Here is a 69,725-nt window from a genome sequence, read left to right as displayed (position 1 = left end):
ATTCTCAGACAAATTACACCGAGAGAAAATGACTCAACGGCTTATAATGACTGTATTATCATTTCATATTGTACAGTGTTGTTTTAAGATAGACAGTGAAATAGAGAATTTGCATATTAAATAACTCTGTCAGCTGCCAGTCAAAACAAATTAGGCTCAAGCAATGAACATATGGGCTCCTAATAGGCCTACGTTTACTAAACCAAGCGAAGAGTCATTTATATAAAAGGAACACTTAAGTATAAGTGTTGGCAATAAAACTATGAATTTAGGATTATTACTGAATGTTTTATGAACATTCAGTTTACTCCAAGCCGAGCCAAAAAGTTGCAGTACTGTCCTCAAATACCTCTTTAATATTTAATCAATTGGTTTATTTATTTCATATTTGACTTAATAACCATATTTATTTAACTGGTTGCAGACGGGTGATTGGTAAGAACGGAGGGTTTTCTGTTGTTGGAACATCAAAACAAAGTGAAGCTAAGCCTACTGTAACATCTAAACAGATGCATGGTGCAGGCTTATTAAGTGGAGATGTTTTGGGAGTTTCATGTGCTTCTGGTCAAAGACCTGGGTTTGACATGGCTCCCTAGAAAAGTTAAGAGCAGATTTATTGGTATGAGAATCGAGGCAGGACTGAGTGATACTTGAATGACTGTGGGATTGATTTTGCAGAGTTGACTGACTGAAGGAAACTGTTTCATGTGCGAACCTCAAGATAGCAATGCACCAATTCAGCCATGGCAGAGGTCATGTTTACATCTTTACTTTCACATTGACTCAGGCTACACAGGAGCCTCGATAAGGTGCAAAGATCTGTTGGCTCAGGGTCAGATTTGCCACCATGGGTGCCTGTATTGGGCCTGACCCACTGTAAAGAGCGTCAGTGTATCTCCATGACACAGTAGATGGTGTTCAGGTGGTGGTGCCAGGAGTTTGAGCTGTTCCTCTCCAAAGATTCAGTATTTTGACCTTTCTGCAGGAACTGCTGGAAAAGGGTTGTTACTTTTCCATCATTAAAGTCTGTTGGTCAGTCAAGACAATTGGGAAGGGAAATCTCCCAGCTCTCATCATCTGGTCATATATGTGATCATAGGAGAACTCTGGAAACTCTGTGTAAAAACTGGTGGAATTTGGGATTGGTTTTTGGATGCTCTTTATGATCTGCCCTTTGAATCAGTAAACTTAACTGGTATCAGCCTACGCACAATACAGCTCTTCTACTACTCTACATTCAATCATTAGTCATGCATCCAGTTTGCATTGGATGACTCAAGGCTGACTCTACACCCTCCCGAAGGTGCCAGACTTGTTCTGTAAGCCTCTGCCTTTTGTTTTGACAGCGTTCTCACTGCCTGCATTTGGTCTGTGGTGCAAAGGCACATAAATTGTCTGATAATTGGATGACAATGCAACAAAACATCTTGTGCACTGGACTGTGGGGGGCTGTCTGTTCTGTGTTCAGGATCAAGGGCACAGACATGCCCACTGTGTACACTGCTAGAGGTATGGTCACTTCCTGGCTGCAGTTTGTTAGGTTTCTACACATACACTAAACCAGGGGTGTCAAACATGCTCCCCGCGGGCCAAAACCGGCTAAAATGAGTTTGACACTTCTGCACTATAGAAGTGAAAAAAAGTGAATGTTGAAACTCTCCTCCGAGACAAAAAATAGTGCAAAAATAGATTTATTTATATGACGTTTTGAGCGCACAGGCTCTTCCTCAGATGTTACACCTCTCTATGCACTATAGGTCATAATCGAGCAGTATTCCCATATTGATCTGTTGTGCGTAGGTACGCAAATGTTCACAGGGAGGGGAATGATGGACACCACAGGTTAGGACCTCTGTCCCTGCCTGAGATGAGGGTTTGATTTTATAGGGTAGATGAGGCTACATCAGAGGATACAATCCTTATACTGATGTGTTGTAGCTTGTTTCCCTCCCTCAGGGAACACAGATTATGTACATAACCTCCAGCTTTGTGGTGTTGCTACAGTACCTCGCTGTCCTCCCACACACATCACGTACAGTGCCGTTGCTGCTCTGAAAACTGAAAAGATTCCTCACAAGACCAACTACATTTACAACACAGTCAGACGTCACTGTCGACACCATGACTGTGACAAGCAAGGAGAAGCAGTTCCTCGACTTCCTTCTGGTTAGAACATAATTACTTTCTACTGTCTCCGTGTTTTGTTTTGTTTTTTTGGTAAAACTACACAATTACTGAGTTTAGATATCAGTCTTTTGATATGAGAATTGACCTTGAACAAGCATGTTCAGAATGAGAGGCATCGAGTCAGCACCATGTGAAGACATATAGAGCCAAACAAGTGTCTAATCGGGCCATGGCCTTGGCAATGTGGAATGTTCAGGCTCAAACTCCACCCAGACTTACTCACCAAACCCTCAGATACAATGAATTCAGGTGTTGGACATACGATTTCAGACAAGCTGCTACCCACCTGACATGTCAGCTTATCATTATAAATCTTTCTGCCCTTTTAAATGCATGACTCAATGTCTATTGGAAATCATGTGGATGCTTCAAGTCAGACATGAAGCGGTGTGATTGTCAGGCTAGTTAATTTAGCGTGACTGGAGTTTCTGTAGCCACTACACTGTTTGCTCTCCACGCTCTGATTCAAGACATGCAGTTTAGGGCTTTTATGGACTCTTTGGCTTGTTCCTGTAGGAAAATCCTCATCATCATTAAGAGGAAGATTAAAGCTGTTTGTCCAAACAAGCACGCACACTTTGACCAGTTGACATCAGCATGGTCACATCTGAACACATGCGGTAATATATGTAATATGTTGCAAGTGCGACAACAAGAACAGACAGAGTCACATCATTAACAGAACAAGACCTATGTGTATATGAGCAGTGTGAAGAAGAGCACTTCAACCGTGGCAGCTGAATACACTTGACTTTATAACTGTTATCTTTAGACAATAATGACATTTTTCATAAAAGCGAGTTAAATACCTGTTTGTGAGAGCGATGTTTTCCCATGTCAGGCTGATCATTATCTCTTCTGACTTCTGATCAGTTCCACTTGAGTCAGTTCAGCCTCCAGCTACATTTTTAGGCTTGTTAAACTTGCCTGTCAAGCAGATAACAATGATTGGATTAAATCTGTGGTCTAGTCAAATACATTACATTTTCATATATCAAGATAACAAGGTAATTAATTTGTGATTGTGAGATGACAGCAAAAAAAAAAGTAATGTAATGTAAGCAAGATTTGCCAGGTCAAGTTCGGACATGAAGAGCTTTGGTACTTTCTGTAGCTTTCTAGTCTGTACTTGACTCAAGTTTCAAGGCTCATTCTTTACTTAAAAAAAATTTCATGGTGTTACTGCTATTTTTAAGTCTGTCAAAGTAACAAAAAATAAATAGAGTTATGTGAGTACTTCTTCCATCACTGCTTGACAGAGGCGTAGAAGAGCTCCATTATCAGTTATCCCTAACACTGTTATCTCGAGATAACACAGCTTCGGTGGATAATTGTCCTGTTATTTTGAGAAAACAAAGCTGTCTTATCTTGAGATAACACCATTACACTTATTTTGCTATCTTGACATAATGGGATAATTATTGTGTGATCTCGACACAACAAAGCTCTGTTATCTTGAGATAATGAAATAATCATCCTGTTAATTCAAGAAAACAAACCTCCATTATCTGTTATTGAGACTACGGAGCTTTGTTATGATGAGATTACAGAATCATTTTGGGATAATCAATCAATGGCTTTACGGTACGTTTCTCAAAAATGATCAGTTAGAACATTTTGGATCATTATTCTCATTTTGAGGCCTACAGACTTGTGAGTGTAAAATATCCATCAGTGCACGTTCAAGTCTGCATCCTGACACTGACTCCTTTAATGTCAGCTCATGTTATGACACAGTGTAGATGTGGTTTGTGAGTTTACATCCACATCACAGGGGCCCTGTGCGGAGCCCTCATCCATCAGAGTGCAGTTGGCATGAGGACATTTGTTTTCACTTTTGAGGGCAAGTGGGGGAGAATTAATGGCTTCACAGTGATAAGTCATTCTTGTAAGTAAATGCTCAGTGTTTTACACACACTGAAACCATTTGAGACATAATGTTGTAAAACATGTCATAAATCTATATGCTATGGTGACTGCAAGCAGCAGTGTATTGATTCTGATCTAATATATGGCTAGATAACAGACATGGGTAACGATGTAATGAGTTACTGAGGAGATGTGTGTACTTAGTATTTATTTGCTATATAAGTATTGCCAAATTGGGCTTAAAATCACATCATCACCAGGTTAAACAACAATATACAGAAGCAATAGTTGAAAACTTCTTTGAAACAAACGTCCTTCATTTTATTGTTCAGTCTGGAGGAGATTACAGTTACATACAGGCCCAGCTACTGTACAACTTATTTATCTTTTTGTATTATCATTGATCAGCTAATCACTCCAATCAGTGGATTCATTATTAATTATTCATGTGGGAGCAGTGTAATGCAAAAAAATAAAACATAAAAACGAAGGAAAACATAATCTCAGTGACTGACTGTGTCTTGTGGTATTGGGGACCATTTCTGAAATGACTCCTCTTCTGTGATTTTCATACAGTACTAGCTTTAAAGGGACAGTATGTAGCTTATTTGGCTTTTTATTAGCAAAAATCAAATATTGCTTTCATAAATATGTATTTACCGAAGTCTAATCACAACCGCATACAAATGAAAGCTGTCTCGTAGCTCAGAATAGGTTACAAATACATAGATGGTGGTGCACCCACCGGAGGCTGTCATGTTGCATCACCATCTTTGTATATGGTACGTGAAAGCGGACGCACTATTGAGTGTCTGTGCTTGCGAGGATGATCGACATAGTTGTTTTTGGTTTTTTCTGCTGTTACACACTCACGGTGCTTGTTAGCATTAGCAGCTAGTGCCGTTATTAACAGGTGATCATACCGTATCTATGTCCGAGTATACGTTGTCCTCTGATCTTCTTTCATGGGACCGCACTGCGTAACTGGCACACCCTGTAAGTCCTCCTGTGTAACTTTTTGCTGTGAAATATGACTGAAGGCACGAGTGGATGTCTGCACCAGTGTTGCCAACTCCTCAGTAAGGAAAGTCGCTATTGGCTGTCGTAAAAGTTGCTAGAAGTCGCTAAATGACGTCATTACCTCAGCGGGGCTGGTGGGGGGTGGGGGGTGGCTGCAGCGGCGTGGAACGGTGCGGGTCTCTGAACGCAGCGGAGACAGCTCCGTGACACTACTGTGTGAGACCGCTGGTGAGTGCTTTGGCACCGCTGCTCATTGAAAACGGCAGTGATAACATGCTTTCAGGTCCGAGTCTCCAAACCAGAAATGTTTGCAGCAACACCGGAAAAAGACGCTAGATTTGTAGCTAGCCGCTTTTGACAAAAAAAAGTCTCCAAGAGGGTTTGGAAAGTCACCAGATTTACCGTGAAAGTCGCCAAATTGGCAACACTGGTCTACACGCGTGTGTTAAAAAAAAAAAGATTAAAAACCAAAAGTAATTGGTCAGAGATATTGTTATCAGTTAGCGGTTAGTTTGCGAACATGTTTGTGTGACGGGGTCAGTTTTTATTGCATGTTTTCGTTATTTTATTATAAGTTATGAAATACCGTTGCTTTTATTTTGCATGTTGTGTTATGTTTTTTATAGGTTTTGATTGTTGGACTGTTTCTTTTTTACGAACTGACCCTGAACGTTACAACCAACTGACTAATCAGTTCAACAAGCCACAGGTGTGACAGAACCAGGTATTTAGGCAGCAGCAGCAAGAGAGAGACACGGAGCGGAGACAGCGACACAGACGCAGAGGACTCGCTGGGTCGAACAACAGGCAGTCGACGTCCAGGTTGTAACAACGTCCAAGGCAACAAGATGTGTGGAGAAGGTACTACGAGGCCGCGGCGCAGGTCGGTGGGACGAAGTTGACCACTCAGAGCCGTCGCTTCTTCCGGGTCAACATGAGGGAGAGGCGAGCGGCGTGGGTCCGCAACCGGAACAGACGCCATGAGTAGAGGACCAGCCAGATGACCAGGGGACCACCAGCGGGAGAAGACACACCTATACCTTACCTGAAGTGCAGCGGCCTGTGTCTGTTTGGCGCAACGACTCCAGCCTGGGTGAATAACGGGACGTTTTCACCCAGGAAAAGCGTGAGTGTTGTTTTCTCCCATATTGGGCAGCAGACACAGAGGGGACCAGCTGCAGGGCCAGGCGGAAAGGAGTAGAAGTGTGTGTGTGCTGGTGTGTTCGGAGAACTGGTGGCTGTGTTTTCTGTATAACAGGCGGATCGAGTGCCGGACCCGAGGGGAAGAGTGTGGACCATGGACGAGGAAGGACGGTCGGAGTTGGGGATCCGACGCCTGGGCCTGAGAGGAGCCATCCAGGACTGTCCGAAACCCGGAAAAGAGAAACTTTGGACTGTTTTCTGTAATAAATCTTGGTGAACCCTCATTTTAACTGTGGTTTTTAACTCTGCTCAACCTGATTTTAAAAAGAACCTGTGTCTTTTAGTTATCGAGTCCTGGGCTCTTCAACCCAGGTGGCGTTGTCGGCAACACTTTTAAACTAAATTATTATTTTAGTTTATTTTTTAATTCAAGCAAACCTCGCCTCGTGACATTTGTCCTTGGCAGCCACCGTCACTTTGCAGACGGAAGGGGTGAGCGAGTGAGTGAGCACTGCGATCTAGAATCTGGACGCTGGATGTCACGGTTTAGCCCCAATAGCTACTGCATACTGAGGCGTTAAAGAGTTTTTGCTCAGGCTGGTGTGAAAACAGTAAACAAAAACAGTGTGGAAGCTACAGTACCACCTGTTGATTAAAGAAATTAGGGAGACCAGAATTGAGAGGGCAGTCATCTATGGAAACTCGGATAACCATTCCAGAGGCTGCAGTGAGAGACACAGGGTTAGTTTGACTCCATGGATTCAACCTGCCTCATGTCAACAGCTGAGGCTCCTGGTGGTGTAATGATGTGCTTAATGTTATCTTGGAACAATTTGAGTCCCATAATTCCAATCAGACATCCTTTGAATGTCATAGTCTGAGAATCGTTGCTGACCATGTTCATCTCTTCATGGCCACAGTTCACCTTCTTTAATGGTGACGTCCAACAGGATAATGCTCCATGTCAAACCTGTTTCCTCAGCATGACAGTGAGTTCAGTGAACTTCAGTGACCCCTTCTTACCTGATGCACCAGAGCGTTTGTTGCAGAACCATCTGGTAAGGCTTCACAGGAGGCTGTTTGGAAAAGGGTAGATGCTTTGATAAAATACTTGCCAGGGGATTGGATTAACCATCAATCTATCACAGGCTGAAGTCATCCAATTAGATTTTGAAACCACCCGATTTGTTAAATCAAGTGAAAATATCTTCAAAAGCTTTCAGTGCTGTTCTCTGTCTTTCGTTCAATGAAGAAACACCCTTCAGCTCTGATATAACCAACACTATAGCAACAGCTTTGCTAATCTCTTTAGCAGCCCCCAGTCTTGTTAACAAACAGTAGTTGGAGCCAGACAAGATGGATTAGCACTTGTGAGAAATCCAGCTGCCTTGTAAGGTTAGTCCTCGCAGCCTCCAGATCTGAGTCCAATAAAACACCTTTGGGATGCGGTAGAACAGGATATTTGAAGCATGAATGTTACAAATCTACAGAAATAATGTGATTAAATCATGTCAACATTGAGCAGTGTCTCGGAGGAAAGTTTCAACATCTTGTGGAAGCAAAACCACACAGAAACAGGGCTGCTCAAGAGCAAAGGGAGGAAATACCCAGTGTCAGTATGGTTCAGCCTCTTACTAATGTTAAGCCGTGTACATTTTCATATGATCTTTTATATCTTTCCTGCAGTGTATTTCTGGGGATATATTGTACTTTTTTCTCCACTAAATATATTTGAACACCATTGTTTGCTGTTGCATTTTAAATAAAGATTTTACATTTAATGTGTACAGTAATATGAATCAATAGAATAAATTCGGGGTGCAACAACCTCTTGATTTTTTAAACATATATTTATTCTTCAGAATCTCAAAAAATAAAGACTTCACAGTTTTCAATAATCCACGGTGATTACAATAATTTCAATCAAAATGCATCCTAAAGCTCCATTTAGGCATCAATAACACTGGTACCATTCTGCATTATTAGAGATTAAAAATTTATTTCAAATAATACATTTTTTCCTCTTCTTTTTTTCCACACTTAACGTGAAAATATTAATCACTTAATAGCCTATAGGAATGTTTTTTTAAAAAGATTTTCTGGAACCTCTTCTTTAACATTATTTATTTGAAACTACTCATATGCATAAAGGCCTGTCAATCAAAACTTCTTTATGTGGTTTAATTGCTGTTGAATTAATGAATAACTATTTTGAACCTGAATTTAGATTTTCAATTAGGTCCATGAGGGACAAGAGAAGTAAAGTATACAGCATGAAATAAATGTAAACATTTGCAAAGCAGGATGGTGAACACTGAAACATATAGCCTCCATATTATTAGCATGTTTAACTAGCCTATAACTGCAAAAGGTGATGTGTACAAAAGTATAAACAGATTATTTTCTTTTCATATACATAATTGAAAATTAAATAAATACATATAAAATTTCCTTTGTTTCCTGAGGTCAGGCAGGAAGTGTCTGAATATTCAGAGCACTGTGGCCTCAGTTTGCTGTTGTTTTTTGCGTTTCAGATGTGACTAGCTGAGGTAATGCCTGATGACCACGTGCCACAGTGACGGTGAGTACGATCCCATCTGGGTTTGGTAAGAGTCTCTGCACTTCCCCTGGAGACTTTCTGATCTTCCCTGATTACATGTGGCAGCCTCTGACCTGCACTGAGGACCCTCTCCTGACACGGGAGATTGACGATTATTGATGCAGAAACCTTTTTTTTTTTTTTTTTTGTAATTTGGCATACAAGATTGTGTGTGCATGCTCCCTGCAAAGGTCCGGCAGCTGGATAACTGTTTTAACCTCACCTGTGAGTTCAGGCTTATCAAATCAGATTTATTTTAGGGATAAAAGTCAATAAATTAAAAAATGATGATGCAGGAAGTATGTGGTATGATTTTCAAGCTCCAAAAAAAGTAGTGTGCTAGGCTCCTATCTTTCTGACGCTGCATGCAAGTCCAGATTTACTCAAGGTTCTGTGGAAACTGGAACTCCAGCTTTGATTGAGTGAATCACCTGCTGTGGAAATTATAAACACTGGGCAGGAATTTACATTAGGAACCCAGTGGAAAAGTGCACTGTGCTGATGGCTTTGTCTGAACGATGAAGTAATAAAATCTCTTTTGTATACAAGACATATTTCATCAAGGTATCTGCACTTCTTCACTCCGACTCTTTAAAAGCCATTTCATCCATCTTCAAATAGAACTGGAACAGCCAAGTGTGATGATTTCAAAACATTGCAACCGCAAGGACACCGTGCTTTTTATGTTTAGCTTCAAGTGAAAATGGTTGTAACAGTCTTCTTTCTGTCACGCTGTGCAAAAAAAATGAATGAAATGTATGTCAATAATTGTTGTCCAAATTTGACTTGAGACATCAAGGAGCATCAATGCCGTGGGGTTGGGGCTAACAAAAGCATGACAAATAACAAAAGTTAAACATTAGATGAACATTTAAAGGACACAAAAATGACTCAAAACTAAGGTAAACTACAGTAAGATTTTGTAGATTATTAATGTAACCACAGTCTTAAATCAATAAAGATGAAAGATGAGATTGGACTGAGTAACACTGACCACTGCATGTTTTTGCCTTGACCATGTGTACCAGCCAGAGGCCTCTGCCCTCCTACCTCAGTGTCTCAGCTCATAGAGACTCAGTTTACCACGGGGAATTCCTCCAAGTTTATTTTGCTGGGCGAGTTCGCCAAAAGCAACTGTGCTGCTAAAGAAACCCTGGGAGCACTTGGAGCATAAGTGTTGCAAGGTCCATGGTAATTTTTTTTTTTTTTATCAGGAGGTTTATATGCTGATGATGTGGGATGTCTGCAAAAACAAAAACAAGAACTGTTTGAGACAGTTTTTGTACAGCTCTGATTAATTACGTCCAGAGCGACCACTCATGCAGATCAGAGCTGTAGCCAGGAGAGGAGCCGCAAACCCCCCCCCCTGTTTTGCGCATGCGCTGAGCTGTAGGCTAAATGCTGATGCAAAAAAGCAAATCACTGTGTAGCACAATTAGATATGCTAGTAGTGCTAATATTTGTACTTTATTGCATTTTTCATAGGCTATTGCTGTGGTCTTGGTATCTGACAAGCTAAGAAGACAGAATAAAAGAGGTTACCCCTTTGCAGCAGCAATCTGACCGAAGCTAGCATTATTATTAGCAGACTACATACGTGTGCGCCTTTTTTTTTTTTCTTCTTTTTTTTTTTTTTTTACAATGGTATTCAATATCCTACACCACATTGATTGTGTTTTAATAATGCATTGCCATTTGGAAAGCTACAATGGAAAAGACATACAAATTTTAATTATTTTTCAGAGAACAGTTAAGTTATGTAATTCTTCGTTGTTTACATTCCTCTATGGGGCAAAGTGGACAAGTTAACAAGGCTACACAAAACTATTCTGTTTTGGTCAATCACGTCAAACTACAGTAGTAGTACACTTGCAGGACATAGCGGCCTGTAAAGAGACTCCTATGTAACTAACACCAGCCGTACTCTGCAGTAAAGCACATATTAAACACTATAGATAGACATGTTATTGTTTCCTCTTTTTCTGTAAAGTTGTGTTTAGCAACCTGGGATCCCACCACACTGCCGTCCGACCTATAGCCTATAGAAAACAATGGTAATTGCTAAAAACATGATACTGACCTATACTGCAATCTACGTTTACCCTTGATCACCATATCCAGCTTTACCTTAGCAACATATTTGCCATAGCAGGTCTGCTGCAAAGTTTGAATTTAAAAAAGCACTTGTTGACACTAGTCCACATCAAGGATTTAGCTCCACCATTAATGCTCAGTCTGAACTTAAGCTACAGGTGCTGGGCGTAGTTCCTCAGCAGCTACCCTGGCTCAAAGTAGCACAGACATTTAAATCCACTCTTGCTGTCACTTTAAGTGCACTTGAGGCCTCATTTATTGCTAAGCACTTGTAAACTTTCCCATTTCCAAAAGAAGAAGAAGAAGGAAGAAAAAAAAGGTGTGCGTCCATTGAGGATGTTAAGTGTAGTTTTTCATTTATCAATGGCTGGGGAACAGCCAGGCAGATGTGCGCACAAGGAGCTCTGCCAGACCGGTCTTTCTCTGAAGACATTAGAGTGCCACAGCAGGAGAGCACACTCATTCTTAAGAATTGCAGTGATGCGATTAATTGCTAATCTGCTCACTATTTTAAACAACTCTTTCTTTGGGATGACTGGTCTGAAGAATCTGGAGTTTGCGAGCATCTGGTGCAGACCACCAAAAGCAAGTGGACCGTGCAAGAACTAGTGACAATATAAATGAGCATATTAATGTTTCTAATTATTATATGGATACATCCTTCTAAATAACCTGTGAGGGGAAGTTTCCACTTTGGCCAATGCTGTACTATAGACACATGTCCACAGAATACTGCAGGTTTAGTTTAATCTAAATGCCTGTGGCTGACCTTAATGAATTGGCAACAGATAGCTGAGACGGACAGACAGACAAAAAAGGGGAGGGGGGAGGGGGTGTAGAGGTTGGGAGTATTTAGTACCTCCCTTAAGTGAGAGAACACATGGATTTGGGTCTGTTAAATGTCAACATGAGTAAGTCATGTATCACTTTATTTCCATGATTTCTGCACAATTAAATCATTAAGTGTCATTAAGGGACTTGTGTAATAGCCCCTCTGGTGCTGGTGGAGGACTGGAGGGGAATCCAGCTCAGTGTCTGCACCGTGCTGGAAATATCAAACTATGCCATACTTTACTTGTTAATCTGCAGGTTATTACAACATAATATCTCTCTATGAAGCTGCATTAAAGTCACACACTCACTTCCATTGTGGTCTTTGCCCAAAACTGAGTGAAAACCTGAACTCTTTACAATCACTGGGGAAGTATGAAGTTTTACTGTAAATGTTGTGACGGCGGAGGGGGGGAAAAAAAGGAGGAAGAAGGGGTTTAATGTTCTGCATCCACTTTGGCAAAAGACTTGAGTGCTGCTGAGCCAGGTCAACGTTCTGGAAAATGAAAGAGTCATTATGAGTGGAAACACTTGCATTATGATCATTACTTCACACAGTAATTATTACATACAGAGCGTAATGAGTCATTGCAAGAAGATTAGCTTGTTAATCTCCAGGAAACAAAAGGGCCTGGAGGACCCAGAGCGTGCAGAAAAACATCCAGAATTATCAAATAATGTTTCATGCTCGCTATTGTAAACACAGAGTAACTGATACCTGTTTTTTATAGAAAACAAAGCACTGACGAGGCGGAGGCCTCCCTCCGACCGCGGCCAAGGCTCTGGAGTACATTCACTTAAGAGCTATGTTCCGTCCTAGCTCATTTTGACATTAAAGACACTAACTGGAACCATTACAAGCTGAGCAACACACTGGAGTGTTATGCCTCATACCTCTCTAATGAATAGATGTGTAATAACTCCAACAGGCAGTTTTCAATTACACTCTATTGAAAACAAATGGCTTTTATTCCCGGGAATACCAACGCAGTACATGTCCATGCAAATACCTTGTGTACTCGCTGCTTGGGTAACAAATTGCCATATCATGTGTTACAATTACCTCCTCAGTTTGACCAGCCAATACGTCTTCCCAATGAAATGGGTTGAAAGCTATGAATTATGGCCATATTTCAGTCTAAAAGAAACAAACCACTAATTGCGACGTGGCCTCTCAGTAATTTCAACAGAGAGCCCAGAAAGGCACTCCAACATTGGGGAAATCATTTACTGCTGCTCCTGCTTTATTTTGGTTTCAAATAACAGACACTACTAATTTGGTGTGGGCCTGACCCCTGCCCCCACCATCCATTCACCCCACCACCACCCCCCTCATGCCCCATGGGGAAAACTCCAATCAGCCCACATCTCCACACACTTTTTTTTTTTGCTCGCCCCCCTCCTTCTTCTTTTTCAAGCCCCGTCCGCTACCAGCGAACTGGAGGCCGCCTTTCTGAAATGTTTCTGCTAATTCCCATTTCCTTTATAATCACAAGGTTTCAAGTGAGTGGCTGGCTGGGTCTGGCCAGGGAGGGGAGTGGTAATTACTCTGGGGTCCCAGGCATTAACCCGACCAGGTGTCACTGGATGGCCTGTTTACCTCAGTGATTAATGAATGGACTGCTAGTCTCTCACTACCCCCACCCACTGCTCTTTTATTTGGAGCGGAGCGTGCCACTGAATCAATTTGCTGAGCAGTGACAGGTCTGAGCCACATCAGGCCTCAGAGGCCGGCCAGTCCAAACGGGCCCTTCTTACTGGGACAACTCATCTGTTAGTGGTGTTAAGCTAATTAGGACAGAGTTTCATGAATGGCAAAGCAGGTAGCGTGTTCACTGAGATAACATTTGTGTTCAGCAGTTTGTTGTAAAAAATAACAATTTAACCTGTTGATTTGTTGATTCTGAACAGTTTTGTGTACATTTAGGATGTCTTGAGTCTGGTAGAAGACAAAGAAAAGAGAAACCTAAAGACAGGTGATGGAAAAACTAACATGGGGGTTGGGTCAGTACATGTTCCTCACTCTTTGGCATTGATTCTGCAAATCTCTTAACTCTGGCGGAGAGATGAGCACATTCTTGCTAAACATATGTCATGTTTTGGTGATAGTGGTGGAGAACATGGATGTCCAATAGGTGTTGAACTGGTTTTAGATCTTGTGAAGCATTTCCATACTCCTTAAAACCCTATGAATGAGACCATTGTCATCAGGTTTTTACTTTTATTTCTCACCCATATGTATGTTTAAGAAACTATGATTTTTTTGTTTTTGTTTTTACAATCCTGTCTTGTAATGGCAAAGTAAAAGCTTGTAATCTACCTCGAGCTCAGGACCCAAAGCTAAACCGGTAATAAGCCTCTACCTGACTGGCATTAAAAGATTAACTTTTCATCATTTCCTTTTCTTTCCCTGATCATACAATAGGCCGGGCCAGACCTCACCTGGTGACTCTGTTGAAACAGTAAATATATTTTACCATCTCACAGGTTGCAGCAGGGCTGTTATCCACACTGTGATGAAAAGGGGTGTGAAAGCAGAACCGTGTCGTCCCCTCATGTCTGTCAAAGAGGATGTGGAGGGAGAGGAGTGTGCAGGCTTTGTGTACACAGGTGATTACCTAATCAGCATGTCCTCTCAAAGAGGGGCCAGCGAAGGTTCAAGTCACTCAGCCGCCACAACGCACCTCCCAAAGCCAAATACAACCTCATTGCTATGATACTGACACAATAACACAGGAGAGGGAGGGGGGCAGACACAACGAGAGGTCTACCTCCAGTCAACGAGCATCTTTAGCTCTAAGTAGTGGAAATGAGTGGAAGGAGCAACTTCTGTGCAACACATCTATCTATCTATCTATCTATCTATCTATCTATCTATCTATCTATCTATCTATCTATCTATCTATCTATCTATCTATCTATCTATCTATCTATCTATCTATCTATCTATCTATCTACACACTATTAAGCATTAGTTAAGCATTAATAAATACTGAATTCTTCATTTATAACGCATGAATACTCACCAGAATGTAGTTTATAAATACAGTTAATGCTTATCAATGATGAGTAAAACATTTTTAACTGTGTTTATAAACTACATACTAATGAGTATTCATGTGTTACAAATGATGAATTCAGTATTTAACTAACGCTTAATAGTGTGTACTTATTATAAAGTGTTATCTTTTGGGACAATATTTTTGTGCAAACACACTTTTATCTCACTGCTTTTAGGTGTAACTGAAACTATGATTTAGTAAATGATGAAAAAATAGCTCAAATTATTGAAATAAAATATCAGGGGTTGCTGTAGCTTAGAGTTACCCTTGGCATAGCAGCCTGGATTGCAGCTACGCTTGTTAGCTGTTATTAGATAGCTACTGCCATGAGAAATGAAGCCATGCCAATATGGAAACTTTATTTGACACTTTTCAAAAAGAACAATAAAGGCACATCTCTCATATTCCACACAGCATTAATTAGAGGTTTAGATTCTTCTGTTATTTGTTAGTGGGCTTCCAATAAATTCCCTTAGAAGTGTCAAACTAATCACCCAAGCTGTCACATCTCACTGCAAACCTTATGAGGCACATTCAAGTAAGTCATTGAGACGTGATAATAAAATGATCCTGTTTGCTGTAATCGCTGCGTGTCGTGACAGAACACATTCCTGCTTATGTGTTCAGGCTCAACCGGCGTGCCATGACATCAGCTAACAGTGAACATTAAGACAGGCCATTAACAAAGCTGATGAGTTACAAACCGCTGCTGCTATCATCCCAGAGCTCTTAATGGATTATATTTTGATTGTGTCAGCCAACACTCCAACAACCTTTTACACGACGGTTTGAAGCTTTGCCGTAAACTTCCAGCAGCTGTTTTTTCCACAGTGTCTGTCAAAACAACAAGGCTGAGTCAGTTGGAGGTGAATGTTAGGATGGAGAAGTGGTGGTGGTGGTGAGAAGGAGAGGGGGTGAATTGTTGTGACTACCGCAGGTGGGGACCTGGAGAAGGAGGGAGGCGTGACAAGTTGAGCTGTCACTGAGGAATGCTGCAGCATAGAGGAACATATTGGTGTTCACAGTACAGGTGTATTGGACGCTTCAATGGATTAATACAGTGTTAATGAAACAAAAACATGTCAAAATTAACCCACGTTCAACGGAGTGTTTAAACACCTGCGGTTTTCTCTGCTCTTTGCGCTTGTGTGTCAGTTTATGCTGAATCTCACAGGCCGAGGGCAGACAGAGGAGTTAGGGCTATCACAACATCACAGTGAAATATTACATTTGGTTCCTGATGACTGCAAAGCACAGAATTACTGCTACAAAGGGATCACAGTGGTGATTAGTAGGGAAGACAAAACATATTGTTTCAGTCACTCTGTATGTATTGGATCTGTGTGTGGTCTCGTGTTGTGTTTTATAAACCACAGTCTGATATTTATGCCATAACTAAATAGTAATTAGCAAAGTGACATTCTGCAAAATCGCTGAAGCATGATTGGTGAAGTGATGAATTCATTTTAAAATGTTATTCTTTACTCAAATGGCAACATTTCACAATATTTAATCATTAAGTCAAAGCAAACTTCCAATGTTAAAATAGGTAATTAAAAGTACTAGTATTGGCAAAATGTAATGAAAAAAAAAAAAGGAAATCCCACGGATTTCCATTATTGTATTTATTGCATTGCTTTAATATTTTATAGAAAGCTGCATCACATTCAATAAATTGATTATACTGATTGTATCAAACTATATAATAACTATATATTTTGTGTATGAACTCCAAATCCAGTAGTAGGTCAAAATACAGATTTCATATAAATGTAGGGGATCATAATAATCTCTGCTGGATATAATAAAAAGCAACATAAAATGTTATGTTCAAAATCAAAGTCAAGGAAACCACTGTAATTAACGACATGTTCTTAAATACCGTGTTTTGTTTGAGTGCACTCACTATGGATGTTAATCACTGTAGCGTTTGAGCTGAAGACGTGGAAAATGTCTGAGCTTATGACTTTGACAGATGGTGACAAATGTCTTATTGAAAGGTATGAATTTCTGATGAATTACGCCACGGTCCATTCAGTGAAACTCGATGATGTGGAGCCAAACCTTACTGGATTCATTATGTGGAAATGCTGCTTCGGCATCTTGAATGAACATTAACAAATTTGTACAAGAAAGCCCCTCTCATCTCAGTGGTGGGAATCTTAGAGGCTTAATAAAAAGTCTTTAATGGGAAAACATGTATTTGCTCATTCAATTTTTTCAATCCAAAGGCTGTCAATGCTTTTCCACAGTAAGATGCACTTTGTCACACTTCCAGCAAAAAAGCATATGAACCTCAGCTGTGTCAACTTGTTGTCATGCGTGAAGGCAAACCTGAACGACTCTGTCTGCCGTGACTGAATCATCACTGTCACTGACTGTATCAGTAACTTTTAGCAGTGAAGCCTCTTACTGGAAGAATATGATGATGTAATGGTAAGTCTGTTGCAAATAGGTGACAGCCGAACAATTTACCTTGTTCATTATAGGGGCAGGTTTTTATCATGGCACTACAAAACTCTACTGAATGGGCCAGTGTAAATGGTTGATAGACTCTTACACCAAAAGCACCAACATTTGCTATTTCCATCTTTATTGCCATCCAAATAAATGAAGGTAAAGCCAACAGTGTAAAATGCTAAAACATTATCTTGTCCCAAAATTAACTCTACACACCATGCTTTTACCAGGAACATCTCTAAACCTGCGTATTCACGCAAATATCTGAGCAGCCAGTCATAAGTCAGCATAGTGCAGATGCAGGTCATGACCTTCAGTTGGCGTTCACATCAAACTTCAGAATAAGGAAAGAAAATGTGGGCGCACCTTGTTGATGAGAGAGATTCATTTGAACAAATGATGTGTTTGAATTTGATGCAACTCGTTTTTTTCTGACAGCCTAAAAACCCCTGAGAGGAAAGTCTCTGTATACTGAGAAGACAAGAAGTGCTGGGAAGTGACAATTCTTATATACAAACATGCAACAAGAGCAATCTTCGGCCGCCATCCATCAGGGGCTGCCTTTGTAGGTGCAGGTAGTTTGGCAGGTGGGTCATTGGTCAGCGTCTGGTTTACACCTCTCTCTCCCTGTTCCAGGCCAAAGTGGGCTGACTGGAGGAGGGAGGGCATGGTATCGATTGGGGGGCCTTGGATGGGAGCCCTTGACCTGTGTCTCCATTTAAAAGCTATAAAGGAAGCCCTGCTCCAATCTAATGTTTTCCACTGAGGTGCCAGAGGAGGTGGTGGACACCTGCACTATGTCAATCTGTTTAGATTGGGAGCCGGGGCTGATAGGGCCAGCTGGGCCTTTCTATCATTAGATCCAGCAACGCTTACAATAACAGAGAAGAAGGCAACACAGAAACACATTAGATTTCGCCTTATTTATGGCATTTGATGACAAGAGTACAGCTCGCAATCCAACTTGGACATTAGCTGGCTAAATTGATGCAAAGCACTTACGGAGCTCATCCACTGGTCTAGTGTCTAGTGCGATGATGCTTGTCTGCTGTAAATATTAGGTTTGAGGAATATTTCAGCTTGTCAAAACAAAGCCCCACAATTGCTTTTAACGTCCTTAATCTTTGGATGATTGTTAAAGACAGATTCTTGACTCACTCGTCTGACATCTGTTCAAACAGCTCCCTTCACAGTTTTCTAAAACCGAGCGGCTCTAGACAACAACATAAAGGACCTTCTGTTAAGCTTATGGAAATAACAAATATGTTCCACACTATGAAAATGATTGGATTACCCAAACACAAGCTGTGAATGAAAGTCTTATAAATTATCTTTTATTCTGTGCAGTTGTGAAAGTAAAAAAATATTGTTTACTAAAAGCTTCTGAACATAATTTCCTAAAACATTGTGAGTAATGTGTAATAAGCATAAGTCCAATATTTAATACAAATAACTGATCAGTTATGAAAATTGTGTGCTGCTGCACTGGGCTGTAGATCTTTTATAAAAGTTCACATAAGTATATTTTGCTATTTTCATTCATACAAAATATAATAACAATAGAAAACAAAAATGTCAGTAAATTCCCAAAATAGCTTGGCACTGTAATTTTTCATCAGCACCATTTGAACACGAGGACATTTTTCCAATTCCAATGTTTTTGTTGCAGGTCAGCATTAGTCTTTGTAAAAGCTACATCACACCAATAAATAAATAAATAACTTTTACAAAAAAAAAAAGAAAAAAAAATCTACTTTTAATGTGTCTGATTTTCAGTTGTATGGATAATAATGGAAGCAATGGCTCCCTATAATGGGCGGAAAATATAGTTCATGAATTTAAATAGGTATTTATACATAATGGTTTGCTAAATGATTGAGATGTGCACGTGATTTGTAGTAAATTTGTTAAGAAATTAAAATCAAAAGTAATTTAAGTTCTAGTTTGTCATTGCAAAAAAACACTTTCATTTCCAGTGAAACACATTTAGAAAAGTTCCTGCCCTTCCAGCGAGGTGAGGAGTGCACACAGGGACTAAACCTTTCTGTTTCACTCGTGTGTGTGTGTGTGTGTGTGTGTGTGTGTGTGTGTGTGTGTGTGTGTGTGTGTGTGTGTGTGTGTGTGTGTGTGTGTGTGTGTGTATGTGTGTGTGGTGGGTCCTATTGCTAAATCTAAATTGCAGCTAATTACTGGGTTGTTTTCTGTCAAAGCTTTCCCTCGTTGTTTCCATAAACATTAGCACCTACCTAACTAGGTTTATAATGGGATGTCTGTGCTTGACAATCCTGCTGCCCATAACCACAGAACTTTTTATGGTGTTATGTTGTCAGCTTGTCTGCAGTTATCATGAGTAACATGAACTTTTATTCACAGCCAGCATACGCTTTCATTTAAAAAGAAATTAGAGTCAGCGTAGTCAGATTTGTCAGAGCTTTCAGAGCATTGGGGACGCAGGAGAGAAACAGACAGAGAGGTAACAAGACAGGAGAAGAAAGGGGTAAAAAGACACGGGGGAGAGAAATGCTGCTGTGTGGCCCAGCAGCCTTGGGCAAGGTTAGCAGAAAAGGCACCCATCTGGCAGTGTGAATTCTGACTGGCACATAGTTAAACAGTGATGCAGTTTGACAAATTTCAAACAGAGCTTATGAAAAGATAACATAAACACAATAGTCACTCCAGGCTCAGCGTCCACCTGTGTGTGTCACCCTGGAGTGTGAGTTAAAGGCCACGGCTAATGAGCAGAGCCGCTCCACGCTCTTGGATTAAAGTTTTTGTAAAGTAAATCACTGTCAGATAAAGGCACAGTGTTTATAACGTACCATTAATATTTTGATCGGTATGTTTAAGAGAGCCAGCTCCTTAATGCACACTGTCCTGGGCTTTAATGGGATGCACTGGCATATCTTCCCCTGCCCCCCAGTGTGTTAACAGGTCATGAATCTTTTGCCAATTTAGGCACCACACTCTGAGACTGGATTTTTTTTTTTTTTCCTTCTTTGTAGGGATGTGTCCGTGTAAGGCTTGGTGAGATATTCTTGGCAGCTGCAGAGTCATTTGGTTAATATTGTGGGTGGAGGTGGGAGAGCAGTGTGTAGAAGGGGAGGGACCGGGGACATTATTGATTGGATACCGGTCTTTGTTTTGACTGAAACAAAGTAACACTACAAAGTGAAAATTTGTCATTTTGGGTGGCCTTGGAACAAAAATCTTTTTTTTTTCTTTTAATTTCACTGGAGGTGTCAGTTTTAAGATCCTGAAATGTGGCTTGGCTGAATACACTTAAACTTCATTTATTCATTCATCCATTTATTTCTGCTACAAAAACATTATTGCAGGAGTCACTCAAGAAGTAAATTCAAGAGCAGTACCTTTACGCTACACTTCTCCATTAAACCTTTTTCCAGATAGCCTACTAAATCATAATAAGGGCTTGCTCCTCCAACAGAGCCAGAAATGTTTAAGACAAATGTATTAAATGATAATTGCACTTTATTACAACTACTAGGATTATAAATCTGCAATGTTATCCATCATTTCTTATGATAACATTGTTCTCATCAAGCGTTAACCGCCCATTTCTACATTAAAGTCCAATGGGAAGAAGAGCACTCGCAGGCCAGTGCCAGGTCATCAGGTCCTAACTGTTTATCGAGATTAAACAAACCTCTTCATTTAGAGGGAAAACCAAATGTCAGAGGAACTGGAATGTGACTCATAATCCAGCATTGCACAGGAAAACGGTTTGAACATGTAGCCCTGTCATCTGTGACAATTTTAACAAAGACTAAAACAACAAACAGTGTTGTATGTTATAAAATAACTTTTTCGCACACCCTTTAAATTGCATTGGGCCTATCTGTAATTTGGGATTTCTTTTGTTTGTTTGTTTGTTGTTAAATTAAATGTGCAATGTAAGTACAAACAAACACATTCTTCTTTTCATGATTTACTCAAAAGAGAGTTTTTCCTTTAGCACAGTGATCGCCTCCAATAGCTTGCCATAAACTGAAAGCTGTGCTAACATTGTGAAAACGATCCTCTCTCTCCGTTTTGTGCTATAAACCAATTACAGTTTCTGCAGTAAAGTGAAAAGAGATCCCTGCACAGACAGAGGGCTTTGTCACTTGAACATAAACACATGTCGTTTTGGGTTATTTGCTGAAACAACTGATGCTGTTGTTTTTCTTGGGGAGGAGGATGGTTTCACTAAATTAGGTGCATGATGAATAGATCCTAAAAGCCTGAGCAGTTCCTGGACAGAAGGTCGGTTCCTCTAGTTTATGTCCAACATGTTTTCTGTGAACATCTTTTACATCCATGTTGAGGAATCTCTTCCACATATCTTGCCACTAGTCATGGCTATACAACGGTGATTATAACTGTCACCTCTTGTTACAGTCTCCAAGGCCATCATAGAATTACATACAGTTCCTGTGCCAGGCGTTTCTGATTGTTTTTACTGAAATCCACATAAGGCCTGCGAGGAAACTTCTCCACTGATTCCAGAGCCATGTGAGGCACATCTGGGAGATTACTACCGCTGTGCCTTCCCATCGACAAGCACCGAAGACCCTCTGCTATTTTAATCCACGCTGAATATTCCAGCAGCCTGCAATCAAACCAAATGAGAGAGGACTGGACATACAACAGAAGGTTGTAAGATTAAAAACATTTGCCGGAAATTGGAGAGTATGATTGTGTTGTGCATGTCTTGTTCAAATAAATATCCAGACGTGTATCCTGAAACTGCAGATACATTCTTGAAAGACTTGTAGGAGCTCATAATCCAGACATCTGACATATTCTAATACTACAGCTAAAAAGAAACCCTGAAAAACCTTTGTGGTTTTTCAAATAGCTCCACTAATTTTATGCTTTTGTCTTTATGCTATGTCTTTGATATTAGGCTAATCGATTTGGAATTACTCATAATTGCAATAATACGAAGCAGATGCAGTCAAGCTGTCATAATATCATAAACGGTGAAAACACTCTACTCATTTTTAATAGGTGCAGGGGGAATAATTTGTCCATTCGCACACAATCAACAATGTGTTAATCATCATGTCTGCCATTGTCAGAAAGGGAAAAAAGGAACAAAGCTGAATGTTCACATTTTAATCATGTGGACATTCATAAAATAGAAAAGTTAAATATAATAAAATAAAATAAAAACTTGTGAATTCAATTCATGAAATACTTTGTACATGTTCTGTGTATATCAGATTTACAATTTTGGAGCTCTTATTTCAGACTTCAAAACATTCATCATTTTTCATGAATGTTGGTCTGCAAAATGTTTTTATTTTTGAATTCATTGTGTATTTATATTTGGTATTGTGGTAGGAAAAGTAATGACTTCATCGCATAGTGTTGCATTCAGTCTCTTTCTGCTCAGTGATCATCACTGTGGAATTTTTGTAGTGATCTTCCCCAAGATCAGCCGTCAGTCAAACCTTGTGGGCGATGTGTAGCTGGTGTGTATTTTTCTTGGATTTTCTGTGACTAAGGTGGAGCGCTGTTGAGTCATGAGGTTATCACTGCTAATGTGAATTATCCAGCGCTTCAGCAAACTGGAATCATTACTGACAGACCTACAACACTATAAAGGTCCTTTATTTTACTCTTCTCTTGTGTGTTATTTGACGTGTTGATCCATAAGAAGTTATATTTGTGGTTTTCAGAACCATCTCACACCATCTAAGTCTAGTTTAACATCTTCTCTCTCAGGCTTGTCTCTGCGTAGAGTTATGAGTGATCCCATGAAGGATGGAAGATTTCAGGTAAACACTTGGAAACATACTCTCATAATCTTGGGACATGGCTGAGGGAGGTGAGTGCTTTGTTGTGACATCACAAAGTTACAGAAGTCCTGACTGCTTGTATTAGGGTTTAGGGTTTAGTTTTTGAGTACAGGATATGTGCATTGCTCTGTGGACTGAGGTTTGATACCTTCACAATATTGACATACAACTTGAAATCGACCTACAGTATGGGACCTTTAAAACGACTAGCATGCTCAATATCATACAATGTCATACTCTTCAAGTAAATAGTTACTGTTTTTTAAATGTTTTTTGCTGACACTGCATGAGGACAAAATAAATGTCATTATTCTGTAAGTGCTCACTAAGAAATCTGAATATTTCCAGATGCTACTACTACTGAAGAAAACTGAGCCCACTAGCATTCTGAGATAAATCTACAGTCAGTTCATGACATTTTAACCATTTCATATCAGGGATCAGGTAAAATGAGTATGGACTGACTTGAGCAGGTCAAACATATACATTGTGCATAGCTAAATAAATCTCTAAATGCTGTTTGTACTCTTCACTCTTAAGTTTAGTTAAAGGGAAACTGGCTTGTTAGCGCTGGCCTTCACTTTAGTCTCTCTGGCCAACACTGTACTCACCAATAACCTGACACACCAGATGGTTTGTTACACAGACCCATCTGGGAAGACTTCACCGGTAACTGTTTGGAAAAGATTACACACAAAAAAAGGCACAAATTCAAAGGCCAAAACATTCTCCTCTCCGTAGCTGCCAATAGTTCGTGGCTCATAAGATGTCCATTGGTCAAACAAATTAGTTTGAAAGCTGGTTCATCTGGCAACATGGCGAGAAACACCACCAAGTGCAGCATTGCATTCTGGGAGCCCACATTAGTGCAGAAATGAGTCTGTTAATCAGTTCATTCAAACAGTCAAATAAAATGACATGTAACATTACAGTGATATAACAATTACATCACAGTAAATTACATACTGTATCTGTGTGTTGGTCAGCCAATATAAGCAATTTGAAGATGAAGCTTTGGGATCTGTGAACTTTTTAGAGACTATTTTCTATTTATTTATGTTCTAATTATATGATTGAATATTCAAATAGATATCTACTCCTAACCAAACTGTAACAGCATTAATATTCATAATGCCATAACACACTAGAACGATGACTGATTCCTTAACTAGAAAACAACCTCAAGAGGATCAAGTGGTGCTTTAAAGGTCGTCTGCAGATCCACCTGTTTGTACTGAGCACAGCAATCTCATCTACAGTACTAATACTTAAGATCATAACATAACTTCAGATAATAACTTCTGAACTAAACATGCTCCATTTGAGTCACCAGCAGAGTCTGGCTGAATGATAAGAATCAGGAGTTAAAAGTGCAGAAGCTCCAAAGACTCTAATGTTTTCTTTTAATGTTTCTTTGCTGTTCAAACTAAGTTTCCGCTTCTTGGATTTCATCTGTTTTCGTAATCTGCATCACTAAAGACACAAAGTAGTTTTGCACAGCCACTAATGGGCTGCAACTGCAATCTAAGTATGAGGTAAAATATGAACACTGCACATATTCATAATGAATTATAGAGGCCATAAAGAGATATGAAGAAGTTTCCCAATAACCATGTTGTGATAAGACACCTGGACTGAAGGATCTGTCCAAACAGCTCTTGGACAAGAAGAGGCCATGACAAATTGCAGGGACATTTTTGCATTTTGTTTTAAGTGTTAGGAGGAAGGGTTCAGAAAAAAGTGGATAAACTATTCAACAATTCAAGCTATTAAGTGTTCAACTGGCTTTTCGTGCAGGGAAGTGTTATAGGAAATATCTTAATAGGTAAAAGATTTAGCTGAGTTCTGAAGAATGAACTACAGAGGAATCTTTCAGAAAAACAAATGGATAAATCCTGTGCAGTGCATCATGGGTAGAGTAAGTCTTGAACTTGTTACCATCGATAGATTGCTGCCTTGTCATATCTTACTTCTGAAAAGCCCTAGAAAGTGGGATTGACTTTCAAGCTGGATTTTGAAAGGGAAGGGGTTTGTGCTGTAATTGCTATAAAATGAGGGGTTCACTGACCTTCTGCCACATCTTGGCCATGTTCTTTTATTTACTCATCTAGCAAAAGGCAATGACTCCGTTAAACAGATGGAAAAAATATGTCTCTCCAGCTCCTGCAGGAATTTGATTTCTCCCAACAGCTGTCTTGCTTTATACAAGCATGAAGTAAGGGAATCGCCCATCTCAAATCAATCACGCCGGTTGACGTTTCCTGCAAACTGTGCTTGCAGAGCCGGACTGGAGGGGCAGTGGACGGAGAGGGGAGCATCATCATGGAAGAGGAACTGATAGGCTGATGTACTCTTGTTTATGTCCTCTAATGCTTTCTCCCATTAGCTGCATGACTGAGAGCTGTGATCTGAGCCACAGGAAATCACATGACGCATGCAGGAGAAAACTCCGCTCTGAGCCTGAAAATGACTCTGAGTGCATGTGTAACACTAATGGATCAGTGTGCTACTATTACACTTACATGTTTTTAATATTAACTGCAAAAGGCAGCCATACCAAAAAATATATATATATATTCATAGCAGGGGAAAACACAATACACATACAAACAAAACAGACAAAAAAAACAACATTTGTAAGTATTTTAAACATGTTTTTCAAAATCCACTGACATAAAACTTTGAAAGTGACTGAGATTGCTCAGGTAATGAGTGAAAATTAATTGCTTACTCATAATTAATAATTCACCCAGTCTTAAAGTGTCTGGGGTTGTTTCTTTTTGTTTTGTTCTCTTTCTTTTCTTTGTTGTTTTTAGCCTCTGTGAGGCACTTTGTGTTGCCATATACAGTAAATAAATAAAATTTGAAATTTGAATTTAAACTGTTATACCCTAAAACCCGAAGATTTTGCAAAGTTTTGCAAAACATCCAATGCCTATAGTACACATCTATAGCCCACAGGGTGCACAAGAAAGAATGTGTACCATTGTGATATCTTTTAAATTTTGAGATGCTCGTCTCATCGGGAAAGTTCATTGGAACTGATTTTCACTCATGATAATTTGTTCAGAAGGTGAGAAAATGTATTTCATGTATAATTAGCAGGAACAGAGTTAGTCTATCCGTATAGTTCACCACAGTTGTGAGTGGACGGGGCTTTGCTGGGGTGCTAACTGCTTTATTGTGACAATAGTGATAATAGAAACAAGAGTCTGAAATCTTCCTTTGTGCTATACGGGACCATTAAAGTGTCAGTTCACCTTTATTATAAACACAAGTGCAAAATGCTAATGTATCACAACTCTCAGTTCACACAAAGTGAGTGACAATCTAGATTTGATGAACAGACCCACTGAAAGTAATCCAATAATAAAACTAGGACAATGTTGTAAACTGTGAAATTAAACAAAAACAATTTTTTACAATACTGAAAATATTAACTGTACTATCACAGGAATATATCCTCACAACTGACTGATAATATCTGACAGAGACAACCAAATAGGAAACTTCCAATGCTACCCTGAGGAAATTAATTTCTCTTGAACATGGCAGCTTGAAAGTTCACTTTGGTTCTGCTGAATTATAAATGGTGACTCTGATGTCTGAGTCCACATAGAAAACAGTATTTATTTAAACTCAGTGAGTGCCCACTCAGTCACACAAGTTGTTGTAGAGTGCTAAACAGGTAGGACTTTATTCCCCGTCACTTCAAACTGCTAATGTTGCTCTGCAGTTCACCTCATGTCCCGTTCAGACTGCTGGGACTTCGGCCTCATAATGAATGGGAGTCACACTGACCTATTTTTTTAAAGTTGGGAGTCTGTGAACGCACCATGTGTTACTGCAGCTGCAGGTGATTGCCAGAATAATTGATTATCATGCAAAATTGAAAATTATTTAGGAAATGAATCATCAAATTATTTTCTTCATAAGGGTATTTACACCGTGACTGTTGCATTGCTTGTGTTACTAACAAAAGTGCAGGTCAATGATAGTGAGCCATGAAATCAGGAAAAATCTGTTTGGTTGGCAGCTGCACAATACTTGATGCATACTTGAAGTTCAACACGGAAAACTTCTAAATCCTCACTTACCTCGCTTAGTTATTTTGAGATTTCTGCCTCTGACCTAATACAGAACTGACCTTTTACTGTATAAAAAACCTTCTTGTGTTTTGTGTCTTTCTACTTGTTACTACTATTTAATACTAACTGGAGGTGTCCGGCTTTGTGGGGGACTGCATAGATGGCCTAAGCTGGTGGGTGGTTGTCCCCTGTCTCAGAAAAAAGGCAGGAGACTTACAGTATCTTCTGCTGTTGACCCAGGCATCATACTAGCCAAATAGCCATAAAGCCCTGACTGGGATTCAACCCCAGCCTCCAAATCCAAAGTAAATGACATTAGACAGGAGATGGCAGCATAGTAAATGATAAATGATAAATGGATTTGCACTTATAGCGCTTGTCTATAATCTCTAGGACCACTCAAAGCGCTTTACACTGGTTGTCACATTCACCCTTTCACACATGCATGCTTTGTACTTACGGTCCTTGAAAGCTAATCACATTCGCACAGTGTGGGTTCAGTGTCTTGCCTGAGGACTGGAGGAGCCGGGAATCAAACCACCAACCTTCTGGTTAGTGAAAGACCCGTTCTACTTCCTGAGCCACAGCCTTAAAATACAGAGTCATGTTGCATGGGACCAAACCCAGGCCAAACCTAAGGAAACCAGCCATCGGTCTGAGCAATAATAAACCCTTCTTCTGTTGACCCAGGCCACATACAAGCTAAATAGCCACATAGCCCTGACTGGGATTCAAACCCGCAACATTTTTGACTACCTCTCATTGGTAATGGTTGTCCCATATAGAAATTATTTTTGTTCCACAATCTTTTATTTTCTTCTTTTTTGGGGGCGTGGGTGAGTTCTGGTTACCCTATCCATAAATAACTTTTTATATCAGGGGTCACAAGTAGGTGGGCGACAGTCTGGACATACTGTAGATTTGTAGATGTATTACCAATCATTTTAATTTAGTTTGCATATCTGTTCGTGTTTATAGGGACAATGCAATTTAACAAAACTATGTGAAGTATGAAACTAATGTGTTGCACAAAGAGTTTGCAGCTATTACTAATTCTTGAATTTGGTGGGCTATACATGTTTAATGTAATTACAACAATCAATAGCAAAAACAGCACAAAGCATACAACACAATGAATGATTTAGAAGCTACATTGTGTTTCGACAGGACATTTCTATTCTAGCGGCCGGTCACAGCTTCTCTGGCTTTTACTGGTCATGATGCCACTCATGATGATGACTCCAGTGAGTGAGGAGAGACAACGTGAGAGACGTTAAGTGGAGAAAGTGGATATACGAGGGAAAGAAAGAGGAGTTAAAGCTGTTCAGTTGTAGGGATGTGCTTGGGTTGTTTATTTGTAAAATGAGACTGCAATGTCAAAGGAGAAAAAAAAGAAGAAGAAAGTCAGTGTCTGTGGTACTGACACGCTTACTGAGAGGTTGTCTGAGTGTTTCCCTGTAAATGGACTCGGCCATGTTGGAAAGTCTGGCAAAAAACGGTTTCTTCTCAGTTGTTAAGCATCTAAACCTTTTTTTTTTGCCTTTCATATCAGAAGCACATTGGACAATGATAACATACCTACCCTCAACATCAACATCATCCAGTTAGAATTATCTGTGCAAACAGAACCTACAACAAGTCTGATAGAAAAGGCATGTTGTCAGGGAGCGTCCAGTGAAAACAAAGCGAAGAATGGCAGAGCTAATGTGGAGCTGGGCCTGCACAGAGTTGGGTTTCAGTCTAATTGGGATCATACGCCGCATGTGCAGTTTTGGCACATACGTTAGATTAATCAGGGGCTCTTTAATCGTGGAGAAATTCTCCTGTGCGTGGCTGGGCGGACGCTGCCCCCCCCCTCCTCTACCTCCCCTCCCCACCCCTCCCTCCAACACCAGAACCCCAGACCCCCAGCCTGTGCTCTGTCTAAGCACAGACCTTTTGACTCCATAAACACCCGCTCTCAAAAATTGGGGTCAGCCTCTCATTGCTCGCACCAGAGCACTATCATGCCACCACAAAGGGTCCCCTTAATGATTAAATTGCATCAAGTATGGATGTTCCGACTCTGCGGATTCCTGGCTGCTGACTCTTCCTCCTGATTGTAATTTATGTCGGAAGTCATTGCTGTCCAACACTCAGCCAGGTTCAAAGCCCTGGAGAGAGAGCGTGCACGTGGACGAGACCCTGCATCATCCAGCCGACTATACAGCTGTGAAACAAAGGCAACCTCACACGTTCACCTCAAACCGTGTACAAACTGACAATAGTAATAAATGCATTTCTAAGATGTGCTCGTGTTTTTCTTCCATATTGTTGCAACTCTGCTGCCAACCTCAGCTCTGATGTTTAGGTTAACCTGTCATTAATCTGCATATGATTAAGCTTTGACATCAATTTGACGTCCTGAGCAGGGGACTGATTAGCCATTTATTTGGATGATGATGATGATGATGATGATGATGGTGGTGGAGTGTGTGTGTGTGTGTGTGTGTGTGTGTGTGTGTGTGTGTGTGTGTGTGTGTGTGTGTGTGTGTGTGTGTGTGTGGGTGTATGTGGGTGGCTGGGTGGGTAAGTGGGATGGGGTGGGGGACTTCTTGCAGATGTCCATGTGGATCTGTGGGTGAAACTGAAAACTGTTATACAAGACCACCAAGTAAAAGAAAGGTGCAGTTTGGAGAGAGAAAAAGAAAATTACCAGGAATTTTAAGAATCTGGATTCTATAATTTGTGAAAGGGCCACAAGTAAAATGAATATTGAGAGTTAATAAATCCTCAGAGGCATCGTTGAACTTCAGCTGGATGGAACCAGTTTACAATATGAGCTATAGTTCCATGGATATATCGTCCAGGCAATAACTGCATTTTTATCTATTTTAATTTAATGTAATTATTATGGTGTTTTAAGTCATAATGAAGATTTCTTTTTTGCATCTATTGCAATAATTAAACCTTCACCTCGCTGATGAAAGCATGTTTATCCTTTTACATTAATCTCAGGAAAAGTATAGAGAATTCTTATCTGTATAAACAATTTGAGAAAGAAAACGAATTATATGTGTGTCGGTGCAGATTAAAACTTGAGCAAAGCAAATTAAGCGTTTTGAGCCTAAATTTAGGAGAGACAGACCTTTAATTTTAAAATGTGAGCATAGGATGTGCAGAAGAAGAGTTTGCTTTGAAGTAAATGATCTCTTCACTCTTGCTTTGTTCTTTTGTTTACAGCACTTTAGGCAGACGTCAGCGGCTGATCGCCACATTACAGCTTGGCTGCTTATTGATCCCACACACTTCAGGAACCAAGGACAACACCTTCACCTCAAGGTCATCGGGCCTAAAGTGAAGCTGTGTGGAAAGGAACTGGACTGCATAGAAAAAGAAACATGCTGAACAGAAAGACAGATAATTAAAGACTGAAAGGATTTTTGCTTCTCGCGTTTGAGCTGCAGCAGACACAGACACACAAAATGTATATTAACTTGATTGAATTACAGTTTGTTTGTTTTTTGTTTTTTTTATCAGATGCAGATCATAATTTCCAGACTAAGATCTTGGCTTTAAATGTCAGATGTCTTTTGTAGAGTTTAAATCAATTGTAATACCATTTAAAACACTTTCACAAACCAGTGTTTTAAAACATTTCATATTTTGCCATAATAATCATTTCTGTGTTTTTTGTTTTGCTCTGGTGAAATGTTCACAGCTTGAAACATTTCAAATGTGCAGAGGGGCAGTGCCATTTTCTTTGGTTTAATCATCCATGTTGTATTTTGACAATTTTAATTTTGTTTGTTTTTTGTTTTTGTATGTCCATTTTTTTTTTTTTTTTTATCCTGCAGCTTCAACACTGAAACGATGGAGTCTCTTTCCTATGTTTGTCTTTTTATGTAATTTATCTATAGGCCTAACGCACGTGTGCGTGTCTGCGTCCAATAGTCTATACTTAGGCTATAATTATCATTTTGCTATTGTGTTATGTGATTTTCCTTTAAGGTAAAAATAAATAAATAAATAAAATAAAATAAAATAAAATCCCACGGCTGCGTCTCTTTTGTTCATTTGCAATGTGTGTTTCATGGTTTAATGAAAACCTGAGAATGAAACTGAAATTTCCCTATGCGACTGATACACTTATTTTTTTAAATAATTTGGTTCGGTTTCAGAAAAGCTAAGAGGACGGGTAATAGATAAAATACAACATCATGAATAAAAGAAAATGCCTTTGATATGTTGAGTAATTGAATAATTACAGTTTTTTAACAGCACTCTGTTAAACTGCAAACAGACTGAGGAAAAGCCGCTTTGCATCATATTTACATGAAGTACAGGGTTAGTTTATAATAGAACTCTTTTTGGGTCCCAGGTTGTTTTTCCTTAATAATAACAACGCTGTGAGACTTATAACAATCCCACTGCTGCACCACTGCTGACCTTATTTTAATAGTTCACTATTATACGCCTACACTGCACCGTCCAATCCAAAACCAAGGGCTGTGTGGGACATGCGTAGGAAATGCTACAAAATATCATCTGAAAAAATAACAATACAAGCAGAAATGTTCCCATAAAAAATACAATGGATCGTGGAAAAAATCATCTTTGCTTATGACTGACGCATGAGGCCACGTGTCGTCACGTCTTCAGTGAACCGGCCCAATAATAAGAAATAAACAGCAGTGAGAGCTCACAGAGTCTAATAGTGTTTCAGTTAGGCGGAGTGCGATCAGCCTGTATTGAAGTTCATTTGTCTGTCGGGCTGAAGTCCACAGGCTCCTACAGAAACATCGAGAGATGAGACGGTATGTCAGGTTATTATGGGATGACACGACGCGTTCAATTCAATGTTGGAGCTTGTGAGTTTGTGTTTAATTGACACGCTTTTGTATATTTGCTCGAAACGATTAAAATAAATTCCCGATGATGGCTGTATTTAAATATCCACTTCATTTACTTTCAATTATCATTTTCATTTTTCACTTCAATGATCAGCTGGTAAAAAAAATAAATAAAAACAAGACGGTTACTGATACAATAACAATGTTTCGCACAGATGACGCAGGCTGGTCTATATGACGAGGGTATATCAATGGATAATTATAACGAAGATGATACATAATAGACATTACCAATAATTGGAAGCTCTCTGTTCCAATTTTCGTATTCTCCCCCCGGATCCTGAACGCCTCAGTTATAAAAACATATTTCTTCTCTCTAAACTCTAAAATTAAGCTCACAAACTGCGTCGAAACACAATGTGATGATTCTGTTAAGTGGGGCCGCAGCTTCCGGCAAATGAGGTGGTGAAAAAGAAAGAAAAAAATAATCCCCTTAACAAATTATGAATAAAATAAAATTAAATCAAAAAGATACAAACTTCGGCTCGCTGCTGCAGCACAAAATGAAAACCACGGGAAAAAACTGTCCCAGCCCTGATCACCCTGATCAAACAACATAACGTGTGATGGATTATAATGAATGACATAATAACAGGCACAAATCTTTTTGGGTTTGATTAAAGTAAAGTTGTGGATACTTCAGGCTGTGCTACACAATACTACATTCATCAGTCATATCATCTTCGAACTTGGTTTCTGGTCTCTTTCTAAAAACTAAAGCAACACCCCCTTTTAACCGCATGTCCTGTAAATATTCAGCATTTGTTTTCTGGAGCAGAAAATTTAAATGAAAAGGGAGAAAAACTGAAATAGAAGAAAGAAAAACTGAGGGAATGGAAAATAAAAGATGTAGAGTTTCTTTGCTCTGTTTTTCATTAGCTTCTCTCTTCTTTTGTTGTACACTCAGTACACTGGGCAGGAGAAGCAGTGCATGTGTGAATCTTAACAGGAAACGCGTGGCTCCTGTTAAATCATATAGGAAACCACTGTCGTCTGATTTTACTCATACACAAGAAAGGACATATGAACTCAGATGTGTGTCTTGTGCGCTGTATGACTTCATAACCCAGCAAAATATGTCAGGAGTCAGCATGACATTTGCTTACGGTGAAGGTATGTAACCATATTAGGCCCTGGGCCATGTCAACACGTCTGTGTGCACGGCTGGTAAGCCTGTAAGATGTCAGCATCATATCAACCTGCAGTGAGCACACTGGATTAAAAGCTTAGTGTAAACCTATGTTCTTTACAATAAACAGAGAACAGTGTTAGTGAAAATATATTTAATAATTAAACATAGCACAGTTACACAAAAGGAATGCAAAACAGATGAGTGAGAGTGGATCCTTAGAATATAAAGGGTGGACCTACTGCAAAGGTTTGAGTTCCCTCCTCAACAGCAGCAAGTTCATCATGAGGGAATGCATGGTAGGGCTAGGACAAAAACACAATGGCTGTTGGAAGATGTTGCCGTGTACAGTTTTGGCAGCGTCTTGTGAAAAGTCTTTGGTTTGCATGAGGGGCATCGGCAAACATCTTCCACAGTACACCATCATGGAGTCTGGTCTCATCCAGAAGATGCACAGTGAGTGTGGTGAGAGGTTCTGCACGGAGGAGTCAGAGTCTCTGCGGGTCATTCCTCCTGAGTGTTTTCTGAGTGAGAGCTAGAGCCTTCGGACTGACGGTCGGCATCAGTCCCAGACCTCTCCTGTTCAGACAGCTGCTCGCTGCTGGGGATGGAGTTCTTCTTTGGACGGCCTTTTGGTTTAGTCGGAGACTCCAGGCCTCCTCCCTGCAACACCTACAACGTGAGCAGGAAAATCAGGCTCAGTCACAAACTGTAGTGAATGACATCATACCACCTCGAATCAGTTGCCATCATAATGCAACACACCAGCAGAGACAAGAAATGTATATAATCACATGTAATTCATTATATTTTATTATTATCATTATCATTATAGATAGATACTTTATTGACCCCAAGCTGGGAAATTACAGTGCAGCAGCAGCACTACTGTACACACAGTGACAATAACAAGGGTAAGAATATAAAGAACAAACTATACATAATAAAATAGCAAAAATATAGTAGTAGTAGTAGTAGCAGAAGTAGCAATTCTGGTGTGATTTATTATAGTATCATATAGACTATTATTCACTGTATTTTTTGTAAATTATCAAAAAATCTGAATTTATAGATTTAATTTGCATTAACTGTACACAAAATTTCATAACATAACATAACCTGACAGAAAACAAGTGTTGATCTAATTTGGTGACTATTATATCTCAGTTGGTGATGATACATTTCACTGAACTAGAAATCCCACTATAACTTCTGTTTAAATAATGCACGACAGTAATACATTTGGTTTATATCCATATAATAGATCATTGATAGGGTGTCATCATTATCATTTGGTCTGTGAAAGATTTACTTACAATTTTCTTCCACTTCATCCGTCTGTTCTGGTACCATGTTTTCACCTGCAGCTGACTCAGACCCAGAGACTCAGCCAGGTCTATTCTGTAGAAGGACAAAGAAATACTATTAAAGCTCATAATGCAAATTCAACATCTGGTCAATTCAATGTTTAACCAACAAAATCTCAGTGGTATTAGATCAAGTTGTCTCTAATAATGAAGTCTATATTTACAGAGTCCAGCTGCGACTTGCAACAGTTAGCCTGTGTGTTACATTATCAACAATTCTATTGTTCATTAAGTCATTTTCTTTCTTTCTCTCTGTGTGTATCTGTGTATGTGAAATAGTGGGTTAATCTCTTATTAAAAACGTATAAATGGTTGTTTTTCATAGCGTGTCCCAATATTTTTAGACTCCAGATGTTTAGATAAAATAAAACGATGCATTTCCTTGCCATTATTTCAGGCTATTATACTGTAACGAGTCATTTGGAAGTAACACAATTATATAAAGTAGCCTATTGTTTATAAATGTATCATTGAAATACATCTAAATAATTCCAAGAAATTTTCTCTTTGAGTTTCCTGTCCATAATATTATGAGCGTGCTGCCAGAGCGGTCTGGGGCCCTGCTGCTCTGCTGACCCTCCATCTCCCTCTGAGCGAAAAGCAAACGCACCTGTCAGGCGTAGAAAGATACTTCTGCTTCTCGAAGCGTTTCTCCAGGCCCATGAGCTGCAGCTCGGTGAACACGGTGCGGCTCCGGCGACCCTTCTTGGTTTTGCTGCTCCCGTCGAGTCCGTGCTCCAGCTTCCCGCGGAGGTGCAGATCCAGCGGCAGGTGATGAGACGCCGCGCCGACCTGCAGGCCCGGGCCCGCGGACAGCAGCGCGGGGCCGAGCGGGGAGCCCAGCGAGCAGGCCAGCGGGGACATGGGGAACTTGAGGAGGCTCGTCTGGTCGTTTTTTAACACTGAGGGAAGCGGCAATACACAAGGAGGGATATTTGTTTTAGAAAACAGGCCCTGTGGACGTTTTTTATCTGGTTTGCAGTGGCAGAATGCAGGCAGAAGATTAATTCAATAAAGCAGTGGCTAAATGATATCATAGAAAAGGAAAAGTAATTTAATCCTTTATAGGGTTCAACTCCAAATGTTTGACCCGAGATGTGTCTGAGCCAAGAGATGATATCAAACCAAACTGACTCTTCAGGTCAGAGTTCACACAGGGACCCAGAACCTCTCAACTCCTACAGCTGGAAGATTATGATGCATTTATAATAAGCATGACCATGTAGCTAATTATATCAACAACAATGATGGGCATCGATTTTATGGGCACGAAGAAGTCTTTTACCATGCTGTTCTTGCCTACATTCATCTTAATGCGATATTGAAAAACCAAATCACATTCAGATTCAAGGTCTTTAATTCAAATATAGCTAATCCAAAGGATAGGCTCGTGGCACATGGTTCGGATCATCATTAAACAAATGAAAGCCTGATGCACAAGATCAGGTATTTTTCACAAAACCTGGACCACATGTAAACACCTGGAGTTATAGCCTATAATATCAGATAATCAGACACACAGTTCATTCATAAAACAAAACAAAACATACAAACAACAAAACGTAATAGGTAACATTTTGAGGAAAAGAACCAACGTTGGCCACATAAACTATTCCTTTATCAAACATCTGCGATTGATGTAAGAGTTTTTCAGAGGAACAGAGAAGGAGCCTGAAGCCCGATACAAATTCTCCACTTTTACGCATGGATTAAATTAAACTTCGAAATAGGAAAATCGCATGAGTCTTTTTTTTTTCAAACTGTTGGGTGTTTTCTTTTATACAAATAAAATGAGATACTTCCGCTTCTTCACAGTTGGAATTATTATTTTCTAAATTATATGAGTGCTCTATTTTAATTTGCGTAATTCTTCCAAATCTTTAGGCTACCTGCACGTGGCAATAGTGAAATCATTACTCTCACGTCCTCTCCCTAATTTTAAATCAAGGTAATCAATAACAATCTTAAAACCCAGAAATAAATCGCAACGCTACTTTCATCTATCTGTAATTTCTTATTATTTGGTTTTTTTTCCGGCATGAATCGGGTCGTATACTGCCTGTCATTTATCTGTTCATCTTACCCAGCTGGCTGTGGAAGGGCCGGGCGGACAGCAGAGCTTGAACACCGAACTTAAGGAGCTCCCCGGTCGGAGCCGACGCTTTGTGCTCCGGGTGATCGGTGAGGATTTCCTCTATCATGAAACTCCTGTAACGATGCGTTCTGTGGTCGGGGTGAATCTCCGGAGGATAGTAATGCGCCCCCATGTCCAAGGGATGCTGCATAGTCTGGCCGTGCGGTCACTTCAACAGGCACCGAGCGCTCACACCTGATGATCACTCCCTCAGTGGCCCAGGCCAGCTGTCATATTCCCTCTGCGCTGCCTTGTACAGTCCCGAGATCAATACTGTGATCAGAGTTATCCTCCGGTTCTTCTGGCGCAAACCACAAAAAAAAAAAAAAGAAGATGACCCTGTGCGTCCTCTGTGGAGTTTTTACGCGTTAATTCACACCAGGTTTGGCTCTTTGTGGAGAGGAAATCTGGAACCGAGAACAAAACTTTGACCAAAAACTCCCGAGTCCAACTGTGTTCATGCCCGCTTTGTGTGTAGGCAATGTGTATGTATGTGCGTGTGTGCGCGTGTGTATGTATGAGAGAAAGACCGCGGAGGTCGGAGCTATTTGTCAGCTGCGCGGCGCGTCACCTTGGTTGTGAATTGAGGAATAAGCTTTGGGTTTTATGAGTCTCGTCATGGCTCCACCTCTTCTCAGGGTTTGTCTGCTCCCTTCTTCCACTGAGCTGAAGTTACATGCAAAGCCGCTCGTGTCCTGCATGGATTTATATGCAAAAGGGGAAGAAAAGAAGGACCTGAAAGGACGCGCTTTTACAAACTTTGAGAGTGATTTTTGCACGTTTAGGGCTTTTTAAACCAATGCTTATGACGATCTTGATGGTGATGATGGTGGTGGTGGTGGTGGTGACCCAGTGGAGCAATTGGTGCAACTTAGAAAGCTCAGGTTAGAGGGTAAAGATAATACTAAAGAAAAACATGATGGTTTTCTATGCAAAGTCAATGATACGTTTTAATTCTTGTGAGAGGATGTTTGTGATTTGGGTAATGTGTGTCTGTCTAGTTTCACACAGGACTTTGCAATTTGCACAATACATTTTTATGCTTCTGCCAAGAAAGTGATCAAGATTTTTTTAACCGTTGTGTCTGCTACTCACCAACATGATGTATTATGGTGTAATTGTGGCAGACTTATCAAACCCCAGTTTATGGCAGCCTATCACTGTTCCCCTCCAGCCGGGCCCAGAGAAACCACTGAGGCAGCTCAGAGAGAAATATATCATTCTGGAGGTCAAAAAACCCGCTCCAGAGCACCTCTGGGATTTTTTCCTTTGTGGTTATTTAGCCCAGAATTTGTGAAACATCTCCCACAGTGTATTTTTAGCATGTGCCTCAGGGCTTCTTTGAGAAAAGCTCTGACTTCTAAAATCAGACGAAACCTCACAGCATCTCTGCATGTCAGAGCTGGGGCTCTATTTAGGTATTTGACATTTAGAGATATATTTTGTTTGACCATATAGCATACAGTGCAGGCTATAGGGGCAGGAGCTGATATATATGCAATATAAAAATGTAAATTTAAACAAGATGCAGCAATAAATCAGGTTCACTCACTATCACCATTGCATAGCCTATATTGTGATACACTATTGGACATGACTGAAACTAAATAACCTATAGCCTATAATGATTTATGCATCTGAGAAACAATGAAAGGAACATATAATTGTATTTAGTTAGTATAGGGACTGGTGCAACATGTGCATCTGAACCAGACATTGTAGTTGCAAGTGATCAGAAAATCTCAGGCTAAAGAGTTAATTTTACATTTTAGACTGATCTTTAAGTGCCAACAGAACAGGAGAATAAATGTCAACTGATTGTGTTGATAAACCAGACAACTGAGCATCCATTCATTGCAAATACAGTTGGGGCCTGTTTGTGAGTCTTTGCAAGACAAATGTTTCTCAACCAGTTGAACAAAGTGTGGTTTTAGAGAAAAGAAATAAAAGAAGGGTAACCCTAACCCTAAAAAACAAAACAAAAATAACAGCAGAAATTTAAAGTCTCAGGCAAAGAGACAACTGAAAGTCTTGGATGAGCTGTGCAGATATATGTGCAGATGAGCAAGTGGGATAATCCATGAGTTACAGTGATGAAGTTGTTAAGGAGCTCATGTTGTTTGAAACCTGTTGAGGCAGCTGGATCACCTAATATTGTTGGAAAATGTCTTCCTCTAGTGGTCACCTCTGAAACTGTGATGACAATAATTCCCTGTATCTCTAAATGTCTACTTTCAATGTGTATGTTAACTTTTTCTTTTTCTCTGAATGTTCCTGACATGTCGTGTAACACATTTCACACTAACGTATGCTACGTCTGCTGCACATGCAGTTGCATATACGCCATGTGAGGATTATTAGGGACACCTATCTAAAACTATTGCAGTCAAATGCAATTTTAAAGGGTATACTAGTAGTTTTCATTGAAATTAGCTACTTTAGATGGATGATCATTCAACTGTATGATTATTTCTAGGGAAGTTGTTTGTATAAAGTTGTGGAGCTGTTGGTTTGCACTGTTACAGAGGTTTATAATTTAGCCCATACCACCGGTAATCTCACTGATGTAGCCATCTGTCAATTCAACAGTGTTGCAATCCACAGGTTTCAAAATCACCATACAGTTGAACCTCTGAAATGGCCGCTACACAAATTTCTAATCTGGACTCATGCATAGGCAAAGATTTCAGTGCAGATTAAATCCTACCAACTCATTTTACCGAATATCTAAGGTCTGATGTTATGATGGGGTGGACCGTGGATAAGATAATTGTCACAGTCAGGTGGATGTGGATAGACCACTGAGTTTAATGGTCTCATCACAGCTCTCGGCAGAGATAATTAAAGTTTAACACCTACCCACTATTTGCAGTGCCACAACAACAGCATCAACTGCCAATAGGCTACACCAGAGGACTTCAGAAACAATGCTCTCTCATCTTTTCATGTTCTCAGGAATCTTCATCATGCAGAAACAGCAGCAGAAACTCAGAAGAGACTGAGCACCATCTCAGCCTTTTATTTTTATGTCTTTCTTTCTTTTATTTTTTTTAAATAATAAAATCTTTAGCCTAGCCTGGGCTACTTTAAAAGTTGGCTCAGGGTCTAATTCTAATTCACCCAGACACATATCTTACCTAATATAAAACCAAACAAGAGACTGACTATGACTTTGTCAGCATTTCAGTTAACTGTGATAGGCTATTGAGCAGATTCGATGATGTCATGTAATTTCTATTAACTTTTTTCAGGATAAACTCATTCATTAAGACATAGCCTATTAGTGCCAGAGATAAGCACTAATGAGGTCATTATCAACTCACCATGTGTGACGGATTCAAACGAGGGAAAGCATTTTAATTATCAAGATATGTCTTTAAAATTATATGTAGGCTAAAGAGTGACAACATTTCGGAATAGGATTTTATAAAATTAGTTGAAATAGCTTACCTGCAAAGTTGTCTTGAAAAAAAAATCACAAATGTTTCATACCGTCACCATTATTGATAAACACATTAATTATCAAAAGCAAATATCAGATTCAGTTTCAGTGTCCATTAGGCAAACTAGCTGCAATCCGATCCGTGTCCGTGGGTTTGTGGTCACGTGACGTGACATGACAACATGTCAGGCTGCTAAGTTAGCCAGTAGGCTAGCTGAGCTTAGCCCAACAAACGATGCGGCTAGTGCACAACCCGCTTTCTGCAACGTGCAACGTGCCAGCGATGAAATTAGCATGGCTGTGAAGACCTGAATCGACCATGTCCGAAATTACAAAGACAGTCTGGGACTCAGACGACAGGAAAACGGTAAGTTAGGCCCCTTCCTCTGTAGCCACCATGGTAGCCTCAGCTAGTACAGCACAGTGCTGTAGCTCATTAGCTCGCTGCTAAGTCTGCATCTCGCTGCATGATGAACAAGCAGGGTTGCAGAAGAAGTAAACATGATGTTAGTCTGTCAGCTGGTGTTCACTCACAAAATGACAGTGCAACTACTGCCTACGCAATTTCAGTGAGCTGTAACGTTAGAGTAATTAACACTCGGTCTAAATTGGCTTTAATAAACGTGCTAACCAGCGGTGCGGATAACGAGACTGACAGCTGATTGTGGAGCTGAAGTCTGGTCTGAAGTGGCCAAACTTTGATTTGAATTCGCTGCCACACGGAGACGGTCAGAGCTGAGCAACCTATGACAGCACGCCCATCAGCAGCCTCTCCTCTCCTCTCCTCCGCAAACACTGGAGAGTCTGCGGTGTTTTACCTTACCATCACCTATTACTGAATGAGAACATGCTATTCCGTATCCGAGATTTGCACATTCTTTAGCTTCCCAGGATTATATATATATAATATGCAGACAAAGATGCAGTTAACAACAGAAACCATGGGTCCTATTCATTAGATGTCTGAATGAGCCATGTCAGCAAACCAGCAGCATACACTACACATGCATGTAACCATGATGATTGTTTACCGGCACCTTCCATGCTATAGCCTAAGTCACAGGCCATACACAGTATGTGATGATTGGCTATTGAAGTGTGTGACAACCTTTTTACTGTCATGTACAGAGTGGGTGCACTATTTTGTTGAAAATCACAGTGAGTGACACCTCTGCTGTTAAAGGTTGCTGCTCTGTGTACTTGATTAGCTATTGAGGACATGTGTTACTGACCTGTGAAGGTGTAGTGTAGCCTACATTTCTGTTCTAGGCCTGTAAGAACATAATGCAAATGTATAAGAGAAAGACGAATCATACATTCTATATGAAAGTGACAGTGTTATCTCATGCTCTTACTAAAATATCTAGTAGCAGATTTGAAGCAGAAATAGGGAGAAACAAGGTCAACAATTCTCTAAATTTCCAATTTGTCCAATATGTAATGAATCATTGTATATAATATCTTATGGTTTGGGGTCAGGACCTTTTTAGGTTTTTAGAGTTTTAGGCTCTGTGAGTTATTTTTCATTCATTTCACCATTATTTTTATTGTAGCCTACATTTTTTAGTTCCTTAGCCCACTTTGCTCATCTTGACCTGTAATGAAACAAAGAGTTTCATTTCCCTATCAATTTTCCAGTCGTGCCAGATCCTCTTATGTGGTTGCTACTTGTTTGGCATTATGATGCTACCAGGTGGTGAAGTTAAGTGACACCGCCACATTTCTAATACATGGCAGATAAACATCTGTGTGAGTCCAGGTGAGAACAATGAACTGACTCATTGGCCACGTAGGAAACGCCAGTGATGCTTTTTTGGAGTGAGGTTTTGATAGAGTGAGACTTGGGTGACAAACAGCCATGCTGTAGTACTGTGACAACTGTCTATCACATTGGGTTTTCCCGTTGTGTGATAAGGAACCCCTCAGACACATTATGGTGGATTAAACATGGTGTTAGCGGCACCAGCTTGTCAGCGATATTGCTTTATTAGCACCCTCAGTGGAAATGAATCCCACTTCCCACACTCATTAGCAGCAACTCTAATGGATAACTCAGCTTTCACACCATCTTTCCCATGTCCAACAACAGACTGTCCCCCCAGTGGGCACGAGCCTGTGGATCCGCCGCAAAAGTGTGAAGTGTGGCGTTGTGTTGAATTTGTTCTTGTTGAGTGGTTGAGTGAAGAAATGTGTATGTGAGGTTGTAATATTTAGCCCAGTTTCATCCGATGGTTAATATTTCATGTACACACATTACATTGGTCCTGAGGAACACCTCCTTATTCACCAGCTTGATATCAAGAGCTTCCTATAAACAATGCCAAGTGGTGTCAGGCTGCACCCGGACAGACTGCTGAACTGATTGGATAGCCGGCTGTAATGTTGGAAACGCTTCAAGCAGTGTCACACTAGGTTCTGGTGCCATATCAGTTTGTAGTTAGAAGTGTGGATTACGGTGTAAAAGAAGTCCAAAAACAGATGTGAATGGAAAAAGACAGGCTCTAACTTTACACCATCAATTATTCACTGACTACAGGAGCCTTACTCCTCACAGGAGTGGCATCGTGACCTAAACATGACCCTTCTCTGAAGTTGTCAAAGATGCTTTCCAGTGCCAATACGTCATGCTTTTACAAGAAAATGAATGTAGAGCACTCTCCCAGCCTGAGTACACAAGACTTTCCTCCAATCATGGCTATTCAATAATAGAGGTCGATGTTATTGTATTATATTGCTCAATGCAGAAGTATTTCTAAATAATAATTGAAGTGTTAACAATTTTATTTCAAAGTAAAGATCAAGCGGTGCAGTAAGTACATTCAACAGGTTCAAACATTGCTCTTCAAACCAGAAACTTTGCTGTGAGAAATTAGCAACAAAAATGTAAATGTTGGGCTGATTTAAATAATATAGCCTATACGTTTCACCATACTTAGTTAGACTCAGCCTTTGTTAGTATTAGCACCTGTGTTGTCAAAATGATGTTAAAGGCCAGTTAAGTTAGTTAGTTTCCGCAGTATATTTAGTTACATTAAGCCATTTATATAAATAAAATCTAAAAAAATAAATTGTGTACAACACACATAATTATGTAAACATTTTTTTCAGATGCATCAGTTCAAAGCACTTTTTCATGTGTTCCTGCCATGTTGGTCTCCAACAGAGGATCACAGATCTTAACTCAGATTCTTCTTATTAAAAAAAAACAGTGTGATTGAATCATGGGGGTTTGTACAAGTTTTATTCCCCTATATAGACCATTTCTGCTCTTTGACTAAGCCATCCTAATTTATATTATCAAAGAGGAGGTAAAAAGCAAAGCTTAAGGAATCACAAAGTTAGGATGTGAAGTATGTCATCCACTATTCAGTTGATAATGGATGGAGGCAGGGAGGGAGCTGTAAAGGTGCACTACACAGTTTCACACCAGTTAGCACACGCGTGGTGACGTGTGGCCATTAGAGCTCTGGGTGTAACATGAGAAACAGTTGGTCCCCAGAGTTTAGTTGACACTCTGGGAGATCTGTGTGACACAACTCTGATATCAGGCCACTTGAATCAGATGTGCAGTTTGCTCCGTACCTGCATAATGACTGGTGGATGTGTCAGCCTGAATAATAGACAAGTGTGACATCACCAGAGAGAATTTCTAGTTTAAAGTTGTTTTATTGTTTCTATCTCAGTACTACTGAGATGGCGTTGTACCTGTTGGAGATGAGTCATCTAAGTTGTGTGTGTTTAACTTGAGACTCCTCCACGTGCCCTGTTCTGCTGCTGCTGCTGAGGTCAGTGTGGTGTGTAACATGGCTCCTCGCTCCCACTGTTGTTCCCAGGCCACGCCACGCCCTCCTCCTCCTCCTCCCCCTCCCAGAGGTGCGGTGGTCAGAGTGACACATGACACATGACTTGGTGGTGGCTCAGTTTGCACATTTCCCATCTTTCCCCTGGGTTATCCTGCCTGGCAACGCCGCTCCCACTCCCCATATCTCATCTGTGTGCACACCTTCACTGTTTGCCTTATCAGCACAACCAAAGCTTGTGCTGGTAAGCTGATTTTTTTTCTTTTCTTTTCTTCTTTTTCCATTTGCCTTTGACACAATGTTTATTCACACCTTTCAGCTCCCTCGCAATGGCAGCTGGTGTCAGCATACTGAGTGACCTGCCTTACTCCATGACCGGAGCCCACGGTGGAGAGATCGGCACAGAGATGGAGACAGGTAGGAGAGCTCTGAAACACACAGACAACACAACAAGGCAAGCTGGTGGTGTTTGTGGTAATGACTCTAGACTTTAAATGTTTTTGAGACGGTGCAGTTGAAGCCATTTTATATTATCTTGAATATAGAAAATAAAATGAAGGCAGAAGAGAGAAAGTACTGTGTTAAATTACTATTGTTTCTGTGGCTGGAGGTTAGCTTTACTCTAAACTGAAGTGTAAGTCTCTCCAGATGTACTATATAATAGGCTATATTTGAATTAATGGATGGTGTCCTGCAGTATACAGGTTTGGTGTGGATCTCTGATAGTGGGTCTCCTCTGGAACCAGGTTTCTGACTTGACCCTTTTTAAAGTAAATGGGTGGAGGAAAACCATAAACAAAACAAAAAAATATCTTCATTTTTCTCTTTCTTTTTTATATGACTTGATGTTAGTTGTGGAGATAAAATTACTGACTCTTTGAATCATCCTTATACCGATTTTCTTAAATATTTCATTAATAATTTCATGGGACTAGAGTTGGTTAATTGAAAACAGAGGAGAGGTGATGAATGTGGCCACGACCTGTTCAGCCAGGCCTCTATTGTTTTCCAGAGTTGCGGCCGCTCTCTCATCTCTGCCGTTTGTCGGTGTGCCTGCTGCTCTGCACGCTGACAGCCTCCGTGAGCCAGCAGTATCATTTCACCTTTTGGCTTCAGTTGGAGTGACTGCTGAATTGTTGAGTGAGCCTCAAGCTCTTTTAAGTAGCAGGCAGCAGACAGTAGTTGTGATATTTGAAATTAAATATAGCCCACAAGACAATTGTTGTTATGTTTTGTGTTTCATCTCGGCTATATTGTAAATGAGGTTACTCCTCAATATACGTATCTCCGAGTTTAAATAAAGGTTATGAAATGAAATGAAATGAAATGAGATGAGTCTGTCTGACCAATCCAACTGGTTCCAGCTCTTTAATGTGGATCTTGTTATTTTTATTAGTTTCATTTTATTGTTTTCTGAATATCACCGTTTAAAGTATTTTAGATAAAATGATAAAGAAAAGTTTAATTTGTGAATACTAGCACTTTGAAACAGGCTGTACTACCAGAAAGTGTTATTCAGTAAAATGTCACAATGTCATTTTGTCACAAAATGTTTGTGTTATGTAAACCACTGCGTGTTGCTGATGATGGCAAAAATATTAATACTTTATTTGGATAGGGACAGTGCATATTGATGAACAGTAGTATAGAAGAATACAGTACTGTTGTAAATATGCCGTATTATAACAGAGTCGCTGATTTGCATCCGCAGTCCCTAATAAATAAGTAAAATACAGCTAACAGTACACTACATAGAATAAAAACAATACAATACAAATGCTGTGTGTTTACAGCTGCACCTACGGACGCACGTATGGCCTTCTAAGCAACAGACACAGCATTTATCCTCTTTCAGTTACAAGCCGCCTGCTTTAGATCTGTGTGAATATGTGTGTGTGTGTGTGTGCAGCATTCGCCCCCATCTACCTCCCACTGACGACTTTGGAGATGGTTGTCATGGTGACACTTCAAATGCCGCTGATGAACTGATAGGTTGTATTTGCCTTGCTTTTGCCAATGGGCGATTGTTGTTGTGCGATGATTCACCATGGGCACAGAGCTGTTGAGTCAGGAGCTCTTTGTCGGCGCGGAGCTGCTCGCAGTGCAGGTCGCAGGCGCCGCACCGCAGCCCACACTGTGAAATGCAGCAGCGGCAGCACAGAGGACGGCGATCCTTAACCGCAGAGATGATGGCCAGCGTCAGGAAGCATGACCGCAGGCACTCTGCCTCGGACGTCCTGCTGAAGGTCCTGCAGCGCAGACGCAGTTCTGCCCTGGAGATCCTCTCCTCCTCCTCCCACAGAGTCATGGTGGCCGTCAGCGTGAACCTGTCTCAGCCTCCCGCCGAGCGCAGGACGAGGAGGAGATGTAACCACACTGAACTATTATTGGTCCATTCAGGGGTTTTGCTACTGACTCAGGCTGAAAGGAAGAATCAACAAATAGCTCACTGGCAAATTAGATGAGTATTGTCAAGTAGTTCTTTAAGTTAAGTTGTTTTGTTTTTGTTTTTTCTCTCCAGCCAATGCAAGGGTCCCCACCGCAAAGTACACCAAGATGGGGGAGACCCTGAGGCACGTCATCCCCGGTCACATGCAGTGCTCCATGGCCTGTGGAGGGAAAGCCTGTAAATATGAAAATCCCTCTCGTTGGAGTGATGAGGAACAAGCTATCAAAGGATTGTACTCGTCGTGGTACGTTGTCTTATTACCACCTTTCACACAGCCATCACTCTCAGCCTCAGTGCCGTTCTCGCTCAGTACGGGTCACTGAAGTCCACGTCAATAGTTGCATGAGACGTCAATACATTTGTCCTATTTTTTTCTCTGCTCTGTTATCACGTCAAAATAGAATCATTGAATAACTTAGATACATATAGTTTCACAGCAGCAGCTGTATTCCCCAGTGTTGGTGAATTAATCTTTTGGTCTGAAAAGTTGTGTTTCTGCTTCATTATAAATTGAAAACATTGTGCTTTTACTGTATACACCCTTAACTTGTCATATTTTCCATTTACAGGATTACTGACAGCTTGCTAGCTATGGCAAGGCCTTCAACTGAAATTATAGAGAGATATAATATAATTGAACAGTTTCAAAGGTGAAGTATTCTCTCTATTTCTATACTTGACTAGAATTTAAAATGCTACTTGGGTTTTCATGCATTTATCAACATTTAGATTGTCACTGTGAATGCATATGTTGTGTTGACTTGCAGTGATCTGATGTGTGAAATGCACTGTTCAATAACTCAAGCATGCTGCTGTGCTCAGGTGTGGTTTGAAGACAGTTATTAACCTGCAGCGGCCTGGAGAACACGCCAGCTGTGGTAACGCACTGGAGCAGGAGAGTGGTTTCACTTATCGACCTGAAACGTTCATGGAGGCAGGCAGTGAGTGTCTAACTCTACCCTCACTAACACACCAACCAAACCACTTCACAGACTGTCACACAATAAGACATCAATTAGTCTAGTAATGTCCGGCTCCTTCATCAATGACATACTTTAGTTGCATTCCCTCTCTCTCTAACCTGTATGGCAACATCCCACAATGATGATATTAATGTGCCTTTTTTATTTTAAACTACACACATCATCAAACCAATAACACATCAGTAGTGGCTTTCTCTTTGAGGCCCTCCTCAGAGGTAGCTTTTAAGAAATATAGATGAGACTTGACATTAAAACTAAAGGATGGATTAATTGACAAAGTGACAGTGGCACTCCTTCTACCTTTGTCGAGGCTTATAGTCCTGCCTCAACTAAGGTAGAATAATGAATCTCTATGGAGCATAGTCAATCTGTGTTTTAGCAATCTAGAAGAGAATGAGAACTGCCGTATGTACAAGTTATTAAGATATATTTTCCTTAGTGCCATCAATGTTGTGTTGAGCTTACATCCGGCTCCTTAGTAACTGAGCACTGTGGGATTTCATGTTATGTCTGAGGGGGGCTCTTCCTAACTAACAAGCTCTCTTGAGATTTGTAGCTAAATGATCACAGCATCTAAGCATTTTCAATAGTGCTTGAGTTATAAGTCTGTGGTTTTCTTACTTTGTTTTAGGTCTTTATTATCATACACATTTTATGCTCCAACTTTATGAACAAGCAACTCTACATCTGTATGAGTCCCATTCATAACCTTGCCACCTGTAGAGGCATTTCAACAGGAAACATAATTGATGCGCTTACTTTACCATGACGGATGAAAGTCCACTTGAATTTTAGTTACGATGCACACAGTTAATTTATTTCACATCCAATACTTTTAAAATCATACATTCTCAAACGACACATCCCCACGGAGGGAGCATAATGCTGCACACCGCTCAAAAACTGTTTGTCCTCTTCCGGTTCGAAACACCATAGGCTGACCCAGCAATCACCTTCAGACCAAAACACAAAACAATTAACATCATAATCTGCTTTTACACCACCATATCTTCTCTGTAGATAACAAAAAATGGTAAGATGTTAACTTTACAGGTGTTGTACATACTGTAGCTGCTGTTGTTGCTGCCTCCTCCCCCCCCCCCCTCTTTTTAACCTGTAGCAGAGGACACAGCCACTTATGTCTTTACTGTTCACATTTAACGTCAAGGACAACCTGCTGGTAGTTTAGTTGTTCTTATATAAGCTCAACCACTGATTTAATACTTATACCATACACAGAAAAAGGTTAAAAGCATTTACCGGTAGCTTCTTCAAGGAGAGGAGTCTGAAGTCTGATACATTGCTTCAAGTGAAAAAAAAGGATCCTTCCAGATTAATCAGTGAGAGGCTTTGTGTGGGTAATGCAGGTGTCAGGCTTGACAAAGAAGAAACAAAAAAGATTATCTGTGTTCTGTCATGAGTAAGAGTGTACAGTAATGTTAAACTGAGGACTATGACTTTGTGTGTTTTCAGTCTACTACTACAACTTTGGCTGGAAGGACTATGGTGTGGCATCTCTGACTACAATCCTCGACATGGTGAAGGTCATGTCATTTGCTGTCCAAGAGGGGAGAATGGCCGTCCACTGTCATGCTGGTCTCGGAAGAACAGGTTCGTAGCACAAACGATTCAGAAGCACTTCAGTCATCACATTAGCTCGTAAAATATCAGCTTTGTGTTTTTACTTCTCTTTGTATAGGTGTGTTGTTGGCCTGCTACTTGGTCTTTACATCTCGCATGAGTGCAGACCAGGCCATCCTGTTCGTGCGAGCCAAGAGACCCAACTCCATCCAGACCAGAGGCCAGCTGCTGTGCGTCAGGGAGTTTGCCCAGTTCCTGGTTCCTCTGCGAAGCATCTTTTCCTGTGCAGAACCCAAAGCGAGTGCCGTCACCTTGTCCCAGTACCTCACTAGGCAGCGCCACCTGCTGCACGGCTACGAGGCCCGACAGATGAAGAATGTGCCAAAAATTGTCCAGCTGGTGTGCAGGCTCCTCATCGACATCGCAGCCAACAGACAAGTGGTGATCGAGGAGGAGTGGCTGGAGATCCCCGACCTCACAGCAGAGGTGGAAAAGACTGTGTCCCAGCAGGCCCTTCAGCAGCTGGGGAAGGAGATGAGAGGGAAGGGGATTCCTGTCCTGCTTTGTTTGTCTCACTCTCAGTCCAAACCCTCAAACGATCAGCCTCTCATCAGTGATAATGACCTCGACCCTCTGTGGCGGCAGCAGAATGTAGAGAGCCCCTTTAGATCTTCTCTGTATAACAACAGGAGCCTCAGCGATTCTGTCCTCGACAAACTGGAACCACAGCAGCACTATGTAGAAATAATGAAGAGCAACAAACAAATCAGCTGCCTGATCAAACGCTCCCTGTCTCACAGCAGCCTTCCAGGCTGTAACCCCACCAGATCCTCTGAACTCTCTCCTCAGGACACCAGCAGCATTCAGGACCCAAATGCAGAAGCAGAGCAAGACACGGAGTCTTCTTTTTTCAAAAAGCAGCTATATAAGGGCCATCAGAGTATCTCTTTAGACCTGTCGGAGCTGGAAAGAAAATCTCACTGTAACGCCGCACTGCCAGCCTTATCAACCAAGAGCAGATGGGTAACCAGTGAGGAGCAGTCAGATGTGGATGTGTCAGCGGGTGAGGAAGAGAGGGGCGACGTCACGGAGGTTCCCCTCATCAGCCTCCAGGCGGAGCTCTCTCCAGAGAGCAGACGTCTGCTGGTGGGCAAAGTCCTGGCCATGGACCTGACGGACAAAGAGCTCGCCTCCAAGGTCTCAGTGTGGCAGGTAGGCTCCTCCTTAACATTCACAGAGACAATACAACACTTCTGAATCTACTCCTCTGCTTAACTGGAAACCACTGTCGAGGGATGCCTTGTATTTTGGGCTTGAGAAGACTGGCAGTCCCTCTCACTTTGTTTGTCACAAGAAGCTTTAAATTGTTTCACTGATGCGTGTTGTGGCACTGGACGTGTTAAAAGTGAACTGTGTAACAGCCAGAGCCATTTCTTGCCTTCTGATGTCAGTCAGTTTATTATTTATTTGTTTATTTTTTATATTTATTCATTTATTTATCTTTTATTTATCATTAATGCTCTTTGCTGTGATCTACAGATGGAGCTGAACTCCAGAGAGGGAGCATGGGAGAGGCTGTGTATGGAGAGAGATCCTCTGGTGCTCTCAGGTCTGATGTGGTCATGGCTAGAGCAGCTCAAGGACCCTGTCATCAGCAGTGAGGACATCAAAGCTCTGAGCGGAAGGACCGTGAATCCAGAAAATGCCCTTGACTCTCTGGAAAAGGTACCTCTTACAAAAAAAATGCAGACTTACAACACTGTAATCCAGCGTTCTAGGTGTTCTGTGTTTTCTCTCAGACGGACATTATGTAGCTCCAGATCCGCTGGTGGTCTTTGTTCGCATTTTCTAAGAAGAGAGAAATAAAATGCAAAGCAGATGCCATTGTTTATCTCGTAATTGCTGCACTGAAATACTTGATGTGAATCTGTCAATGCTCGTTAAAGAAAATGTGATGTGTGACCTTCCCACTGACAGGGTCACCGGCTCACCCTGCTCTGTATCCTCGACTGTGCTGCTCATCTCCTGCCAATGCCTGAAGAAGTGGAGAATAGTTTTCTCAACCAAACAATAAAAGTGTTCACTAAGGTGAGTATTCACATAAGCTGTGCACCAAATGTATATTAAGTTGTGTATTTGCATGAATTATTCATTTCCTTTTTAAATGTAATGTCCAGATCGACCCTGCTCCAGAGAAGAGTGAGTCTTTATATGTGACACTGAAAGCAATCCTGACTCCCATTCTTCATGAGCTGCGTGACAAAGCTGCGGAAGTGAACGAAGAGTCCTGATCCGACCTCGACACGATCAGTGTCATGAGAGGAAGAATTACAGAACTCTAACTTTTGGGCATTACTGTGTTTAAAGCCAGTTTCTTGCATCGGAATCTATTGAGATCTGCCAATCTTTTGTCTTTCAGGGCATGAAGAATTAGGATTTTGTTGTTGTTGTTCGAAGCGCTTAATAGACTCTAAGCACTGCCATCCTCTATCTTTATGTGCCACTGTGCTCAATTTCGAAAGCATTTGTTTGTCATCTGTTCTACTGTAATATTTGTGATGTTGATGTTGCTTTTACTCTGTACCTGTTAGTGGGTAGGAAATGACTGAGAAACATTCTCACGATGTTAATGTAATGTTATTTAAATGTGTATCCCAGCTGTCAAAGCTGTTGACGGAAGGAGGGGGGTGGGGTCTTATTTAAACCAAAAGATGTTTTACACTGTGCAGATGCTACAATGTGTCTTATTTATTCAGATCTTCTTATTTGAAATGCAGAAGTTAGTTTAACGACAATAACCTGACGTTATAATGCAAGGTTGCTTTGTTCCTGTAGAAAGTTGAGCTGTTTTCTTAAGAGTCAAATGCAAACGGTGGTTCTTGTTATGGCAATGCAAACTCAACAGACCGTACCGCGTTTGTTTTCCCAATCAATTTTATGTCCTTAATACTGTGTGCACCAAAAAAACTCACTGTACTATTCTGTACATGCATTTTTAAAACAGCAATCTGCCTCTACTGTTACATTTAGCCCAATGCTGCCTAAACTAATGATCTCTGTCCCAGCTAGGCTGCTTTGTGTGTGTATGTGTGTGTGCGTGCATGTGTTTGTGTGTGTGAATGTGTGTGCGTGGCCATTCAGATAAGTCAGGGGCTGCCTCTCACCTCACGTCTCATATGTGGACACAGTGTAATGTAGATCGGCTGACACAGGCTGAATGTGGAACACTAATGATGGTAATATTAATATGAAGGACATGACGTTGGACATGAGGAATTTTCAGCAAGCACTATTTTTTCATTGTTACAGCAGGATACTTCTTACAGAATTAAACACAAGTGACTGCAAGCTGTTTGTGCCAAGTCTTTTCTTTTATGGGCTGTAGTGGAAAACTGGGGCTAGGCTGTGTGGAGGTCGTATCCAGAAAGTGAAACTATTTCTCTGAGGTTTTTTACCCTGTGTTGAAAAAAGAGTTGGTTTCAGTGTTTTTCAACCTTGGGGTCGGCATCCCACGTGGGGTCGCCTATGCAAATGGGGTTGCCTGAAATGTCTAGTAATTGATTGAAATACTTTTTTTAAACTAATTATTATTCTTTTTAATATTATGATTAAAACACCACACACAATCTTAAACAAGTGTATTCTATACTTTCACTTTCTTGAATATAAATCGAGTTCAAATAAAATGAAGCATATAAAAACATCTGAGCTGGCGCATCTTGATTGACATCACAAATTTCTGGCAGAGATTTGTGATTTTACTCATTCTTCACCACTGTAGTGGGATATTTGGCCTAATTTGCGCCTGTTGTAATTGTGAATGGACTTTACTTGCTTTACAGCAGAAGCCACGTTCACGCATACATTATAACCGTCTATGATTATAACTCTTTATCACACCAATGACACATTTAGGGGTTTGACATGAAATTAAAAATCCTGTGTGACCCATGACCTCTGTTAGAGATGTTTACTGCTTTCTGAGGTTTCCCAGAACATTGTTGCTGTGTCCCCTTGCAAAAAGAGCACCGTCATCATTGTTCATCATAGGTTCTCATTGATCTTGCGGTTGAAATTGGGGCTGTGGTAGAATTTAAAGAAGCGTATAAGTGACATTACTGGATCACTGTCAAACTGGCTCTGGTGATTAACTCACTATAAGTTGTAACACTAGACTGTCGAGCCATGAAGACTGCAGTGTCTCAGTGCCTACAAGAGGATTACTGAGAGCCATCCTCACCACAATGTGTTCTTCAGAGAAGACAGAGGATGACCTTGTCCTCTTTTCACGTGGTATAATGAGCTGGTGGTGGGAGGGGGGGTGCAATTGTTAAACAGATTTCTATTCTGTTTCTCATCTGTGGAGTCTGTTTTCCTGTGCTCAGAAAAAAAATACATTCATTTATAAGAGACGGGCTGGGTTGACAGTTATTAGACCCATTCAGAGTCACTTGGACCACATTTCTTCCTCATTCTGCTGTTTGGTCTAAAAACCAGAGGTTTACAAAGTAGGAGGCAGGCCAAACCACGAGGCTCCAAACAGTTTCAGTGGTGGCTCCATGACCTTACCCGGTATGATCACATGGGCATCCAGGAATTAAGTGAAACAAAGACAGTAAACTAAGGTGTGGTGAGAAGGCAACAGGTTTTCCATGATTTGTCAGAGGTGAGGCCCACAGTGTGAGTGTCACAGCTGAAGCTCTTCAACATGTTTGCACTCTTACACGACGTTCAAGAACACATTGTGGTGAGGATGGCTGCTCTCAGTAATCCTCTTGCAGGCACTGAGACACTGAGACACTAACTAGTGAGTTAATCACCAGAGCCAGTTTGACAGTGATCCAGTAATGTCACAATACGCTTCCTTAAATTCTACCACAGCCCCAATTTCAACCACAAGATCAATAGAACCTTGTTCACAGATGACCTATGATGACGGACGGTGCTCTTTTTGCAAGGGGACACGGTAACCATGTTCTGAGAAACCTCGTAAGAAGTAAAAATCTCTAACAGAGGTCATGGGTCAGGCGGGATTTTTCATTTCATGTTGAACCCCTAAATGTAGGCTACTTGGTGTGATAAACGTGTTACTTAAATTTAGTAGAACTGACAGAAATAGTCGATAGATAGATAGATAGATAGATAGATAGATAGATAGATAGATAGATAGATAGATAGATAGATAGATAGATAGATAGATAGATAGATAGATAGATAGATAGACTTTTCAAGGTCCATTTAAAAAAGACAAACTCATTGAAGTAGTAGAAAAATGGCATGGCGTTTTGACATGGCAGACAGGTCGTACTATAAGGCCATAACAACCGTATAAATGACGCTAATAATAATGATGCATCTTTAAAATCGTAGACCATAGCTTTAATAAGGGGATGTTTTATCTCTCCTCCTCCACACCGCTGCAGTCTCTCCCCCGGAGCAGCGAGGGGCTGCACCGCGCCTCCGACGTCCTTGTCCGCTGCGCCAGCGCCGCGCCACGAAGAAGAAGACGAAGAAGAAGAAGCAGCAGTCGGAGGGTGGAGGAGCGTTTTGACATGGCAGACAGGTGGGTAGACTGAATTAACCACACGTTTATACTGAGATTTCTCTCAATACTTGGACACTTGTTCTCTAAAAACGCCAAATAATAGCACCCACTGCCATTTTGTATGTGTGTGTGGATTCAGCTGCTTTACTTTTTTTTATCCGACGTTAGCTTTTCTGGTCAACCATGCTGTAAACGTGCTGCTAGCTAAGTTAGCTGCTAGCTCGCTGGGGTTAGCTGCAAGTTGTAAGGAGTGGTTGACTGACGAGACTCACACAGGGCGCTGCAGCGGGCTTAGATGTGCGTTTAATTACTAACGTTACATTTATTTGCAGAGTTTTGCAAGGGTAAAAATAAAATAAGAAATAGAAATATCCAGATGAAACGCTTGTGGGTCTAAACTGCCCAGTCACGTTGGCGGATTATTAAAACTAGCTAGCTTGTTAGCTTGAATTGGCTGCACAAGTAGTCGGTCCAGATCAGATCCAGTAGCTAATAAGACAGAAAAGCTCAATTTCTGTCTGTTTATTTAGAGTTACGTTGATGCCGTTGATGCTTTCTACGTTTAAAAACGTGGCAAATGGACATATAACACAACTGGGAGACTTGACGTGATTTTTTTTTTTTTTTTTTTTTTTTTTTGGTACTGATCACATTTGTATGGGACAGCAGTGGACAGACTGCAGTTTAGCCTACTGCTTCCTCTCAAATAGGGTTTGACACCGATCAATTAACAGTGTCGTGTTTGGTCGGAGGTTGAAGGAGATGTAGGTGGTGACAAGAAGGAGGAAAAGGGGAAAAAAAAAAAAAAAAAAGATGGCAGCTGGCCTAACGTTACCTGCTCTCAGCTGGAAATGACCCTTCCTGTCTGACAGAGGTCCAGACAGGAGGGGACTTGGTTTTATGGTGTTGGCTGATGTTTGGTTTTTGAGTCCATCAAATTTATTATGAAGCATTTTACATCTCAGGCCGCAGTAATAAAAAAAAATATTTTCAGTAAATTTTTAAGCAGTAACACCTCAAATATGAACTGTATCTGCTCTGTTTGATGCCATTGTAAACTGATCCTCATTTGGTTTTATGGACTGTTGATCAGAGAAATAAAATTCATTTTTTAGATATCAAACTGGGATGTTAGAAACCATGATGATAGATGCTCGTTACTATTACTATAATATTTCAAATGTTAACTTAATAGTATGGAATTAAATTGGCAGATTAATAAATAATGAAAGTAATCCTTAGTTGCAGCCTAAAACAGTTATTCATACATTTTCATTATTCATTCTTAAATTCATTTAGCAAAAGTGCTCCACTTTGTCTGCTTTCGCCGCCATCTCCATTGAGGACTTATTGACCCCCCTTCTCTGCACCATCTTTGTAAATTGAATATCTTATTAAGATTTTGGACTGGTTTCTCCTCATCTCCGTGTTGGAGGAACTGCAGTGCACAGTTAACTAGTCTCTGATATTTGATTGATTACACAGTTTAGTGCCTTTGTAATTTCCCCCACACTATCACACTTGTTACTCTTAGATCAGTGTAACAAGGAGACACTGTGCGTCACAACTGTAACATCGTCTTTGCCGTGTGATGTGCTGTCAGTGTGTTTTTCCTGGAGCTGTATTGACTTTCATAGATTTTCATAGATTTATAGTATTTTCTTCAGCATTAGCAGAGGCCCCCTGTTATGTTGAGGTTGGTGGGCAGTCACAGCCTAATACTGAAGGAAACAATGGTCTGCTGTGGTCCCAACGAACCGAACAGCCAAACCTTCAAAATTTAGTTCATGTCAACACAAGGAATTCATCAAATGCTCTCCAGCCATAAGCCATTAACGCTGGATTCACATTTTATTTTATACAGTAGTATTTGTCATAATCAGTGTAGACATCTGAGGCACAGACCTCAGTGTTTGATCAGGATGGTGTTGAGTTCTTGCAGCACAATGGCTCTCTGTTTCCAGCTGCTGTCCATGGTACTGAAGTTAAAATGAGCAGCACATTTTCTTTGCTTTCGTAGCTTGTATTTGCATAAACTGTGGTGGTGCGACCTGCAGTTCACCCTCAGTATTTTGTCTAGATGAGGGTTAAAAGCTGTGCTGGTGGGTGACTACGTCCGTCATGGGGAACAACATAGTTACTGCTGCCTTGAGTTAGTTAAGCTTTAGATGGTGTTCAGTAACATTTTATCAGATTCAAATCCTGCATCAAATCAACGTAGTGAATCTGAATCTTTTGGAGTCCCTCATTGATACAGTCTTTGGTCAAATTCAGACTCCAGTTGCAGGGACATCTTAACCAGAGAAGAGCCAAGCCGATGTAAGCTACTGTTACTACAGCTAAAAATGAGATGTCTGCCACCTACATGTTTTCTGTTGCTCTTGGATAATACAAGATAAAGCAAGGAAGGATGGTGTCCAGGTATACCAAAATAAGTCAACATCTCCATTGTCCGTCTCCGTCATCCTCATATCCATGGCACTGTATTTTAGGGGACATTTCTTGTTGGCTAATATTATGGTAACAGATTTTTTTAACACTGGTGTGAATTCAGTACCCAGTTTATACTCCAGTGTTATCTACCCCAGAAGTGATAATATAGTCACACAAGGACAATGGTAATATTCACTATTATGGTGTGTCAAAGTGTGAGAGACCCACTGTTCATTGTGTAGTTATCACTTGTAACACTCTATTATGTTCATATAAGCTTTGTTGTTGTGTTACTGATGTAGATCCTAACTAGTCTCTGTCTGTCTGACTCTTCACAGCCCACGGTCCCAGCCCGTCTCCTCCCAATGCTTCTCCTCGGTCTTGGGAGTCCTTTCATTATCTCATCTCCCACAGCAGCTGACAACTTTGCTTTCACTGTGGGTTGAGGTAGTAGGTTGTATAGTTTTAGGGTCACACCCGCACTGGGAGATAACTATTCAACCTACTGTCTTTCTCAAAGTGCTAAGCACACGTCTCAGTCGTCTCCACGTGGATCCTGAAGGCCACTCTCTTCTGACAGCAGCATTTTAATGGACCTGGATGTCGTCGTGCTTCAGCTGCTCACCCAGTGTGAGGTAGTAGATTGTATAGTTGTAGGGTAGTGATTTTGCCCTGTTTGGAAGATAACTATACAATCTATTGCCTTCCCTGTGGAGTGGTATCTCCTCTGTTTTTATTTAACGATATCCTGCTTTGAATTTCAAATCTTTTTACTTCTGTGAGGCACCTTCCAAATAAATGGTGTGTATCCTGATTATCTGATGAAATGTATCAGAACACTAAGAGACCATTTCATTCACTTTGTGTGTATGATAAATGAATCAATATAATATTTTAATTGTACCACTAAAATAAATGAACTTTTCCATGATATTCCAGTTTATTGAGACGTGCCTGTACATCACATAGTAAATTATGATTATAGGTTATGTTGAATATGTTGGAGTGCATGTGAAGACATTTTCCTCAGATTTGGTCAATGTGTAACCTGAACTTGCTCCTGTTGTGTTTTCCTGAGCTTAATAATAAAATCTGACAGAATGTGCAAAACAGTTGTGGGCCAACAATTTGTTGATAGTGAAATCGTACAGAGTTGTTTTGAACTCAATGTACTCAATCAATTTAAGGCTGGAGTCAACATTGAAGTGTTAAAAGTTGTGTATATGTAGCATATTGACATTTAATGATTAGTGTTGTACTAATGCAGTTATATGTATATAAGATATATTTAAAGGGGTTAAGTAATTTACCAGGGAATAATAATAATCGTTCACCAAAAATATGAAATTGTGAACAAATAAAAGTATGATAAATTAGGGAAAGAGAGTTTTCAATAATGAAGTAATGAATGAGTTTTATGTGGGGTTAAAAGAAGCATATTTTCTTTTTCTTTTCTTTTTTTTTTGCTCTAATCACCACAATATTACAGCATTTCTTTATTTATTTTTCAGCTACCACAAAGGAATCATTGTATCACACAGTGAGTCAGCTTTAAATTAACCTTAGGCAGACATGTAGCCTAACCCTGGTTTTGTTAGTTTGCACTGAGTGATGAGTCTAAATAACTAAATTTAACTTATGGGGTTAACCAGCTTGTTTTTATTTAATGTGACATCAACTATCTGCTACTTCAAACACCATTATAATTTTACTTTTATCTGTGCCAACACAATCTACTAGGCCTAGTTGACACACACTCAGACTTTGCTGTGACTTTGCATGAGGGCAGGAAACAGCAGCTTTGAACAGGTTCATTCAGCCCCGCTGCTGCTGTGGGACATGGTGTAGTTCCATAGAAGTGACAGCAGGTGGTGCTGTAGTCTTTTAACTCCTCCAACCTGTCCTACCTACACAGGAGACCACCGTGAAGTCTGTGAACCTCTGAACAATTACCTTTTCAGCCATTAATAACAGGACAGTATATGGCTCCTGACTGATGCTCCTGCAGCTGTTCAGCCATTAAACAAAATGTTTTATCGCTCAAATTCACTGTTGACATTAATCCTACCTCCTGTGCTGATTTGCCTAACCCTAACCCTGGTGACAAATTAAAGCTGTAACTAGCCTAACTGTTGAGCATTTTTGTAGTGCATAGAGCTGGGAGGAAACTAATTAAACCAGTCATGCTAGTAAAAAAGCAGCCATACCATAACTTAAAGGCCAAATGCATTAATACATGCCAATAAATGAAAGTAGAGACGTGTTTCAACATAAAATACAATAATTCCCCATTATAGGCTACAGTCCAGCCCAGGTTATTTTATTCAATTACTGAGTTATTTTTATGGACACATTAGCTACACTGTAGGTAACATTTGAATGTTACAGCTGGTGGAGCTGGTGCTATTTTTAAACTTATTTATATCCTAGTGCTGGTTATTTTGTAGGCCTACATGACATTTGATGAGATAATGATCTTGTCTAGTGTGAACATGTTGGTTTTGTAAAAGGTATTGTTGGGTAAATATCAAGTTAAAAGTAGAAATTGTTACAGGTTTTCCACCAGTGGTGTGTTGTTAGTCCATTGGTTTAGGATAGAGGTGCAAATCGCATCAGATGAAATGTGATCTGATGGGGAGGGAGGTGGGTGAGGTGGGGGGAAGGTGGAGGAGGAGGAGGGGGGTCGGGGTGGTGGTGTCATAAACGTGCCAAGATAACAGAGAATCAGTGGGAGGGGCATTTATTGTTGGAACATTAATAAAAGAAAAAAGTGCGGGTGGCTGGTTTGTCAGTCTCAGTTGTGCTACTGTTCGGTGGCGGGATGGACTCGTCAAGTGCGCGGATGATCCGGTGTCCCGCGGAGGACTGGGTCTGTGTGGGCTGACAGGAGCTGCCGGGGTCGGACTCTTATGCAGCTGCGAGTGAGTGAGACTGAGGGACAGATGATCTGAGCGTGTACCTGCAGGCTGAGACTGCTGTGCGCGGCTCAGAGGCAGATCCTCCTGCAGAACACGCCCTGATAGAAAAAGGTACAAGACGCACACACACTCTCTCTCTTTCACACACACACACTAGACTACACATTCATACACACACACACTGGCCTGATCGAGCCGAGCCGAGTCTGCTTTACCTGGAAAACCACAGCTCCAATGCTCCTGCTGCTGCTCCACCACCACCACCACCACCTCGTACGGGCTCACACCACCGGACACCTACCAAATGAAATCAGGACGAGTTCACTTCCACAAATGCTGGTTTGTCCCGAGGATCTTTACCCGCGTCTGTCGCTCGTCGGAACACCTGGAGGTCCCGCGGGGACTCGGTAGAGACTCACAACAGGTTATTGCAGCAGTAGAGCATTGCTCCACCACCGGCCGGGCTGAGCACCATGAGTAGGAAGACTCGGCGATGGATTTTACATTTTTTCCTGTGCCTTGGGATGGTGTATCTGAAGATCGGGTGAGTGACTGGGGGATGATCCACAGGTTGTCTTTCACACACGCAGGTGCTGTAAGAGTGTGCGGAGCATGCATGCATGTATGCAGGGGGTGGGGGGGTTGAAGATTTAAGACAGTTGGAGAATTTAGAGATGTTTCCCATTGAGGTAAAAAGGTCCAAGAACCTAAACGCACCACATGCGTGTAGTTGATAAATCTGTCCCATTAGACAAAAGCCTTGTTTTAACCTCTCCACCTTCACCGCAGGGGTCTGTCGTCGGTGGTTGCGCTGGGAGCGAGCATCATCTGTAATAAAATCCCCGGTTTAGCTCCCCGGCAGAGGACGATCTGTCAGAGCCGACCCGACGCGATCATAGTGATCGGAGAGGGAGTTCAGATGGGGATCAATGAGTGTCAGTTCCAGTTCAGGCACGGACGCTGGAACTGCTCGGCCCTGGGAGAGAGGACCGTGTTCGGGAAAGAGCTCAAAGTGGGTACGTTGCACTTTGATTTGATTTTAACAGGATGTGCACCATGGGATAAAAAATAAAAAATAAAAAAAAAGCATTTTTGGGGTTAGGCTATGTGATGGGACCTCAATTAGCCTAGTGGTTTTATCTCATTGCATACACAGTAGATTTCCTAAAGGGGTGTGTGTTCACTTTTTGTTCTTTTGAAAGTTATAAACATAAGATACCCATTTTATTTTTGAGTAGCTATAGGGGCCCATGTTGAAACATGTCAGTGTATCCAAAGAAAGAAAATCTATAGTGAAATTAGGAGATACATTTTGGCACAGGTTGATAATTGTGCAAAACTGCCTAAGAGAATCATTTGTCTTATCAATTATTGCTATATCTGCTTCTTACTGTTTGGATCATCTGAATAAAAAAAATCTAAAAGTGGATGAAAAAGGCCCAATATCAAGCACTGGAAATTGCTCTAAAACGTCCTAAATAGAAATCGACAGACATTCCCCCGAGGTAGTTGACCTCTGACACTGACAGAAGCTCAGACTCTCGGTGGGAAAATAAGCCACAGATCTTATCCTGTATGTGGAATAAGGCTGGAGGCGATGCTGCGCTCCAGAGATGGGACAGTGGAAACAAGTCGAGAATCATATTTAACACACTGGTATTCCACTGTCTCGTCCTTTAACTTCACCCTGTCATCTCATCGACAGAGATGCAGAGCTTGGGTGTCATGTTTCACCGTGAGTGTCATTAAGGATTATAGCTCACATCATGTTGAAGCCTTTCATTTCTGCTGATTTCTGCATTGTACATTTATATTCTATATTATGTCGAAATGGTTGCAGTATTAACTGTGATGGATTTGTAAGTACAGAACAGTTGAATAGTTTGGTGTGCAGGCTATAAGAGCAAGTATAAGCCTCATTGGTGATACAGGTTCCTAACAATAAGTGATTGTAAAAGTTAATATGATACATTGGAGGCTTTTGTCAAATGAATTCAGTGTGTTTTTAACATACTGTGTTTGAGTGCATTTTCTTATCACACTGTAGCCGTCTCACAGCCTCTCACATGTGGACCTACATGCTCTTTATCTCGTCTCAGCTAAACGACCTTCATGTATGTTCATAAAATGCTTTCCCCCTCACGATTTCATGTTCAGACAAGCACTTTCTTCTAGGTTTACAAACTTACCTCCAGGTTCTGCAGCTTTGGCAGGGGATGTTTTATGTGGAACGATTTTAGGCCGCCGCTTCAGGGAGGAAACTACACGTTTTATGCACATCAGCAAAATTAAACAAAACTCAGTCAGAGGAGGTGATTGCAAGCACATCAGCGCTGCAAAATCCACACTTTGCTCCTACTAAGTTGAGAATCGAGCCGATTTCCAGGAGACAGTGGGTCGGTTTGATCGCTGTTCAGCTCCAGCTGTCCTGCTCCGAGACTGTCTGAAGCCATTGTTTTGTTCCAGTAGACTGGACAACTGATAACTGACAGAACACATACATTTGGGATTGGGGTTGTTGGCAGTGATGCAGCTTCTTTATCACATCATTTGTGCTCCCTATCCACCAGAGCAGAGCTGGCTAGTATGGGTACTGGCTGCTTCTATACCGAATGATAGATCACAGAGTGTTTGTTGCAAATGATCTAACGTATAACATATCTGGTTCATTAATGTAATAATTGCAAGATGCTGCTGTACTTGAGTGTTTGTCATTTAGAGATTCATGTCACATTGTTCTAAGAAAACTCAACGCTGGCCCGTACATTTCAGCGTCTCAGGATGTATGACCTCACATGGTTAAAAAGCTTCTGTGGTGGTTTAATGGTTAAAGATGATGATTTTATTGGAACATATTTTGCAACGTATGGTCATTGCTGGACGGTTTCCACGTGTGCTGCAACAGGAATTATCTCTGTTTTAATTAAAAAACACACTTGACTTGAAGTACTCAGATTTATGGAGTCGGAATCCATCTAGGTAGGGAGGCTCTGCGTGCCTCTCACATTCACCTCCACAGGGTGGATCCTCGTGTGATGGCAGCTGGGACAAGGGCCAAAATGATGCCTGGACATTAAATCTCACTAAATTGTCTCAGATATTTATATATCTTTACCAGTCATCTGCAATCAATAGAGTGAACTGTTAGTTGGTGAAGTTGTTAAATTACACTCGCAGGCTTTATAGACACATCACAAAGCTGAACCTTCTTTGATTATATCTCATAAGTACAATAGCTTCCCTCATTAGGTCTTAACTCCTCTCCTAGTCTGCTTCATTATATATATATTTTTTATTTATTTTAGAGCTTTCTCCTGAAGTTTATCCGTTTAAAGAGAGGATGATTAATGGACTAGACTTGGCTCAGCTCATGTATTTTATGATTTGGTTTGAGGCAGCTATGCCAGGTATGTAAGGAGGCTTGACAGAGTCTGAAATAGTGAATCCTGTTGTTGGCAATTGTGATTAAAAAACGTCTCTCATCCTTATCGCAGGCAGTAAGGAGGCCGCATTCACCTACGCCATTATTGCTGCCGGGGTCGCCCATGCGGTCACCGCGGCCTGCACCCAGGGCAGTCTGAGCGGCTGCGGCTGTGACAAGGAGAAACAGGGTTTCTACAACCAGGAGGAAGGCTGGAAGTGGGGCGGCTGCTCTGCAGACGTCCACTATGGCCTGGGCTTCTCCAAGGTGTTTGTGGACGCGCGGGAAATTAAGCAGAACGCCAGGACGCTCATGAATTTACATAACAATGAAGTGGGACGCAAGGTATGTTTGTCTGAGTCTATATTTATTTTATCCCATCCACATCACATCGTCACCCAGTTATAAGTCATTTACAGTTATGCCAGTAGTTACAAAGACTGAAGCAGCACGGGGTAATAAAATCTAATGCATGTGTGAGTGAGTGTGGTATCTCTTTGTCATGTCATAAAATCAGCTTCTGGCAAAGACTGGTACTGTTCTTTTCTCAAACCCAACAATGAATGTGTCCTACTAACAGGTAGCCTGATATATCCCAGTCCTCCCTGCCACAGAGCTCCATTGTTATCCATTCAAAGCACGTCGGTGACACTGCAATTTATTTTGACTTAGTGCCACATACAGCAGATTAATCCACTGCTGAGAATAATCTCCCAAACTGCACAATTTCAACCTGTTTGAGGAACATTTGATAAAAACTGCAGTGAGCAGCTGTTTTAGGAAATTTCTAAATCTTGATCCCCCACCCACCACCACTGCTTGAGAGTATCAATATGATTAAGGGAAAACGTCAGTATGAACATCGTTTATTTGTTTATGCTGTTTGTTTGCTTGAATTTGGCAGTGGTTCTGTTAACTCTTTCATACTGACAAGGTTTCATATTTATTTAGCCCCGCCCCCCTGTCCCTACAAGTTGACAGCATTGGTTCCTCAGGTTTGTGATGTATGAAACCCTGGCTGTCTGAATCCGACTGAGACTGTCATTGGTTCACTGCAGTTCGGGGTAGAAACACTCAGACAGCAGTGATGATTATTTCACTCATAATTTTTATCGTATTATATAAAAAATCATATGGATATTAACAGGGTAAACATATGATTATTATTAGAGGGAATTCAGAATCAAACCCAGACCCTTTTTGTTGTGAGGTGCCAGTGGTAACCACTCACAATCTTATACTGAAATAGGTAAAAACCAGGAGCCACTGAGGTTGTGACTGCTTCAATATCCTACACTAATTTGAAATGCAAATACAAATAATGTAGAGTGAAAAGGTAACTGAGTCTGAGAAGTTGCACGATGAAGGAAACTCAGGACTATGACCATTCTTATGAGAGTCCATTAGCTTGACTCTGATTTTATTTACTAGTGATTAAAGTCAGGAGCCAAATGACAGATCAATAGAAAGCACAGGATCAGCCACAAAGTGGCACCATAAGAAATGTACAGCTCTGCTGGAGATTAGATTTCAATCAGGGGAGAGGGACACGGTAATTCATTAAATTTATTTGATTCAGTTTGCACAATAGAAAAGATGAAGACCTAAGTGAGAGGTCTTTGGCACTCAGATGCTATCATGACATCATCATTTAAAGGGGCAGTTATTCTGCACAGAGCTGCACATTTCCACTAAAAATTCCCTCCAAAGAAAATATTGTTGTTTTACCTTTTTTTCCAAGCAACAGCAGATTAGATAAAAATCCCCAAACCCCCCCGGATGGTGCTTGATTGAGTCAGTTTTTTATAGTTATGACATCTCAGTGATGGAACATATGAGACCTAAAGTGCAGGTCAGAAGACATGCACCGTGAAGTTATGAGGCCAAGAAGGGAGGGATGTTTCAGGCAGAGTTGAAGGGCTTGGTCATGTCACAGATTAGTTTTCGACTTGGAGTTGTGCTTTTTTTTCCATGGTGTCGAATGCGATGCCTTCAAACTCCATGAGCATGATGATTGGCCCATAGACAAAATGTGATTGGTTTAACTGGAAGAGTGACCGCCACCAGTCAGCTGATTGAGTTGGAAGCAAGAGAGAGACAAACTAATTGTGATAGAGTAAGCATGAAGACATTCTTTCTGATTGAGCCATGCTTCATCAAACTGTTGTTTCCTCCTCTTCCTTTGTTTTGGAGTCTTGAAACGCAGAATCATTTTCACTGTTGAAAACAAGGCGCCACAAATCCCTGATTGCTCAGTGTGAAACAATTTGCTCGCAAGGGTCTGTTGAGTCCAATTTATTTAGAGGTTAATATAACGTGGCCTGGACATTAAATCACACTCAGTTGACAGTTTATTACACACGCTAAACCAAATGCAGCCTGGTACAACAGTCATGGGATGAATCTGATCTTCACTTTTCATCTGCAGGATATGTTGTAACTGGTTTTAAGAGGTGCTGTCAACTTCATAACTGACTGACACAAGTTATTTGCAGATCTTTCCTCACCTTTTTGAAATTGTACTAGCCTAATTGTTTATGCTAACTTATGCTAACGCTCTGCAGAACAAGGAATGAGATGAATCATTACTAAACTGGAAGGCCTTCAGGAGAGCATGGCCCTCCAACAAGGGAAAAAAACATACTGTAGCAAAACTACCCCCAAAATTTCCCATGTGTTACTCAGTTCAGCACTTTTGCATAATTCTAGTGGCAAAAAAACATAACCTCCTTGGTAAAACTGGAAGGCCTGCACTTTTTTTTTGAATGCTTGTTCAACAGGTATGAAGTCAAAATGTATTAATACCCAAATCCAAAATGTGCATTAAAATGCATTATATACAGTAAGTAACTTGTACTTCACTGTATGGATATAAAAGCATATTAACTGGCCTCATCATGGTTTTACTTGCTGACACTGTGGCAAGTGACATTTCCCTGCAGTAAAAACAGATAACCAGTTCATCTAATGCAAATGTAATACCTGATATTTCAGAAGTGTTGTGTTCAAGACCCTCAAAATGCCTCTTTTGAAAGGGCACTATTGTCTATTAGAGGTGTAAAAAATTATTATAGGGCTGCACTAGGAATGAATTTGCATAGAGAGACTTCATATCAGCGTTACAGTAACAGGTTGTGGTCGCATTCAATGACAAAGAGAAGCTGTTTCAGACAACTTCACATCTGAGGTCAGGCATCAGTCAGTATGCGATACAATCTCTTAATATACATTTACTAAACTGATACCTCTGTAATTATTGTAGCGAGGCTTTCATGTTTAAGTAGAGGTGATGTCAGAGTGTGTTTTGAGTGTCAACCTTCAAATTCTTGAGAAGAATAAACAATAGTGTAAAAGGTGCCACGGAAGGCTTACTGGGTCTCTGTTAGACAAACAATAGCAGCTTCGTTGGCATCTCACTTCACTGAACTGCATGAATTATATGTTTGTCAGATCTCGGGAGCATGACCATGCTAAGCTGTGTGCATCCAAGGCTTTTGACAATTACCCCACGAGACTCCAGAAAGTCTGAGGCCATATCAGAGTGGAATAATTAAAAAGCAGGGTGAGGCTTCTTTAATGCCAGCAAGGGTGAGGATGGAGGAGGGTAAGCTGAAGTCATTCAGCTCGAGGCGCAAAGAGAATACCCTGGCTGCTTTGCCAAATGCACCGAAAGGCACTCGAACCCTAAAAAGGCCTTTCACTGTTGCCAGTCTGCTCGCTATAAATGTCTCACTGTGGTGACAGAACACACTGTCTCTTTAGTCGCCGCTAGAACTTGTAAATGAAACCATCTTACGTCTGATTCATCACCTTGTAGGCCTACAGATTCATTCTATTCCCAGCATATAGAAAGAGAGGTTTTGCGGTCACACTTTTCCAAAGGTGTTGTTCACGCATTTGCACAATAAGAGCTCATTTGCATTTCCTCAGTTTTAGCAAATTGAACACACACATGCAGTAGAGTCCCTCTCCAAGAGTTGCACTAGCTAAGCCAGCTGACCTTCATGTTATCTCTGTGCAGATCTTCGAGGTGTGCCAAATGTTACTAGAACAAATGGATCACATTTTCATCATATAAAAAGTCATTTGTTTGGTTTGTGATGCCCTAGAAAATATATTTGGACAGACAGAGAAAATATCGACTCCTTAATTGTGTCTGATAAATTGAGATTACCCTGATGACTTTTATTATTATTTTCTTTAGCTGACAAAACATAACATAACTGTTTCACTGCTTAACTGATGTATGAAATCAATGATTCCTTTCAGACTTCTATTGTTAATATGACCCATTGAAAAGTATACAGTACAGTATATTGTTTATGAATATTCAGATTTACTGAGTAACACAACATGCACACAGTTAGAGGCTTTGTTCATGTTTTTGTCTGAGTGTGGCTCCTCTGTGTTTTGAAGCTCGTGCTCCTTGTAAAAGAATGGAACATACATAGCTACCAGCCATGGAGTGACATACTGTAGCAGCTCTGAGATCTCAGGAATGCTTACATTCATTTGGAATGCTAGAAAACCTTTGTCTCAACCTGTTGAACTATTCATGCAATATCACTGAGTATTTCTCTGAACTCATGTGTCTTACCCGCTCATTATGGAAAGACAGCAACAAACAACCTGTGAGAAATTGTGTGTAGTGCCGGAATTAGCAAACATTCCTCAGATAGTCAAAGGGAGGAATCGACTCACTGAAAGTATCAGGCGATGCTCTTATGACTCTGTTGTAGGCTGTTAAATATAAAATGGCAGTATTTGAACAACTTTCAGTTCGAACCTTTGATTCATCTGAAATTCACTTCTATGTTATAGGTTCTGGAGAAGGGCATGCGTCTGGAGTGTAAATGCCACGGCGTGTCGGGGTCTTGCACCACCAAAACTTGCTGGACGACTCTGCCCAAGTTCCGTCAGCTGGGATACATCCTCAAGGACAAGTACAACCATGCTGTGCACGTGGAACCGGTGCGAGCCAGCCGCAACAAGCGCCCCACCTTCCTCAAGATCAAAAAACCCCACTCCTACCGTAAGCCCATGGACTCAGACCTGGTCTACATTGAGAGGTCGCCCAACTACTGCGAGGCCGACCTTCTGACGGGCAGCATGGGAACGCAGGGTCGCCTCTGCAACAAAACGGCTCTGCAGCCCAACAGCTGCGATCTGATGTGCTGCGGGCGGGGATATAACACACACCAGTACTCGCGTGTCTGGCAGTGCAACTGCAAGTTCCTGTGGTGCTGCTACGTTAAATGCAACACATGCAGTGAGAGGACGGAGGTGTACACCTGTAAATAGAGATATTTATTGGACGTGTATTCAGACAGCTAGACTGGACTGGTGTGTACACGTGTGTGTTTTGTGTATTTCCGGAATAAGGCTCCCCCTGGCTGATACACACATCTTGGCATTACTGCAATCGCTACGACCACTCCCTCCAACCTGTGGTGACCACACTGATGACGGAGCACATCAGCCATCACACTGGACTCTAACTCTATGGACTCATACATTTGATTTAGATTTTTTTCTAATGCCATGTCATGCACCGGGATTGACTCCTCTGCAGGCCACCTGCTCTATAGACCTGACTCACCTCAAACAGCGATAGTTTCTTTTTCTTTTTCTAGACTAATAACTTATTCGGTGAGAAAACTACTGATCATTATGAAATTTCACTGTCGACTAAATCTGTTAAGGTTTTAAGTTGGAGTAGATGCCTGACGTTATAGTATAAAAACTATTCAAGTGCACTTATGAGTTAAAAAAAAAAGAACTTTCTTGTGACAATTTTTTTTTACAAGACAACTTAAACACTGGAGCTGAAACCTTAAGGAGTCTGAACTGAACTCGACTGACGGATTAAAAATTAAACTACTGATTCTGGACTCGGTCTAATAGTATTGTTTTCTGTTAGTATCTCCCTCCCCCCCTCCCCTCCAGTTTGCTGCTAGTTGTCTGGAAAGTTATGGAGACTGTGAGCGAGCAGCCATGATGACTCTTCAAGCTAAACTGACAGCACCAGGAGTAAACGTGAAAAGCTTCCAGACAGAGATTTCCCTCACTGTTGGTTGATAGAATATATTTTGTAAGAGATTATTTTTATATAAATATTGTTTTATTTATTTTCTATCTCTGTGTAAGATATTTTCCCTTAGCATTTCTTTACCCACTGAAACATTTCATTCAGGTCATGAAATATCTGATAAAAGAATTTAATCCCTGTTATTGATATTTTGGTCCTGTGGAGACATTTCAAAAAGTATTTCTCTTTTTTTGTGTGTGTGTGCATCTGAACTAATAAAATCATGTCTTAAAAAAGGTGGAGTGCTCTTAAATCAGAAGTTACTGTTGACATTTGTCATGTAGACCCACACTGTCTTTTCATTTGTTTTGTTTTGTTTTTTAAAAATAAATGTTGTCTCAGAATTAACAGATTTTGTGTTGAATGAACATTTTCCACGTTCTGTG

The 69,725-nt window shown here is 40.8% G+C and overlaps 3 protein-coding genes across 3 annotated transcripts; 2 read left to right on the top strand and 1 right to left on the bottom strand.

The window, feature by feature from the left end:
- Positions 1–33,520: 33,520 nt before the first annotated feature.
- On the bottom strand, positions 33,521–36,830 carry barx1 (BARX homeobox 1; the record flags this gene model as incomplete). The annotated part of the gene is made up of 4 exons (XM_083971139.1): positions 33,521–33,850; positions 34,495–34,579; positions 35,156–35,447; positions 36,629–36,830. The coding sequence occupies 4 exons, from the start codon at positions 36,828–36,830 to the stop codon at positions 33,683–33,685; spliced, it is 747 nt and encodes a 248-aa protein (XP_083827265.1). The 3' UTR covers positions 33,521–33,682.
- Positions 36,831–40,284: 3,454 nt separating this feature from the next.
- Positions 40,285–52,267, top strand: ptpdc1a (protein tyrosine phosphatase domain containing 1a). Its single transcript, XM_083971506.1, has 10 exons — positions 40,285–40,488; positions 44,241–44,338; positions 46,443–46,614; positions 46,940–47,020; positions 47,193–47,311; positions 48,827–48,964; positions 49,053–50,146; positions 50,474–50,659; positions 50,912–51,022; positions 51,112–52,267. Exons 2-10 carry the CDS (start codon positions 44,251–44,253, stop codon positions 51,223–51,225), a joined length of 2,103 nt encoding a protein of 700 aa, XP_083827632.1. The 5' UTR covers positions 40,285–40,488; positions 44,241–44,250; the 3' UTR covers positions 51,226–52,267.
- Positions 52,268–60,303: 8,036 nt separating this feature from the next.
- Positions 60,304–68,552, top strand: wnt7aa (wingless-type MMTV integration site family, member 7Aa; the record flags this gene model as incomplete). The annotated part of the gene is made up of 4 exons (XM_083972719.1): positions 60,304–60,374; positions 60,620–60,846; positions 63,325–63,596; positions 68,073–68,552. The coding sequence occupies 4 exons, from the start codon at positions 60,304–60,306 to the stop codon at positions 68,550–68,552; spliced, it is 1,050 nt and encodes a 349-aa protein (XP_083828845.1).
- Positions 68,553–69,725: the final 1,173 nt, after the last annotated feature.

This window comes from Trachurus trachurus, assembly GCF_905171665.1.
Source record: "Trachurus trachurus genome assembly, chromosome: 5".
Classification (NCBI taxonomy): domain Eukaryota; kingdom Metazoa; phylum Chordata; class Actinopteri; order Carangiformes; family Carangidae; genus Trachurus; species Trachurus trachurus.
Note: the sequence above shows the minus strand (reverse complement) of the source record. Positions and strands in the feature narration are given on the sequence as shown.

Excerpts from the sequence above, each read along its gene's own strand:
- ptpdc1a (XM_083971506.1), top strand. The coding sequence starts at position 44,251 with ATGGCAGCTGGTGTCAGCATACTGAGTGACCTGCCTTACTCCATGACC. Across the intron at positions 44,339-46,442 it reads CGGCACAGAGATGGAGACAG|CCAATGCAAGGGTCCCCACC; the intron begins GTAGGAGAGCTC and ends TTTTCTCTCCAG. Across the intron at positions 51,023-51,111 it reads CAATAAAAGTGTTCACTAAG|ATCGACCCTGCTCCAGAGAA; the intron begins GTGAGTATTCAC and ends TGTAATGTCCAG.